This window comes from Panthera leo, chromosome A2, assembly GCF_018350215.1.
Source record: "Panthera leo isolate Ple1 chromosome A2, P.leo_Ple1_pat1.1, whole genome shotgun sequence".
Taxonomy (NCBI): Eukaryota; Metazoa; Chordata; class Mammalia; order Carnivora; family Felidae; genus Panthera; species Panthera leo.
Window position 1 is genome coordinate 69,368,981 of NC_056680.1, and position 71,826 is coordinate 69,440,806.

At 47.4% G+C, this 71,826-nt stretch overlaps 1 protein-coding gene and 1 long non-coding RNA gene across 5 annotated transcripts; one reads left to right on the forward strand and one right to left on the reverse strand.

The window, feature by feature from the left end:
- Nucleotides 1-39,360: 39,360 nt before the first annotated feature.
- Nucleotides 39,361-57,560, reverse strand: LOC122205625 (ral guanine nucleotide dissociation stimulator-like). 4 transcript variants are annotated; one of them, XM_042914200.1, is made up of 5 exons: nucleotides 57,483-57,560; nucleotides 42,638-42,836; nucleotides 41,979-42,038; nucleotides 40,894-41,060; nucleotides 39,361-40,624 (listed from the first exon to the last, which is right to left on the reverse strand). In XM_042914200.1, exons 2-5 carry the CDS (start codon nucleotides 42,640-42,642, stop codon nucleotides 40,131-40,133), a joined length of 726 nt encoding a protein of 241 aa, XP_042770134.1. In that variant the 5' UTR covers nucleotides 42,643-42,836; nucleotides 57,483-57,560; the 3' UTR covers nucleotides 39,361-40,130. The 4 variants fall into 4 exon arrangements, with proteins under 4 accessions (XP_042770134.1, XP_042770123.1, XP_042770113.1 ...); XM_042914189.1 differs by lacking the exon at nucleotides 57,483-57,560 and adding an exon at nucleotides 47,760-47,843; XM_042914179.1 differs by lacking the exon at nucleotides 57,483-57,560 and adding an exon at nucleotides 43,621-43,662.
- On the forward strand, nucleotides 45,785-48,002 carry LOC122205636. The gene is made up of 3 exons (XR_006196173.1): nucleotides 45,785-46,250; nucleotides 46,608-46,722; nucleotides 47,132-48,002. It is a non-coding gene; the product is annotated as an uncharacterized LOC122205636 (long non-coding RNA).
- Nucleotides 57,561-71,826: the final 14,266 nt, after the last annotated feature.

Below are 71,826 nucleotides of genomic sequence, written 5' to 3' on the forward strand. Positions count from 1 at the left end.
GACATTTGTGGGAAGCTCTAGTCTACCATAGCTACTCCCATCAGTGAATACATTTCTAAAATATGTCAATCAATGCAATCTCCTCATTCCTTAAATCAGCACATTACCACCCGTCAGTCTCCTGCCTTTGAGAGCCAACCTGTCAGCAGCTGACACCAACTCATGTATGTCCCCGACATCCACCATTTCCAGAACTCCACACTTGCCAAAAATTCTACATAAGATCAGCAGTGTGGCCGGTTCAGAGAGACCGTGAGTGACTGACAGGGCTTGCCCTTCCTGAAGGAAGCAATACATTCAGCTCTGTGCTTGCTGCTGCAGAAATTATGAGCAGAGCTTGTCATTTTTCAAACTATTTCAGTATGACATGTATACATTTCCCAGAACATAACTGAACGAAAGGGAAAAGGGAAAGAAAGACCGTGCACGTGCCAGTGTTGAGGCATTTGAATTGGGGAGAGAGAAGGAGGAACTCTGTGGTGGGAGGAATCTGAGGATCCAGTGCCTTGAAGGTTCTCAGGGATAAGAGCTGTGTGCTGCAAGCAGATTTCATGGGGGGACAGGGCTGGAGGAGTGTGTGTGGATTGACTGTGTCCTGTTAAAAAGTCACACATTGAACTCTAATGCCTAATGTAACTCTAATGTGACTGACTTTGCAGAAAGGCCTTTACAGAAGATATAAGGTTAAATGCAGTTAAGGGCATGGGGCCCTTGATCCAATAGGTTTAATGTCCCTAAAACAGTGAGCTTGAGCTCCCCACCTCCCACCCATGAACAAGCACCCAGAAAAGGACACGTGAGACCACAGGCCAAAGAGGGCCCTGTGTGAGGATGGGAACAGAGCTCTCACTGACACCTGAATTGGTGAGAACTTCCCATTTTGATCTTAGATTTCCAGCCTCCAGAATTGTGACAAACAGATGTCTGGTAAACCCAGACATGGTGTTCTGTGGTATTCTGTGAAGGTAGCCTAAGCTGATTAAGGTGGGTGACACTCGGTCATCGGCCTCAGCAGCGTATCCTACCTGGGCATTTCCAGAATCTAACTCAGTTTTGTCTATGTTCTGGAACTGGCACTCACAATCCACTTCCCCCTTGTGAAGAATGATCCGTGAATTTACTTTTTTTCAGTTAGCTCCATGCCCAGTGTGGGGCTTGAACTCACTGACCCCAAGATCAAGATGCACATGCTCTACCAATGGAGCCAGCCAGGTGTGACTGACCTGTGACTTGTCACGTGGTTGATGATTTCATAGCACAATTTCTTACATGTAGGAATGACCTAGACCGAAGATCTTGGATTTTCTTGTCATCCAGTTTGACCTCAAATATCAACCTAGAATGACCCGGGAAATCTAGATCCAGATTCTGCAGGGTGACTCCTTGACCCCACATGGCATGCTCTTCCTTTTCTCTTGGGAAATGTCTGTGCTTCTGACTCTCCAGAACCACAAGACACGTATTTGACTGCTGTGGAGAGAGCTGGGCTTAGTTGTGGGGAGACACACTTGAAAAGGAAAGAATCCCCAGAATCAGGGTATGTTGTGGTGTATGGAATTATAGAGGATGTTCCTGTGGGAGGAACAGAAGCTGACGATGCGAGCCCCTCTCCGACTCCGCTTTTTGGCGGGCCCAAACCTTCCTTTTGTGGGAGCAGCAGATGAGACACTTCCAGCAATAGTCAAAAACCATCATAATAATTTATAGCAGCAAGGATTCCGTGCAGCCTCTAGATTTGAAGGCCTGGAGGCTCTTACGTAGATGGCAAGCCAGCACGGCAGAAGAGGACCTCAAAGTCCGAGAAGTGTGAGTTCACCAAGCGGATAAGGAGCCCTTTGCAGATAGGTGGAGTGTGCTTAGTGGAGGTAATCTCGCAAACGAAAACTCCGGTGGGAAGAACATGCACAGGCCAACGGCAGCGCGGCCTGAGGGAGAAGACAGTCTGTTCTAGCACAGGTGTATCTGCACACGGCCACCAGCTCCATTTGGGCAGGCACAGGTACTCTGTTCATCTAGGTTTGCCTGGCTCCACCTTGAAATTGTCTTTCACACAGGCCAACACAGGAAAGGCTGTGTCAGCCTGAGGGGAAGATGAGGGAAAACTTTGCACCAGCAAGAGAAGCACTCATCTTTCTCCCTGTTTGATCAGATCCTGGGGAGCTCAGCATTCATGGCCACCTGCCCCCCGACCCTTCCCCCGCAGACCTGGGCACGACAGGCCTTAGGCCAATGTTGGGGGAAGGGTGACCAAAAGTCAGGAAGCCCTGGGCATTTAGGATGACACCTGCCTGCAAAATCTTCATGCACTGAACATCTGGGTTCCTGCTTCTACACTGTGGGTTCCGAGAGCAGGACCACGGTGCCCCTCGTGGCCTCTTGGGGGAGGCGCACAAGGATCCCAGGATTGAGGCAAGGGCAGGTCCAAAGGATACCATCCCACCTTCCCCTTTAGGCCCAGCTGAGAGTTGACAGCAGGAGGTGAGCGGGGTTCCAGGCACACCTCATTCTTCCCTTGAGTTCCTCCATGACTGTACCTTGGATGAGATTTGTGCAATCCAAATCAGCCCTTGGAGGGAACAAGCCATGTCTTGAAAACAAAGCCAAACAACTATTCCGAAGACACTAGAAGCATCTGGGCAATTTTATGGTCATCAGCAGAGCACTTCCAGGGTTCTGATTTGCCTATGTCTTGATTGCGCCTCTAGGTACTGTCTGTCTTTTCCACATCTATACATATACATATACATATACATATGTATATGTGTGTGTGTGTGTGTGTATATATATATATATATATTTACATAATTAATTGCTCTAGTAACGAACCCTCTACCTTCATTGCCCTTTTTAGCTTCTCTCGGTCTTTTTTCTTGCTACCATTCTCCTTTCAGCATGGATTGGGTCATTATTATGGCTGAACTTCCAGATTCTTTGTCCCTTTCATAGGCTTCATGGGGTAGTGTATCTTCGTGAGATCTGCGAGATCATTTTGCTGTCCCTTTGTGTGGTATTTGTGGTGTACTCTCCTATGATCCTGTTGCCAAAGATTGACTCTAGAGCTGCTTTTGTTAAGTGGGCTGGGTTGTTGGTGCACTACTAAGAAAGAATGAGTTCAGCGGTAAGTATATTTTGTCATGAAGCCTTTGGCTTGCCTCCTATGTCTTCCCATTATGTCTTACTTGAACATTCAGGACACTCTGGCTGTATCAGAACCGTCCTGTGGACCTTGTCATATGCAGATAAGATAAGCCAAGAGATTCACATTGAGTTTTCAGTGGCATCAAAATCTTTTGACAGGGGCTCCTGGTAACCCACAAATCCTCACAACAGTTGTGGAGACGTATACTGTAATTTATATTTTTTGGAAACTGTCAATCGGGCACCTGAGTGGATCAGTCCATTGAATGTTTGACCTTGGCTCAGGTGGTGATCTTGCGGTTTGTGTGTTGGAGCAACCGAGTTGGGTTCTGTGCTGGGCCTGGAGTATGCTTCAGATTCTGGGTCTCCCTCTATCTCTGCCCCTCCCCTGTTCGTGCTCTGTCCATATGTCTGTCTCTCTCAAAAATAAAACGTTAAAACAAAAACCTGAAATTGAGATCAATGTATTTATTGTAATTCTATTTCACATTAGCATTCTTTATCTCATCTAGTTAAACTTGTCAACATCTGTTTGGGTGGGGTCTCAGTCCGTTCGGCCTGCTCTAACAAAATCGACCACAGAAATTTCTTTCTTCTGGCTCTGGAGGCCGGGAAGTCTAAGACCAAGGCCTCAGCATGGCTGAGTCCTATGAGGGCCATCTTCCTGATTCATAGCCATGACTTCTACCCCTTGGTAGAAGGAGCAAGGGGTCTCTGTGGCATCTCTTTTATAAGAGCACTAATCCCATTCATGAGGGCCTCGTGATCTCATCACCTTCCAGAGGCCCCAGCCGCTAATACCATCACATCAGGCATTAGGATTCCAATCTATGGATTTTGAGGGGACATGAACACATGGGTGTTAGCAGATGATGACATGACCATGTGTTATAGAATCTCCACTTTGTGTGCCTTGGCTGGGAGTCTTTGAGGAAATTACTGAAGCTCTCATTGACTCAGTTGATTCACTTGTAAAAGGAGAAGTGCCTTAGTGTTGTGGGAGGCCATGGGAAAGTCCCCCACTTGAACCTTAACTCTTTGTGTAGGCTGGATCAACAGATAGTGAACTTGGCTCTAAGCAGGCCCTCTGGCGTGTTGATTTCTTAACAGATGCACAGTGGCTCTGAGGGGATGAAGACTTGGCATTCTTTAGTCAGCGACTAACCTGGATGCTGCAGGTCCCTGAAAGTACCACATAATCTCTGCTTGTTTCCCTCCTCTCTTCCTTTGCCATTTGAACTCCCACCATACGTGAAGAGGCTCAGGTGATTGATGTCTGGGAAGAGGATGCTGACTGTTCCCTCAGGTAAGAGTTACGTGCCAGACCTGGGCAAACCACGTTGAGGACCTCCTAGCTCAGGTATTTTAATGGCCTCTTTGTGGTGTGTGAGCCTCTTAGACCTTAACCTAGAGTACCTTGGTGCAGAAAAGCCTAGCAGATGGAGGGGAAAATGGAAACAGGAGTTGGATATAGATGTTAGCCTCAGGGGAAAGAATGTGGTTTGAGTTAGGAAATGAGGAGGTGGGTAGGAGGGAAGGTGCAGATATATTTCTGGTGGCCCTCTGGCCATCTCACTCCCCCTCTCTCTCCATAGTAAGGAAACATGAACAAATATTAATAGAACGTTCCCCAGGGCAGGTGCTGGCCCTGGTCACAGCCATTCATTCGCTGAGTAATGAACTCGACTGTGTTCCTTTCGTATTATTATTCGAGGTTCTTTGTTTTTTTCATTCATTCTGAGACACAGAGAGAGAGTGCACGCATGCATGTGTGCCTGTGAGCAGGGATAGAGCAGACAGGGAGGGAGAGAGAGAGGATGGCCAGCGGGCTCCACAACGTTAGCACCCATCTTGAAGTGGGGCTCCTTGTGGGCTCAGCCTCAGAAATTGGAAGATCATGACTTGAGCCGAGATCCAGAGCCACATGCTTTTGTTTCATTTTTAATGTTCACGTCTAAGAGAAAGAGAGAGAGAGACAGAGAGAGCACAAGCGAGGGAGGGGCAGAGAGAGAGAGGAAACCCAGAATGGAATCAGGTTCCAGGCTCTGAGCTGTCAGCACAGAGCACTAGGTGCGACTCAACTAAGGAACCCTGGGAACCTGACGTGACCCAAAGTTGGACCATTACCCAGCTGAGTCATCCAGGCGGCCCAGAGTTTTCAGTGTGTATTTTCAAAACAAAAAACAGCTGTATTTATATATAGATCTATCTATCTGTGTGTCCATACGGATAACTCTATACATACACATACATGTATACCTATACGTACATATATTCATGAATATATATGCATATGAATACACACACACACACACACACACACACACACACCAAGTAAGCTGAGCAAAACAGTCTTCTCAGTGGAGACGCAGAGCCAGGAGGAAGGCATCAGCACAATGTTCAAAATGAAAGGGAAACATCATTCTCCTATCTATCAATACGTGCCATGACACGGAGACACACGTGAGGGTTCTGGTAGGATAGGAAGCTGCTCCCCCGGAGAATGCAGGCAAATGGTCCCTATGGAGCCAATGGAACCCAAGTGGACTTGTGGCATGGGACTGATAAATGAGACCGAAAACTCGTGACCTTTCTAATGCTAGCAGAGGTCATTTGCATTTGTATAGCATGAGATCATTGACATTGCCCCTGGGGGGAGAAAGGTTTTGCATCTCTATTCTCCTAGGCTTGCGGCTTAGTTTTCTCTTCCTTTGTGCACTTGAAAGAGTCCTGACAGGTCCTGATGGTACACAGTAAGTCCAAGTCACCAGAGTCCAGAGTCCCTTGGTGGGGCTTGTGGGATGGTGTCCTTCCCATGACCATGAAGTCCACAGACCAGTCTTGTGCTTTTGCTGTAAGTCCTGCTTCTACCAGGTCCAGTCTGGGGGTGCCTCTTTGCAAGTCCTCAGGTGAGGACATGTGATGAAGGCTGCACATTGGGACTGACCTTCGATGATCCATATGTCCGTGACTCCCTGCTCTCCTTCCAGGGCTGCGTAGGTTCGTGCCCTTGATGCTCCTTTCGTAGAAAGCCTTGACTGCTTGGTCTCTCTACTCCTCCTCACCCTGGATGGTAGTCCTGTGGCTCCCCTTGAATCCTCAGGCCTATGTTTTCTTGCCCACCTCTGCACACTGGCCCTCCAGAGCAGGGTCTGGTACACCTTGCATGTTCAGTCGATGCTTGCTGCAGAATGGCATGGGTGATGGCCTCTCTCTCTCTCACCAAAAGAAAGAAACGTAGAAAAGCAATTGAAAAGCAAGAAAAGGAAAATGGCACGGAGGAGTTGGGATCTGAGGCACACTGTGAAGAAAACATGGGGGTTGGGAAGTAGTGGAGGTGGAAAGGCAGTTCCACAGAGTTGAAGGACATGCCACAGTCAGCGGTGGCAGGGTGGACTTGAGGGTGGGACCGCTGGTGGTGCAGCCAGGTAGGGCCATGGGAAGGGCATGCAGAGCTGAAAAGCACCGGCATTTCCAGGAGAAGGGAGGTGGAAGGAGTCTCGTGTGCCCAGTGTGTCTCCCTGTCCCTTAGGGCTGCCCTTGCGGTCACGGGTCACGAGCGAGGAGGGTGCACAGCTGCAGATGTCCACGGTTGGCGGGAACGTGAGGCAGAGTGAAGAACAAACACAGAGGCCTAGGATGCAAGAGGGAGCACTGGGTTCCCGTCCAGCCACCTCCCTGGGAAACCAGCTTTGCAAAAGCTTCCTGGGTCTCTTGAGGGGTGACAGGGAGGTGTCCACCTTGGGAGGAGACACCTGCCAGTCCCTCTCCCACTGGCCTGGTCTCTGGAGCCCTCTGCCTGGCTCCTGGCTGTCAGGCTGGCGGGCAGGCGGTCAGAGCATCTGGTGGGCGCAGCGAGGTGCGGTGGTGTAGACCCTGGCGCCCAGGAGCTGTGCCCCCTGCGGGGGGTGGGGGTGGAGGTGGGGGGATGGGGCAGCTTGGATCCTGGGCCCAAGCAGGTGTGCGGGAGCGCGCGCGCACGAGTGCGCGCATGCGCGTGGGCCAGGGGCGGAGCCCGTGAGGTCCACAGCTGAGGCTGCAGCCCTGCTGTGAGTCCTGGCTCCCAGCCCGCCCACCGCCCCAGGCCCCCAAGTGTCTGGGCCAGCCAGTGGCTGACGCCCACCTCAGCCCCCGACCGGGGACATGCTGCTGCCTGGCGCCTGCGACCCGGTAGCCATGGCATTGGCGGTAGGGGTAGCGGTGGTGCTCGCGGGAGCGTTCGCGGGAGCGCAGGCGGGGCCCGCGTGGAGAAGACTGGGAGCCATGAGCCTCCAGCCTCAGAGGGTGGCGGCCCTGCTGCTCCTGCTGCTCCTGCTGCTGCTGGAGCCAGAGGCCAGGGCGCGGGACGCGCTCCCCTGGCGCCTCGGTCTTTGGCTGCGCTGGTGGAGTGCCAGCACTGGCAGGGGCAGAGCGCCATGCGATGCACACACCCCCCCCCCCCCCCCCCCCGGCGCCCCCGAAAGACCATCTGGGAGAAACCTAAAGGTGGAGCAGCTGAGATCCACAGCCTCCCTCCAGGACCTGCCTCAGTCCCGGTGCTGCCAAGGTAGGGATCCTAGTGACAAGGTCCCATGTGGCCTTGCCCCCTGCCCCTCTCTGTCTTCCCCTTCCATGCCCCCCCCCCCCCCCCCCCCCCCCCCCCCCGTGCTCCGGGCTTCTTCCTGGGCTCCTTTGCGACTGCGGTCTGGAGGACTCAGGAGTGAGCTTTCTGGGTTGGAACCCGGTTCCCTGGAGTAGGAGGGCCCCAGATCATGTAGGGGGTTAGGCTCCGGTGGTGGGGAGTGGTGCAGGTCGAGAGGGGGGGCGCCCTGAGTGCCCATGGAGGTCTGACTGGGTTGGTGGCTGGAGGGTGGAGGTGCTAATGAAGGAACTAAGGAACGAACGAAGGAAAGTGTGGACCTGCGGTTGTGGGAAAATGTCAAGGCAGGGCCAGGGAAGTCGCAGCCATGAGCAGGAGGAAACATTCCTGCCTGTGAAAATGAAGCACAAGGGACCTGAGATTCCAGAGAAACATTCCAGGGAGAGTCAGGGTGGTGGGCCTGAGTTGCTGGAGGCCAGCCGGGGACGGTGTTGAAGGGATTGAGAGTGGAAGCAGCAGGTGAACACAGGCCTCCTGCCTCCCCCCTCCACACCCGCTGCCCTGCCCCACCAAGCTCTGCCCGTGGTGGCAGAGGTGCACCCTCTGATATGCGGGAGAGATCCCACCCCGCTTGTGGCTAAAGAGGTTCCTCTATCATGGGAGTCAATGGGACTACGGGGTAGGAGTCTGAATTAGGGGAAGTGCAACTCCCTGTTGAGCTCTTCATTTCTGAAGGCCATTTGCATTCAATCAATGAACTCGGAGCCAGTGAGGCAGGAATAAGTGGCGCTTCTGTGTTTGAGAGGGTGGTCCAGACTCTTTCCTATTTGGAGATGTGTGCTGAAGAGAACTGGGTGTTTTGGATGGAGTCTGAAGTCATCTTTTTGGGACATGTTGGGTGGGAACGTCTTCTTCGCACTCTGGCGAGGAAGGTGGATGGAAAAGCTCCTTGTCAAAGGCAGACTTTGGGTTTTGTTCTTCCTATCCGTGGGGCGTGGTGCTTCCTGTTTCTGTGGAGTGCCTCCCCTCTTGCGTTCGTTCCGTGTTTCAAGACTTTCAGACCTCAGCAATCACATCTCCGGGACTCACCAGGCAGCACGAGGGAGAAGTGACTCGGAGCCCACCGGGTCCCTAGAAACCAGTACATGTGTACTTGAGCAGGCAGTGCTCCTCTCTCAGCCCCCTTGGAAATGAGGTCTTGAGCAAACGCTCTTTCATTGCATGGGTTGTACCTCTCCCCGGTTGTTGGGGGGAGTGTGTGTGCGTGAGTGTGGTGCTGTGGCCCGTGTGGAGTCCGGACCGCGTCAGGGACCCAGGTCTTTCCAAGGAATGTGTTTTGTTGCATGGGAATATCTCATTTCACTAGAGAGTTCCAATCCTGTCTCAAAGGCTGAAAACATCCTGAAGGCAGCACCTTGACCTCACTGAAAGCAAAGGCCTAAGAGCAGAGGCTTTCCCAAACTTCCATATCGAGCTGACTGGTGCTTTATGTTTTCAGTAAGATGGTGTGGTGTAGGCCAGTTTCAGCAGCTGCTGCTCCTAGGTGTCTGTTTTGTCCCCAGGGGTTGAGTTGTCTCTGTCAGCAATTAAGGAGATTATGATTATCTTGAATATCACTATTTTCTTGATTACCATGATTAGTATATTCTGGGTAACCCATCACATGGAGTTTGATACATGAGCTCGATTCCCGAAACCTTTTCGTCACCAAACGCTGGCTACAACAAGGAGAAAGGAAATCACTTTTGTGTGATGGACAACGTATCTTACCTTTTGTGTACTGTTTTAGTGCTATGTACATATGTTTATTTTTTTAAATGGTTTGTGTATTTTTGAGAGAGAGAAATAGAGCGTGAGCAGGGAGGGGCAGAGAGACAGGGAGACACAGAATCCGAAGCAGGCTCCAGGCTTCGAGCTGTCAGCATAGAGCGTGATGTGGGGCTTGAACTCAGGAACTATGAGATCATGACCTGAGCCAAAGTCAGACGCTTAACAGACTGAGCCACCCAGGCGCCCCTGTACATATGTTTAGAGTAATGAAATTATCCACTTAGATCTAAGGAGATTTTTGTGACATAATGGTACTTCAATAAACCATAAAAATAATGGAAAATATAACTTACCTAGTAATCTAAGCACTCTGTCCTTTTCGGTATGAAATCCTAAGTAAGGAACTCATCTTTCAAAAACTGCCAATTCATGATAATTCCTTATTATTTAGGTAGGTCTATTGAATGGAATGGAATGAACTAAGGACTTTGAAATAGAGGAAGCTAGAATTTGAGGTATTGAGTCACATGTAGTCTCTATTTCCCTGTTGACATGGTCTTTTTTTATTCACATTTATCTTTTTTTAAAAATTTTTTTTAACGTTTATTTATTTTTGAGACAGAGAGAGACAGAGCATGAACAGGGGAGGGGCAGAGAGAGAGGGAGACACAGATCTGAAACAGGCTCCAGGTTCTGAGCATTCAGCACAGAGCCTGACGTGGGGCTCGAACTCACGGACCGTGAGATCATGACCTGAGCCGAAGTCGGACGCTTAACCAACCGAGCCACCCAGGATCCCCTCGCATTTATCTTTTGACCTTTAACCTATTTCCCTCCTTCCTGCCCCTCACCTTTCCAATCATCTTTATGTATTGATGGGTTTGTTTCATTATGTTTTGAGAATTTTTGTTTTTTGTTTTCCTAGTTTTTCTTTCAGATTCCCCATATATGTGCGAACATTCTGTTTGTGTTTTTCTCTGTGTGAGTTCTTTCACTTAGCATAATGCCCTCCAGGCTATTATAAACACTGTGGCATAATAACAGGTGTGAAGGTATTTTGGGGAGTTAGTGATTTCATGTGTTCTGTGTAGTACCTAGAGGGTAATTGAGGGAAATTGCTGGATGACACGCATGTTCCTGTTTAATTTTTTGAGGAAACTTTATATTTTTCCGACTGCCTCTGCACCAAGTTCCAATGCCACCAACAGGGCACAATGATTCGCCTTCTTCCACATTGTACCCGATGCTTGTGTTTTCTTGTCGTTTTGATAAGACCGTTCAGACAGGTTTCAGGTGATATCTCTTTGGCTTTGGACTTTCATTTCCCTAATGTGGAGTGACATGGAACTTCTCTTCATGTATGTGGTGGCCATCTGTATGTCTTCATTGGAAGAATGCCTCTTCAGGACTCTGCCAGGCCCATCATTGCTCTTTGGTTTTGCATTGTGGCGCCGTAGGAGTTCTTGGTATCTTTTGTGTTTTAACCCTTGACCACGTATGTAGTTTGCAAGTATTTTCTCCCATTCACTATGTTGCCTTTCCATTCTGTGGAAGATATTGTTGCTGTGCAGAACTGGTTTTTTTAGTTTCATGTAGTCCCACTTGTTTAGTTTTCCTTTGTAGCTTTGGCTTCTGGTGTCAAATCCCAAAACTCAAGTCAAGACTGAGATCCAAACATTCTTGTGGGTGTGGCATTTGGCTTTGTCCAGCAAAGCCAAGGACAGCAGAAAGGATTGCTTCAGACTCCACGCAAGTCAAGAGAGGTGAGAGGGACTTTAAGGGACGTCTCCGCGAGCTGCTCTCAGGCTCCCGTAGTCATTAAGCCTACAAACGATGTGCAACACGTCAGCGGGCCACATGCTAGAAAGAACGTATTGAAGACATGGTGCAAACCACATCGAGACAGGATAAAATATTCCACGCGACAACACGGTCCAAGGACTTGGTGAGCCCATGCAGAACCCAACCCCTAGATACACACGCACTAGATCAGCCAAGTCTCACCTGCCCCCCAGATACACACCAACTAGGTAAGTGAGCTGCTGCTGGCTGTTTGCAGGAAGGCCAGAGAGCAGTGATCTGCTCGGCAAAGCGTTCCCTATAATCTCCCAACTCAGGACATCGGTGTGCGATTTCCCACACCTTCTGTCCAAGGTCTTATCCAGGCCTTTGTGGTTTCAGGTCTCAAGTCTGTAATACATTTTAACTTCGTTTCTGTGTGTGATGCTAAATAGGTGTCAAGTTGTTTTTCTGCGCCTGTTGTTTTTCTGTGCCCAGTGATTCTGGGCACCACCTATTGAGGAGACTGCCTTTGCCTCAGATTATATTCTTGGTTCTTTTGTTGTGAATTAATTGGTTACATATGTGTGGGTTTCTTCCTGGGCCTTCAGTTCTGTTCCAATGACCTGTGTGTCTGCTTTTACTCCAATAGTGTACTGCTTGGGTTGTTGTAGCTTTGAGATCTAGTTTCAAATCAGAAAGCTTGATGCTTCCAGCTGTGGTCCTCCTTCTCACAATGACTTTGGTATTCAGAGCCTTTTGTGCATCTGTCCACCCTGAAGGATTATTCTATTTTTGGGAACATGCTTCAACTTTGAAAAGGATTGCACCTAGGGAATGTGTAGATGGCTTTAAGTAGTGTGGACATTTTGACAATCTTAATTCTTGGGATCCACTAGCATAGAATGTCTTTCTGCTTATTTCTGTCTGTTCAAATTCTTTCTCCACTGATTTCTGGTTTTCAGTAAAGAGGTCTTTCATCTTCTTGGTTAAATCCATTCTTTTCTTTTCAAATTTTTTTATGTTTATTTATTCTTGACACAGAGAGATACATGGAAACACACACACATACACACACAGAAAGGAAGAGAGCACGTGTATGAGTGGGGAAGAGCTGAGACAAAGGGAGACACAGAATCTGAAGCAGGCTCCTGACTCTGAGCTGTCAGCACAGAGCCCAACAGAAGTCTCAGAACACAAATCGTGAGGTCACGACCTGAGCCAAAGTCAGATGCTTCACTGACTGTGACACCCAGGTGCCTGTAGGGTGATTTACTGTCAAGTATTTTCTTTTTTTGGAGTGATTTTAAATTATTTTCTTAATTTCTCACTCTGATAGTTTGTGATTCATGTACAGAAATGAAGCACCTTATGTACAACGCATACATATCTTAACATGACTGAAATCATTTATTAGGTCTACTAGTAATGTTGTAGAGTCACTGCGGTCTCTCTAGAGCATATCATGCACTCCCAGTAAGTGAAAAAGTATCTGGGAATATAGGATGATGTGATCGAATTTAGATGAGAGTAAGCAGGTATATGGAGTGAGAGTGTGCAAATTTTCTGAAATGTTTTCTGGTTGATATAATCCAACAAGTCCATAAATAAGGTTTGTTTGGATATATGTTTTCTTTCAACCAGACCCAGAGAGCTGTAACATAAATATATGGTTCCCAACACATTGCCACAACACGCCCTGTGCATCTTGGGAGCTGGCCACCTTGTCTCTCTTTTCTGTCCTGGAACCCAGTGCCTGACTCCACCGCTCAGTGAATTCATCTCAGAATACTGCAGTTGGGAAGAGACCTACATTTTTCATAGACTTCCTGAAAGGTACCTCAAAAGCATTGGATTTTACAGAGTTGTGTCTGATCTGCCTGGAATCCTCCGAGGATGTGTCGGTTGGAATGGCACTTTCTTTGCTGGGAGATCAGGGAGCCCTGCAGTATTCCTGTGTGTCTTGTGGTCACCCGTGGGTGCTGTGTGGCTGCTCATGGCAGGGACACTGCTCCCCAAAGATGAGGCTGGCAGGGCCGGGCGCCACTGCTGGAGGAGCCTGAAGGGTGGAGGGGCTTGACTCGGTATCAAAGCCTGACTGAGTCTCCATCCTACAGTCTCCCTGAGCTCCTGATGTGCTATGTAAAGGACTCTCTTGCTTGCCGAGGTTCAAGTGGTTCTTGCTGTTGCCACTGAATCCTCAGGATGAACCCATTCAGGTCATGGTCTTTAACTCATTGACCTGACCTGCACTTACGGTACTTTCCTGAGAGTAAGTGACCCAGCCTGGGAGGAGGGCCAGCAAGCAGAAAGCAGTGGTCCAGCCTGCATCCTCCACTGGCCTGAAAGCAGGGACTGGCTGCTCTTCTGAGCAGCAGAGCTATGGACCAGGAGGCACACAGGCCACTGGGGTTTCTCATGGGATGGGGCCTGGATGAGTGTGTTCTAGGACATGGGGCAGGGATGCTGTGCAGGAGGTCAGAATGAGGGAGTGTGGTTTCTTTCCTGCCCCATGGGTCACTCCTAGGTACCCTGATGGCCTCAGTGCTGGCTTGTTCTCCTATTCTTCAGATATCCACTCAGTCCCAGGGGTCCCTGCTTTTCACATAAGACTGCAACGGAGTAAAGAGTCTGTAGATGTTGGAAACTGGAGGCAGCACCCGAAAAATGCCTATAAATTATGTCCCCAAAGTTGTGCTAGGTGTACACTCCTAAAGAAAGAGAGAGTTCCGGTACACATGTGCCTTTGTCTACAATGATGAGAGTCAAAGTATTGGAATTGGCCCAGTCATTCAGCTTCTGGAGATGCAGAGTACAGGATGATGTGTGGCCCCTGAGAATGCAGAAGGGGACAGGACTGTGCCTGTCCACTGTGGGCACATTCCGTAATACAAGACCATAGTGCTGGATGGATTCCCAACCTGCACACCACTCGTAGACACAAACACAGACACCTGCTGCACTCAAAGCCAAAGGACTGTGAAGATGACACCATGTCTTACGGGCTATTATTTCTTCAAAGAATGTATATTTTTTCTCCGTCTGTATTTGTTGTTTCGTCTTTATTTATTTGGAAAGAGCGAGAAGGAGAATCCTGACCAGGGCTTCAAGCTGTCATTGCAGAGCCTGATTTGGGACTTGATCTCAAGAACCAATAGATCATGACCTGAGACAAATTCGACTCAGAAACTCGACTGTTTGAGCCACCTTCGTGCCTGTCCTCATTATTTAAATCTTCCTTTTACTAAATAAACATCACCTGTAGAAAACCTTTAACAACTTTACACTTTATTGCCTAATAGATTAGCATAAATGGAATATTGACTGTTACATTTGGGTATTTTTATAATATGCACATTAGACCAATATCACCATGGCCTGTCCAGGAAAATGAAAAATTTTCAAGGTATTCGCTCTGGTCCAGACATTTCTCTTCTGGCTTCTGCTCTTGTGTCAAACCTGAGAGGGTCTCCATGCCAGACAATAAAGATATTTCAAGTAGGGGCCTTCACCTAATCTTTCTTCTTTGTTCTTTGATAAAATGTCCATATCATAGAAATTCCAGAAGAGTCAGAGAAAAAGGGGCTGAGGGTTTACTTGAACAAATAATAGCTGAGAACTTCTCCAATCTGGGGAAAGAAACATGCATTGAAATCCAAGAGGTACAGAGAACTCCCTTCAGACATAACTTGAATCGATCTTCTGCATGACATATCATAGTGAAAGTGGAAAAAGAAGAATAAAGAGAATCCTGAAAGCAGCTAGGGATAAATGGGCCCTAACATACAAAGGTAGACACATAAGGGTAGTAGCAGACCTATCTATTGAAACTTGGCAGTCCAGAAAGGAATGGCAGAAAGTCTTCAATGTGATGAACAGAAAAAATATGCAGCCGAGAATCCTTTATCCAGCAAGCCTGTCATTCAGAATAGAAGGAGAGATAAAGGTCTTCGCAAACATACAAAAACTGAAAAATTCATCACCACTAAACCATCCCTACAAGAGATCCTAAGGGGGATTCTGTGAGGGAAATGTTGCAAGGACCACAAAGTACCAGAGACCACTACAAGCATGAAAACTACAGATGTCACAATGACTCTAAACCCATATCTTTCTATAATAACACTGAATGTAAATGGACTAAATGCTCCAACCAAAAGACATAGGGTATCAGAATGGATAAAGGAAAACAAGACCCATCTATTTGCTGTCTACAAGAGACTCATTTTAGACCTAAGGACACCTTCAGATTGAACGTGAGGGGATGGAGAACTATCTATCATGCTACTGGAAGTCAAAAGAAAGCTGGAGTAGCCATACTTTTATCAGACAAACTAGCCTTTACATTAAAGGCTGTAACAAGAGATGAGGAAGGACATTATATAATAATTACAGGGTCTATCCATCAGGAAGTTCTAACAATTAAAAATGTCTATGCGGCGAATATGGAAGTCCCCAAATATATAAAACAATTAATCACGAACATAAGCAACCTCACTGATAAGAATGTGGTCATTGCAGGGGCTTTAATACTCCACTGACAACATTGGATAGATCGTCTAGACACAGGATCATTTAAGAAACAAGGGCCCTGAATGATACATTGGATCAGATGGACTTGACAGATCTATTTAGAACTCTGCATCCCAAAGCAACAGAATATACTTTCTTCTTGAGTGCACATGGAACATTCTCCAAGATAGATCACATACTGGGTCACAAAACAGCCCTTCATAAGTATAAAAGAACTGAGATCATACCATGCACACTTTCAGACCACAATGCTATGAAACTTGAAATCAACCACAGGAAAAAGTCTGGAAAACCGCCAAAAGCATGGAGGTTAAAGAACACCCTACTAAAGAATGAATGGGTTAACCAGACAATTAGAGAAGAAATTAAAAAATATATGGAAACAAATGAAGATGAAAATACAACAATCCAAACGCTTTGGGATGCAGCGAAGGCAGTCCTGAGAGGAAAACACATTGCAATCCAGGCCTATCTCAAGAAACAAGGAAAATCCCAAATACAAACTCTAACAGCACACCTAAAGGAAATAGAAGCAGAACAGCAAAGGCACTCCAAACCCAGCAGAAGAAGAGAAATAATAAAGATCAGAGCAGATATGAACAATAGAAAATAAAAAAAAAAACAACTGTAGAGCAGATCAATGAAACCAAGACTTGTTTTTTTTTTTTTTATTTTTTTTGAAAAAAATAAACAAAATTGATAAACCTCCAGCCAGGCTTCTCAAAAAGAAAAGGGAGGTGACCCAAATAAATAAAATAATGAATGAAAATGGAATTATTACAACCAATCCCTCATAAATACAAGCAATTTATCAGGGAAACCTATGAAATATTATATGGCAACAAACTGGACAACCTGGAAGAAACGGAAAAATTCCTAAGCACACACACACTTTCAAAACTCAAACAGGAAGAAACAGAAAACATGAACAGACCCATAACCAGCGAAGAAATTTAATCAGTTAAAAAATATCTCCCAACAAATAAGAGTCCAGGACCAGATGGCTTCCCAGGGGAATTCAACCAGGCGTTTTTTTTTTTTTTTTTTCATGTGACATTTATTGTCAAATTGGTTTCCATACCACACCCAGTGCTCATCCCAACAGGTACCGTCCTCAGTACCCATCACCCACCCTCCCCACCCTCTCACCCCCCATCAATCCTCAATTTCTTCCCAGTTTTTAAGAGTCTCTTATGGTTTGGCTCCCTACCTTTCTGTTTTTTTCTTTCCCCTCCCCCATGGTCTTCTATTCAGTTCTCAGGCATACACATTTTCAATAAAATAGTTGACTGAATCCAAGACTGCATTACAAAACTAAACTGAGATCAATTAGTATTTATCCCAGAAATGCAAAGATGTTTTATTTTTTAATTTATTTTTTTAATTTATTTTTTAATATGAAATTTATTGTCAAATTGGTTTCCATACAACACCCAGTGCTCATCCCAACAGGTGCCCTCCTCAATACCCATCACCAGGCATGTAAAGCAGAGATAATATCTATCCTTCTCAAGCTGTTCCAGAAAATAGAAAGGGAAGGAAAACTTCCAGACTCATTCTATGAAGCCAGCATTACTTTGATTCCCAAACCAGGCAGAGACCTAGCAAAAAAAGAGAACTACAGGCCAATATCCCTGATGAATATGCATGCAGAAATTCTCAACAAGATACTAGCAAATCGAATTCAACAGCATGGAAAAAGAATTATTCACCATGATCAAGTGGGATTCATTCCTGGGATGCAGGCCTCATTCGATGTTCACAAGTCAATCAGTGTGATACATCACATTAATAAAAGAAAAGATAAGAACCATATGATCCTGTCAATCGATGCGGAAAAAGCATTTGACGAAATTCAGCATCCTTTCTTAATCAAAACCGTCAAGAAAGTTGGGATAGAAGGAACATACTTAAACATCACAAAAGCCATTTATGAAAAGCCCACAGCTAATATCATCCTCAAACTGATAGCTTTCCACCTGAGATCAGGAACACGACAGGGATGTCCACTGTCACCAGTGTTGTTTAACATAGTGTTGGAAGTTCTAGCATCAGCAATCAGACAACAAAAGGAAATCAAAGGCATCCAAATTGGCAAAGATGAAGTCAAGCTTTCACTTTTTGCAGATGACATGATACTATACATGGAAAACCCAATAGACTCCACCAAAAGTCTGCTAGAACTGATACATGAATTCAGCAAAGTCGCAGGATACAAAATTAATGTACAGAAATAAGTTTCATTCTCATACACTAATAGTGAAGCAACAGAAAAACAAATAAAGAAACTGATCTCATTCACAACTGCACCAAGAATCCTAAAATACCTAGGAATAAACCTAACCAAAGATGTAAAAGATCTGTATGCTGAAAACTATAGAAAGCTTATGAAGGAAATTGAAGAAGATACAAAGAAATGGAAAAATATTCTGTGCCCATGGATTGGAAGAATTAATATTGTTAAAATGTCAATACTACCCAAAGCAATCGACACATTCAATGCAATCCCAATCAAAATGGCACCAGCATTCCTCTCGAAGCTAGAACAAGCAATCCTAAAATGTGTATGGAACCACAAAAGACCCCGAATAGCCAAAGTAATGTTGAAAAAGAAAACCAAAGCAGGAGGCATCACAATCCCAGACTTTAGCCTCGACTACAAAGCCGGCATCCTCAAGACAGCATGGTATTGGCACAAAAACAGACACATAGACCAATGAAATAGAATAGAAACCCCAGGGTGAGACCTACAAAAGTATGGCCAACTAATCTTTGACAAGGCAGGAAAGAATATCCAATGGAAAGAAAACGATCTCTTTAACAAATGGGGCTAGGAGAACTGGACAGCAACATGCAGAAGAATGAAACTCGACCAACTAGACCACTTTCTTACACCATTCCCAAAAATAAACTCAAAATGGATGAAGGACCTGAATGTGAGACAGGAAACCATCAAAACCCTAGAGGAGAAAGCAGGAAAAAACCTCTCTGACCTCAACTGCAGCAGTTTCTTGCTTGATGCATCGCCAAAGGCAAGGGAATTCAAAGCAAAAATGAACTATTGGGACCTCATGAAGATAAAAAGCTTCTGCACTGCCAAGGAAACAATCAACAAAACTAAAAGGCAACTGATGGAATGGGAAAAGATATTTGTAAATGACATATCAGATAAAGGGCTAGTATCCAAGATCTATAAAGAACTCACCAAATTCCACACTCCAAAAACAATCCAGTGAAGAAACGGGCAGAAGACATGAATAGACACTTTCTAAAGAAGACATCCAGATGGCCAACAGACACATGGAAAGATGCTCAGCGTCGCTCCTCATCAGGGAAATACAAATCAAAACCACACTCAGATACCACCTTATGCCAGTCAGAGTGGCTAAAATGAACAAATCGGGAGACTATAGATGCTGGCAAGGATGTGGAGAAAGGGAACCCTCTTGCACTGTTGGTGGGAATGCAAACTGCTGCAGCCGCTCTGGGAAACAGTGTGGAGATTCCAAACAATTAAAAATAGACCTACCCTATGACCCAGCAGTAGCACTGCTAGGAATTTACCCAAGGGATACAGGAGTGCTGATGCATAGGGGCACTTGTACCCCCATGTTTATAGCAGCACTTTCAAGAATAGCCAAATTATGGAAAGAGCCCAAATGTCCATCAACTGACGAATGGATAGAGAAGTTGTAGCTTATATATACAATGGAATACTACTTGGCAATGAGAAAGAAGGAAATCTGGCCTTTTGTAGCAACGTGGATGGAGCTGCAGAGTGTTATGCTAAGTGAAATAAGTCAGGCAGAGAAAGACAGATACCATATGTTTTCACTCCTATATGGATCCTGAGAAACCCAACAGAAGACCTGGGGGGAGGAGAAGGGGGAAAACAAGTTACAGAGAGGGAAGGAGGCAAACCATCATTGAGACTCTTAAAAACTGAGAATAAACTGAGGGTTGATGGGGGGTGGGAGGGAGGGGAGGGTAGGTGATGAGCATTGAGGAGGGCACCTGATGGGATGAGCACTGGGTGTTGTCTGGAAACCAATTTGACAATACACTTCATATTAAAAAAAAAAAAAAAAGAAATAAGAAAAAGAAACAAAAGCTGGACTTGGCTGCAGCTCATACTCTCCTGGTAGAATTACTGAGGCTTACAGATTGTCATCCTCCTACAGGTCTCTCAAGGACTTTAACGTTTTACCACTATAGCTTGGCCCCGGTTAGTGTCACTTTCCCTGATAGCCATAAACACTTCCCCAGATAGATGTTAGCAATTACCTCTCAAGCATATGGCCTACTGATACACATCAGAAGGGTTTCAAGACTGATGTTTTAATAGCCAGTAGTAAACAACCTTATCTTAGCAGCAGCTAGCTCCTCATGGTCCTGAAAGTGCTACTTCTAAATTCCTTAGAGACTTGCATTATCCTTAGCCCCCACTAAGTAGAAAGTATGGAATCAGTCACTTCTCACAAACACAAGTGCAGCTCTTCCTACCCATGGGTTCTAGCTCCATCCTGTAATAGAAGCACATTTTTGCACCGAAAATGGCTCAAAATTCTTTCTTGACTGTTTGCTCCCAGCCCACATCACACCAGCAATGCTACATATTAGCTCCTGGTGCATTGATCTGTTCCTTTGTGTGTTAACTTTGAATTTTGTTTATTTCTGCTTTACTCTTCATTATTTCCTTCCTTCTAATGGTTTTGGGTTTTGTTGTTCTTTTTCTAGCTCCTTTAGATGTAAGGTTACATTGTTTATGAGGGAGTTTTTCTTGCTTTGTGAGGAAGTGTATTGCTATAAAATTCTATCTGAGAACACTTTTGTTGCATCCCAAAGATTTAGGACCTGTGTATTTTCATTCTCTCTCTCTCTCTCTCTCTCTCTCTCTCTCTCCATATATATATATGTGTGTGTGTGTGTGTGTGTGTGTGTATATATAATCTATATCTATCTATAAAATTTCCTCTCTTATTTCTTGGCTCACCTTTTAGCTCTTTGGTCACATGTTATTTAACCCCCATGTATTTTTGGTCTTTCCAGATTTTTTCTTGTGGCTGATTTCTACTTTCATAGCATTGTGATCAGAAAAGGTACGTTGTATGACTTCAATCTTCTTGAATTTGTTAAAATTTGTTTTGCGACCTAAGATGTGATCTATTCCAGAGAATGTTCCATGGATGCTTGTGTACAATGTACAATGTGTATTCCATTGTTTCAACATGGAATGTTCTGCATATACCCATTAGATACATTTGGTCCAATGTGTCATTCAAATGCACCCTTTTCTTGATGATTTTCCTTTTGGATGTTTTGTCCATTGATGTAAGTGTGCTGTTAAAGTCCCCTACTGTTATTGTGTTATTGTCAATGCTTCCATTATGCTTTCAATAGCTGCTTTATGTATTTGGGTGCTCTCATGTTGGGTGCCAAATTATTTGCAATCACATCTTGTTGGACTGTACCCTTTATGATTATATAGTGCCCTTCTTTGTCTCTTGTTACAGTCTTTGTTTTAAAGTCTCTTTTGTTCAATGTAAATACTGTTGCTTCACTTACTTGTGACTTTCATTTGCATGTTAGATGTTTTTTCGTCCCTTCACTTTCAATCTGCATGTGTCTCTAGATCTGAAATGAATCTCTTACAGGCAGCAAATGGATAAGTCTTATTTGTTTATCCATTCCATCACTCTTATTTCCTTTGCTTGGAGTGTTTAGTCGTTTAGTCCACTTACATTCAAAATAATTCTTGCTAGGCATGTAATTATTGCCATTTTGTTACTTCTTTTATGGTTCTTTTTGTAGTTCTTTGTTCCTTTATTCTCTTGCCTTTGCCTTTCATGGCTTGCTGGCTTTCTTTAGTGATATATTTGGATTCCTTTCTCTTTATTTTTTCTATATCTGTTACTGGTTTTTGATTTAAAGTTACCATTAGGTTTGTGTCTAGCAGTCTGCATATGGCAGTCTATAGTAAGTTATGGTCACTTAAACTTGAACCCATTCTTTGCTTCCCCCAGCCCTCCAGGTGTATGATATCATGCTTTAATCCTTTTATTTTGTGAATCCCTTAATTTCTTTTTGTGTACATACTTCATTTTACTGCCTTTGTGCTTTCCACGTTCCTTACTCCTGCTCATGTTCTTTCCTTTCCACTCAGAGAATCCCCTTTAACATTTATTGTAAGGTTGGCTTAATGGTTATGAATTCCTTTAGCTTGTGTTTATCTGGGGAACTCTTTATATCTCCTTCTATTCTGAATGATAGACTTCCTGGATACAGTATTCTTGGTTGCAGTTTTTTTTTTTCCTTTCAGAGCTTTGATTATATGATGACTCTCCTCTGGCCTGCTATGTTTCTGCTGGAAAATCAGCTGATAGCTCTGTGGGGTTTCCCTCATATGTAACTGTCTTGCTTTCTTTTACTGCTTTTAAAGTCTCTCTTTATCACTACAGTTTGCCCTTTTAATTACCATGTGTCTTGGTGTTGGAGCCTCTTTTTGTCCTAGACCTGGATTTCTGTTTCCTTCCCCAAATTTAGGCAGCTTTCAGCTTTGTTTCCTTAAATAAATTTTCTGACCCCTTTTGTCTCTCTTTTCCTTCTGGGACCCGTATCATGCAAATTTCATTACACTCTGTGGTGTCACTGAGTGCCATTATTTATTTTCATTTTTTAGTATTCTTGTTGCTCCTCTTGTTTTGCTTCTTTTTTTTCCATTTCTCTGTGCTCCAGATCACTTACCTGTTCTGACAACTGAAACTGTGTCCTTATGAAGGAGAAGTCCTGTGGTCCCCTATAGTGCAATGTCCCCTCATCACCTGACCATGGTGCTTCAGGGTGTCTCATGTGTGTGGTGCATATATCCTGCTGTTGTGGCTGAGCTGTTTTTGCCTTCAGTCCAGTCATCTGCAATGGCTCTCTTTGCCTGTTGTGGATAGGGTTTGGGCCCTGTGTTGTTGATGGGCCAGTGGGCTTGTGTTGAGTCTGACCTGGCATTTGTCAGAACCACAGTCACACTGAATTCCAAAGTACTCTCTCCCTGTGTTGTCCTCTGAGAAGGCTTCATTGGTGGACAGGGCCTGAAGTCAGACAAAATGTCTGCCCCCAGTTGACTCCACTGCTGGGGCCACAGTGGAACATGTGTTGATGGTTATCTTGCCCTCTTCCCCAGGTAGGAGTCACTTTGGAGCTGTGTTGTACTTCGTGCAAGCTGCATGCACACTGCTACGCTTGTGGCACCACTTTGGATGGACTCCTCCTGAGGGTGTGTTGGATGGGGCAGGTCTGCAGGAAAACACAGAGTGTGGCATGCAGGGTTAGCCAGGCTTGCACAAGTACGCTGTGGGAGCAGATCGCCAGCTGCTTTGTAGAACGACCAGGGGTATCTCAGCAAGGGAATGCTGGTGTGGAGTGCTCTTTTAGCAAGCTCGGTGGAGAGTGCTTTGAATGTCACTGGTTTCCACAGGTGTTCGTGTGTTTAGCTGTGGGCGTGGGGTGGGCAGCGAGAAGCAAATGGCATCCACCAGCTCTTCTGTTCCTGGGTAAGTGTTCTATCCTCTGCTCCTCCAGCACATGTTCTGAGATTACTAAATAAATCTCTTTCCCATATACCCCAGGAATTTTTCAAACTTCTCCTCCTCCTCCTCCTCCTCCTCCTCCTCCTCCTCCTCCTCCTCCTCCGCCTCCTCCTCCTCCTCCTTCTCCTACTTTTTAATTTGAGATGGGGGGGTACTGGAGGGGGAGAGACAACCTTAAAATTCTCAGATCATGAACTGAGCCTAAATCAAGTGTCTGACACTCAACCGACTGAGCCACCCAAGTGCCCTCAAACTGCTACTTCTATGCTTTATCTCAGCGGTCTTGTTTGTTGTACTGTCTCTTCTTTAAGGACAAGGACTCTATTTTCCATCACCCTTCAGCTCTCCCAGAGCCAAGTTCACTGATTTTAAAGTTTCAGGTGTTCAGCCTCACTGATTTTAAAAAACTTGTGAAGTTAAGCCTCTCTGGGTTTCACAGCCAAATGTTACAGGGATTCATCGCCCCAGTATGGATCCCTGTGGCTCAGGTGCCTGGGGTGGGATCTGCTCTTCTCCCTTTTTTCTGCCTGTGGGATCCCTCCCTCCCATAGACAAATAGTATACGATCTCACTCCTATGTTGAATTTAAGAAACAAAAGAAATGAAGAAAGCAAAAAAATAAAAAACAGAGAGAGAGACAAGCCAAGAAACAGATTCTTAACTACAGAGAATAAACTAATGGTTACCAGAGGGCAGGTGAGTGGGGCATGGGTGAAATAGGTAATGGGCAATAAAGAGTACACATCATGATGAGCACTGAGTAATGTATAGAATTGTTAAATCGCTATATTGTACACCTGAAAACTGATATAGAACTGTATGTTAACTAAAATAAAAAACTTAAAACAATGAAAATATAAAAATAAGGAGAAAAGGCATGCTATATGGAATAGTGACCCTTTCACATCTAGTAGGAAATGCTTTTTTTTTTAAAGACCTACTAGGGTTGGGTCGCCTGGGTGGCTCAGTTGGTTAAGCGTCCAAGTTTGGCTCAGGTCATGATCTCACAGCTTGTGAGTTTGAGCCCTGTGTGTGGCTCTGTGCTGACAGCTCAGAGCCTGGAGCCTACTTTGGGTTCTGTGTCTCTCTCTGCCCCTCCCCTGCTCTCTCTCTCTCTCTCAAATATAAATAAACATTAAAAAAAAAAAAAAAAGACCAAGCAGGGTTATCCTTGAAAAACCAATCTATGGAGTGTCAAAGCTACCACCATTGTTTTGCTTTTTAAAATCTGATTATAAAAATCTATGATTATTGACTAAATCCTTAACTCCGAACTTTCCCATTTCTCACCCAATCTTGTCAATTTTTCATTCACTAATTCTCTTGCATCAGCCATGTTGTGGGGGAAGGAAGCTTTTTCTCTACTCTCTTAGGCTAATTCATTGAGGACTTGCAAATTAAACTGAAATGGTAGGTTAACAGGAGAAAAAAAGATTTATTGCCTATGTAGAGGAGAACTTACGAGTAAGAGGAGCTAGCTTACTACATGATTACCATTAGAGGCTTACATATCTTAGTAGGAGAAAGGGAGTGGGGGAAAGAATTTCTGTGGGTAGAACCAAATAGGTTTGTTTATAAAAGAAAATGGATGAGGCACTTGGGTGGCTCAGTCAGTTAACCATCCAACTTCAGCTCAGGTCATGATCTCACAGTTCGTGAGCCTGAGCCTGGAGCCTGCTTTGGATTCTTTGTCTCTGTCTCTCTCTGCCCTCCCCACTTTACGCTCTGTCTCTCTCACTCTCAAAAATAAATAAACATTAAAAAAATAAAAGGGCAGTGGAATTTTAGGAGAACACATGGGAGATAAGGAAGTTTTTTCTTTTCATCATGATAAGTGTATTCTGTAATCTCCATCACCTATTCCAACCATACCCCCTCCCACACACACTTCCCCTCTGGTAAACATCAGTTCATTCTCTATTGTTAAGGGTCTGTTCTTGGTTGGTTTGTTTCTTTCTCTTTTTTCCCTTTGTTTATTTGTTTTTTTCCTTAAATTCCACAGGAGTGAGATCATACGGTATTTGTCTTTCTCTGACTGACTTATTTTGCTCAGCATTGTACTCTCTATCTCTATCCATGTTGTTGCAAATGGCAGTGTTTCATTCTTTTTATGGCTAAGTAATATTCCATTTTACATATACCACTTCTTCTTTATCCATTCAGCTGTCTGTGGATACTTGGACTGCTTCCGTATCTTAGCTCTTGTAAATAACGCTGCCATGAACATAGGGGTGCATGTATCCCTTTGAGTTAGTGCTTTTGTATTTTTGGGGTAAATACCCAGTGGTGTGATTCCTGCATTGTAGGGTAATTCTATTTCAATTTCTTGAGGGACCTCCATACTCTATTCCACCGTGACTCCACCCGTTTGCATTCCCATCGACAGTGCACGAGGGTTCCTTTTTCTCTGTATCCTCACAAACACTTGTTGTTTCTGGTGTTTTGGTTGAGGTAGGAAGAGTTTTGTTTCTGCGGGTGTGAGTAGTCTTTTCATACTTTTTCATGGCCATGAAACGTTCCCAGAGAGGGGATTTATGATAGATTTATTCTCAATCTTCTTCCCATGAGTGGACGCACTCAGAAAATTTATGGCCTTTCCCAGCAGTTGTTGCTTTGAGTCACATCAGAGAAGCTCTGAGAAGATTCTTCTGTTGAATCTCCTATGTCTTTAGATCATAATAATCTCCACACCCACTCTGGGGTTCTGAGTGGTTTTCTGAGTCAGCCCCTCCCCTTTCCTTTACTCCAATATCCTCACCTCAGTAACAGACTAGCCTCCTTACAAAGTCGACAAGTAAGGACCTTTAGGTGGTCACCCCAGCATAGACCTTAGATTCTCGTGTTGCCGTCTGTTTGCTTAAAAGTGGAAATTAGACAGCTGGAAATAGGGAACGTGTGGCAAGGCCAGGAGTAAGTCCACTCTTATTTCTATAAGGCATGACTCCTCCAGTCTGCAAGGGAAATCAACAAAGACTGAGCACATGAGAACAGGCAAAGGCTATGGACTCGGTGCTTGGGACAGCAAGGGAGTCTGCCGTGATCTCTCGTATTTGGCAGAGACTCCAAGTCAGGCAGAGGAATAGGAAAGCTTCAAGGCAGAAAAAAAGGGAAGGCTTCTAGGATGCCCCGACTTAAGTGGAGGCTGTTGTCATGGAGAAACTGTAGGTGAGGTAACTAGAGGTGGGCCATACTATGGGATGGATTAGGGGAGTATAAGTGGCTTTCTCCAGTTGATTCTAAATTGAAAGTGGGGACACAATGTATACAAGCTTCTGCCAGTCTGACTTCCAGATAGTAGCCTGGCCATTGTAGATAACAGGTTGGTTTCCTGAGCAAATAATTGCCACAGATTGCGGGTCCTATTTTGTCTTTGAATTCAAGTTTTACCACATGTAGAGAGGAGCACAGGGCCTCACTGCACTGATCCTATTTGAAAGTTCCCAGGGCCCTGGCTGCTCGTACCTTAGGGCCTTTACCTAATAGTGCTGTTCCGTTGTCCTGCCTCCCTTTAGGTCTCTGCTGCTGACAATTTGCCATAGAGGCCTGGCCTGCCTCTCCTATTCCCAGTGACACCTGCCATACCTCCTAAATGTTTCATGCAATTTATTTTTCTTCCTGGCCAGTTACAACTTGACATACGTTCGTTTCTTTATTCTAATTATCCATCACTCCTCCCTCACTGGATTGAAGTCTACACTTCAAGCTAGAGGGTAAGCTACAATGTCTGTTTTGTTCACTGCTATTATCCCCAAGGACCACAAGAATACTCAACTGAAAGAAGGTGTAGACACATATTGGTGGAATAAATGAAATCCATGTCCATCATTCAGGCAGACTCCATGCGAGGAGAGATGAGCTTTGCACGGGGGACTCCAGGTCGAGCCCAGTCGCTCGTGTATTTGCTTCCTGTGACAACCCAAAAGCCCAGGTTCTAGGATCTTCCCTCATCAGGGGCAGCTGAGTAGGCCTGGGGCATGTCTAGTCCTGTCCCAAACAACAGATCAGAGAATTTCTTGCAACTGCCAGTCACATCCTCCTTGAGAGTTGTTGTACTAGAGTTGTCTTCACCTTGTTACTTTTTCAGAAATTTGTGCGCTCTCATGGACTGTCCTCGGGGAAACAGCCTGGCCAGCCAGCCTTTACCCTATTACCGATTCCTGGAAGCAACCAGCCATCATCTAGAACCAGGTAGAGGACACACAGGAGAGATACCAGGCTAGGAGGAAAGCATCGCAAAGTTTCACCTTCTTTGTTTTTAATTTTTCTTAATGTTTGTTTATTTTTGAGAGATACAGAGACAGAGCGTGAGTGGGGGAGGGGCAGAGAGAGAGAGAGAGGGAGACACAGAACCCAAGGCAGGCTCCAGGCTTTAGCTGTGTCCCCCGCCTGTGCTTGGATCCCGGTGCCCACGGGCGCGTGCCAAAGAGGGCGTGGCAGGCACGTGCGCGCTTCCAGGCGGGGGGCGGGGGGGCAGGACACAGAGAGGGCTGAGGTGTAAGTGCTCTAGGTACTGGCTCTGTGACCTCAAGCCACCCGGATACCCCGACTCCCACCACCCCGGGCCCGCTGGGAGCTAAGGCCCTCCCTGCATTCTCGACCATCTCACGGGGGACATGCTGCTGACTGGCGCCTGCAACCCGGTAGCGCGGCACACCCGCAGAGGACTCGGAGCCATGAATACCCTTCACTTGCTCCTTACGGTAGATGTCTTCTCACAATCCTGCATATTCTGCTTTGTGAATAGTTTGTACATTGTGTGTTGCTATTATTTATGATATCTTTGAAAAAGAGATGGCTATGCTTATTACTTTCATTATACACATGGGAGGAGTATTTATGAGTGCATTGAGGGCCTACCATTTGCCCAGAACCTGGTAGAGAACCCTGGCTGTTGAAGATGCCCAGTCGGTAGCAGAGAGCAGCTGACATGACCTCTCCTAACAAATATAGTTTCTTTTTCAGTAGATGGTCAATCCCTAAGAAGCTATGATAGTACCTTTGTAGAATGAGTAGGCCTACATTTTGGGTGGACAGTGGTTTTTTTCCCCTAGTTTATATAGTTAAAACTTGTTTTAGGGTGGGGTTTGTTTGCTTTAGAGAGATTTTGGAAAACTAGTGTGCAAATGTCAGATATTACATACTTAGAATCTTTGTTCTCAGAAGGTTTGAAAGCGTTGCTTCTACTTGGATGATCATAGTAAAGTGAGTCATGTGTTGCAGAGACGTAGGAAAGCTTGTTTCAGGGCACACATTTAGAGATGGAATTCCTGGCTGGGTGTGAGATTCAGTGGACTATACACTGATCTGGTCAGGCATTTTGATGCATTCAATCTCAATGACTTCATGAAGCCATCTTATAAATTCAGTAGGGAAGACAGACGATCTTGTTTTAGAAATACGACAGCTGAGGTGCAGACTGACTGGCACCATGGCTGATAAGTGGCAGTCAGCTTGAGAACCCAGCTATGTTCTGATTCATCTTTCTTCGGTGGGATGAATACACCCTTAACCCTTGATGTGGGTGTGTTTTCCTAGTGGACCCTAGCACAAAGCCTTCCTTCTGCCTCTCCCCATACCACCCATCCATTTGCTCACAAAGTCACTTCTGAGAGCCTTGGTTGGTAGACTTTCACTCGGCGGAACTGGCTCTCAACCCTGGGTCGTTTCTAGCAGGGATCTTCCTTTCCGCCTCTGGCCCTACGGTACCTGATCTTCAGTCCTACCATGAAGCTCTTGGATTGGTGTGCAAGCTGACTTTGACACCTGGGATTCAGTTAACAAGCATTTAGTGAAGGAAAGACTCGATGATGAAAATTCCCAGGACTTCATAGTCCTCATTCAGTGTTTTCAGCTGGCTCATGAAATATGTCATTCTGTGTTCTTCCAATTATCCAGCTGTAAAAAGGAATAATACCCCATTCTAACTTAGGGAAGTATTATCTGTGTGTATTATTATATAACATTTCTTATACAAGAAAGCTGTTGTAAAAGTCCAGCTACCAAAAATAATGAAGAAGTTACCTGGATGTTTGCAAATGTCAAAAGCTTAAACTAGCTTCAAGTAGCGATAAATGAAACTATGTTTTAATGGTAGATAGCTCGGCTTCAAAAGTGTTTATCTCTTCTGCTTCAGGAAATGTGGCCACAAATTGTTCAGTTTGGTAAAGATTATTTTTATTTATTTTGAGAGGGGTGGAGAGAGAAAGAGAGAGAGAGAGAGAGAATGAATGTGCACAAGCAAGGGAGGGCAGAAAGAGAGAGAGAGAGAGAATCCCAAGCAGGCCCCACACTGTCAGCACAGAGCCCAACACAGGACTCAATTTCAGGAACTGTGAGATGATGACGTGTGCTGAAATCAAGAGTCGGTTGCTTAACCGACTGAGCCACCCAGGTGCCCCCACAATAACATTTTCTGAAGAGAATCTTTTCTAAAGGAACAAATGGAGGTTGATACTTTTCAAAATAAGTTTTATTTGACTAGTTTAATGAAAAATGGTAAAAAGGTGATTAGCAAATAACTGTGAACAAAAGTAATGACCAAGGAGGCCCCAGTGAGGTTACTGAAGATCTCAGCAAAAACACCAGAAATAACATTTTGAGATCAGAGGGAGAATGGGATGGAAATAGTGTCCTAACATCTGAGGGCATTGGGAGGGTGTGAAGAGGAGTGTGTTCTCCTCACAAGTTTCTTGTGAAGCTCTTCTAACTTCCCAGCTGTTTGTTGTGTCTGCTTCCTTCCGGCAAAAAGTGATGTGTGCGTGCAGTGCCATGATAGTCCTTAGTCGATTTTTGTGGTCTGAGAAGAGTAGATTCTTTACAAATTCTTTTTAACTTAACTTTATTTTTCTCAACATGAAAGAATTTTACATGATTCCAAAGTCAAACTGTGAATAAAAAAGTATACACAGAGAAATGTGCCATCACTCTCTCTCCCATCTCCTAACGCAGCCCCCATGGGGTAAGCGTTCTCAGTAGTTTTTACTATACCTTTCCTGTAATTCGTTTAGTAAGAAATTAACCAAATGTAGAATTTTCCTTTTCCATAACAAGGAGCATAGTGGATGCACACTTTTGCCTATTGTCTTTTGAGTAACACTGCATCTTAGAAATCATTTCATACTGTTTCCGAGAGACCTCGGAACAAGACCTCTCGTTGGCCACGTTGTGTAGATTTCTCGTCGTGTATTTAAGCAGGCTGCTGTGAGTATCTGTGTCATTTCCAAGATTTTGCTATTAGAAATAATGCCATGATCAATAAACCTTTGCATATTATGTTTCATATTTGTGGAGAGATAGTCAGTGGTTAAAGAGAAATACATTCATCGTTTTCCAGGCACTGCTAGATTTCCTTCCCAATCATCATGTCTGAGAGTGCCTGGGAGCTGTTCTGTATGTAACAGTTTGGTGCTTTTCGATACCCTGTCGTAGTTCTGAAGTTTCACACATACCGCCATAGGTCCCATACACACATCTGTGCATGTCACATGCCCCACCACACGGGCAGCTGAGTGTCGAGGGCAGAGAGAGCCTCCTTTCACAGAGTCTGTCAGGCTTAGAGAGAGAGCTGGGAGCAGGATCCTGATGTCTTGGTCTGGATCTCTCTCTGCCACCTTGTAGTCATAGGGCAGTATGGGGAGAGGTGAGTGTCAAGTTCTAAGAAAGTGTGCCTGTCTCCAATAGTGATGGAGAATAAAGAAGGAACATTTAACATGCCACCTGGAAGAACGCCCTGGTTGCTCAGCTTATAATAGAGGACTCTAGTGAAATAAATTGTAATTTAGGGCAGACACTTGAAATTTCTTTCTTGCCAAAATAAATTAATTTCTTTAGCTGTCTGAATTTCCTTTTCTGAACTGGACAGGAACTAACAGAGTCTAAATTAAACTCATTTTCCATTCATACAGCTGGGTCACTTTGGGCTGCCCGAGTGTGCTTCTGGGTGTCCTAAAGCACATTTAAACCACCCCCCCACCCCCAGTGTTTCATGCTGTTTTCATAACCCATCTGATTTAGCCAGTGTAACACATAATATTTGCTTTCGCCTCTCCACTCTAGAGTCAGGGTCTGTTTCTGAAACGTCTTGATAGCTATTCGTGAAGACTGTGGCGGGAAGGCATCGCCATACACCTGCTAGCACTGGGCAAGGCAGAGGGCAGATGGCGGGGGTCAGGCTGGGGAGTTGGGTGAGACAGCCCCTGCCTTGCCCAAAGAAAGCTTTGTTTTCGTGACGCCTTTCCCTGTGTTCCCACTGGTAGCTTTGCACTACTATTTGGGAGGTATTGTTTATACATAGGGTCCAATGAACTGGATCATGAATGGAGGAAGTTGTGAATTAAAAAAAAATGGTAGAACAAGCAGAAGAATTTTAGAAATATCTTGTTTAGGTCCAGGACAGTGTTTCTGCTTGGAGCTCTCACTGAGCACTTGGTGCCGTCGGCTTGCTCTCACTTGTTGGAGGCATGTGAGGCAGTCTGTCCACCAGGGCAGCATTTGCACCTGCTGTGCCCCCCATAACGTCAAGTGTGACACTTCCTTGGAAAGCACTCGGGAGGCTCTTAGTGTCTTTCCTCATCACCCTCCCTGTTTCTCATCCCTGGGAATGAGGGCAGGGGGCAGTACTGATGCTGGCAAGTGAATCCTGCTTTACACAGTCTGCCAGATGTGGATCCCCATGGGAGGAGCCATGATTTGAATATACCTTTTGGAATATTCTGAAATACAAAGATCTGGAAAGGTCAAAACTGTGGGAAATACCTTTCAAACACGAAAGTTGGGGAGAAATGGAAATAATTATAATATTTTAGTTCTAGCATATTTTAGATTTTGGAGTATCGTAATATGTGAATTTTAAATTTTGTTAACTTTATTTATTTATTTTGAGAGAGACAGACAGTGAAGGGGGGGGCAGAGAGAGAGAGAGGGAGAGACAGACTCTCAAGTAGGCTCTGTGCTGATGTGGGGCTTGAAACCGCAAAACCGTGATCATAACCTGAGCCAAAACCAGAAGTTGGGCACTTAAACAACTGAGCCACCCAGGTGTCCCCATACTGTGTGAATTTTTAAAAACAGATTGTCTTTAGTTTACTTTTGAATGAAATGGTCATGCCTGTGTATGTAGGGAAATAGAAAGCTAGAAAAATTACAGGCAAAGAGATGTTTTCCTATGTTTTCTTCTTCCCTTTTAAGAAATATAAAGAAATAAAAAGTCATCGTAGAGGGTGGATCTCCCTCTGATTCATGGTCTCCACCAACCCTCTATTTGCTTGCTTTTCTCTGCTTTCCCTTGGATCTCAGGCCCAAGCAGGTGTGCCCAGGGCAGGTTCGGGTATGCGCATGCGCGTGGCCAGGGGCGGAGCCCGGTGAGGGACACAGCTGGGGCTGCAGCGGTGCTGTGAGTCCTGGCTCCCAGCCTGCCTGCCGCCCCAAGCCCCCAAGTGTCTGGGCCAGCCAGGGGCTGACGCCCACCCCACCCCCCGACCAGGGACATGCTGCTGCCTGGCGCCTGCGACCCGGTAGCCATGCCGGTGGCGGTAGGGGTAGCGGTAGCTCTCGCGCTGGGGGTAGCGCTCGCGCGGCCCACGTGGAGAAGACTGGGAGCCATGAGCCTCCAGCCCCTGAGGGTGGCGGCCCTGCTGCTCCTGCTGCTCCTGGAGCCACAGGCCAGGGCGCAGGACGCGCTCCCCAGGCGCCTCGGTCTTTGGCTGCGCTGGTGGAGTGCCAGCACTGGCCGGGGCAGAGCGCGATGCGATGCCCCAGGGCGCCCCCGAAAGACCATCTGGGAGAAGCCTAAAGATGGAGCAGCTGAGGCCCACAGCCTCCCTCCAGGACCTGCCTCAGTCACGGTGCTGCCAAGGTAGGGATCCTAGTGACAAGGTCCCATGTGGCCTTCCCTCCTGCCCCTCTCTGTCTTCCCCTTCCATGACCACCCCACCCCCCCACCCCCCCTCCCCCCCGCCTCGTGCTCCAGGCTTCTTCTTGGGCTCCTTTGCGGCTGTGGTCTCGAGGACTCAGGAGTGAGATGAGATTTCTGGGTTGGACCCCCGTCCCCTGGAGGAGGAGGGCCCCAGATCGAGTAGGGGGTTAGGCTCTGGTGGTGGGGAGTGGTGCACGGCGGGGGTGGGGGGGGGGGCGCCCTGAGTGCCCTTGGAGGTCTGACTGGGTTGGTGGCTAGAGGGTGGCGGTGGAACCAAGGAAGGAACGAAGGAAAGCGTGGACCTGCGTTTGTGGGAAAATGTCAAGGCAGGGCCAGGGAAGTCACAGCCATGAGCAGGAGGAAACATTCCTGCCTGTGAAAATGATGCACAGGGACCTCAAATTCCAGAGAAACATTCCAGGGAGAGTCAGGGTGGTGGGCCTGAGTTGCTGGAGGCCAGCCAGGGAACTTGAAGTAATTGAGAGTGGAAGCAGCAGGTGAACACAGGCCTCCTGCCTCCCGCCCTCCACACCCCCTGCTCTGCCCCGACCCATCCCTCCCCGCCTCTGCTGGCAAAGTTGCACCCTCTTAAGTGGGGGGGGGGGGGGGGGGGGGAGGAGATCCCACCCTGCTTTGGGCTAAAGAGGGTCCTCTATCATGGGAGTCAATGGGACTACGGGGTAGGAGTCTGAATTAGGGGAAGTGCAACTCCCTGTTGAGCTCTTCATTTCTGAAGGCCATTTGCATTCAATCAATGAACTCGGAGCCAGTGAGGCAGGAATAAGTGGCGCTTCTGTGTTTGAGAGGGTGGTCCAGACTCTTTCCTACTTGGAGATGTGTGCTGAAGAGAACTGGGTGTTGTGGATGGAGTCCGAAGTCATCTTTTTGGGACATGTTGGGTGGGAACGTCTTCTTTGCACTCTGGCGAGGAAGGTGGATGGAAAAGCTCCTTGTCAAAGGCAGACTTTGGGTTTTGTTCTTCATATCCGAGGGCGTGGTGCTTCCTGTTTCCGTGGAGCGTCTCCTCTCTTGCATTCGTTCCGTATTTCAAGAGTTTCAGACCTTATGAATCACATCTCCTCCGGGACTCATGAGGCAGCATGAGGCAGAAGTGACTCCGAGCCACCGGGTTCCTAGAAACCAGTGCATGTGTACTTGAGCAGGCAGTGCTCGTCTCTCAGCCTCCTTTGGAAATGAGGTCTTGAGCAAACGCTCTTTCATTGCATGGGTTCCACCTCTGTCAGGTTGTTGGGGTTTGTATTTGTGCGTCTGTGTAAGTGTCTGCAGTGACGTGTCCTGTATTTTAGTCCGGACCGCAGCAGGGTCCCAGTTCTTTCCAAAGACACAGTTTTGTTGCATAGGAAATTTCTCATTTCAATAGTGTGTTCCAATCCTTTTACAATGGATGAAAACTTCCTGAAGGCAGCACCATAACCTCCCTGAAGGCAAAAGTCTAAGAACTGAGGCTTTCCCAAACTTACATATCAAGCTGACTGGTACTTTATGTTTTCAGTAAGATGGTGTGGTGTAGGCCACTTTGAGCAGCTGAGGCTCCTAAGCATCTGTTTTGTCCCCGGGGGGTGAGTTGTCTCTGTCAGCAATTCAGGAGATTATGATTATCTTGAAGATCATTATTTTCTTGCTTACCATGAATACTATATTCTGCATAACCCATCACATGGAATTTGATACATGAGCTCGATACTAGAAACCTTTTCATCACCAAACGCTCACTACAACAAGGAGAAAAAGGATCACTTTTGTGTGATGGACAGTGTACCTTACCTTTATTGTACTGTTTTAGTGGTATGTACATATGTTTAGAGTAATGAAAGTGTCCACTTAGATCTAAGGAGTTTTTTGTGACATAATGGTACTTCAAGAAACCATAAAAATAATGGAAAATATAAGTGACTTAGTAATCTAGCACTCTGTCCTTTTGGATATGAAATCCTAAAGAACTCATCTTGAAAAAACTGCCAAGTCCTGATAATTCGTTATTATTCACGTAGGTCTAGTGAATGGAATGGACTGAACTAAGATCTCTGAAATAGAGGAAGCTAGAATTTGAGATATTGAGTCACCTTTACTCTCTCTTTCCCTGTTGACATGGTCTTTTTTTATTCGGTGATGTCTTTTGACCTTTACCCTATTTCCCTACTTCCTGCCCCTCACCTTTGCAATCACCTTTCTGTATTGATGGGCTTGTTTCATTATGTTTTGAGGATTTTTGTTTTTTGTTTTCTTAGTTTTTGTTTCAGATTCCCCATATATGTGCGAGCATTCTGTATGTGTTTTTCTCTGTGTGAGTTCTTTCACTTAGCATAATGCCCTCCAGGCTATTATAATAACAGGTGTGAAGGTATTTTTGGGAGTTAGTGATTTCATGTGTTCTGAGTAGTACCTAGGGGCGTAATTGAGGGAAGTTGCTGGATGATATGGGTGTTCCCCTCTGAATTGTGTGAGGAAACTTTACATTGTTTGCGACTGCCTCTGCACCAACAGGGCCCAATGATTCGCTTTCTTCCACATTGTACCCAACGCTTGTGTTTTCTTGTCGTTTTGATAAGACCGTTCAGACAGGTTTCATGTGATATCTCTTTGGCTTTGGACTTTCATTTCCCTAATGTGGAGTGACATGGAACTTCTCTTCATGTATGTGGTGGCCATCTGTATGTCTTCATTGGAAGAATGCCTCTTCAGGACTCTGCCAGTTCCATCATTGCTCTTTGCTTTTGCATTGTTGCGCTGTAGGAGACCTTGATATCTTTTGTGTATTAACCCTTGACCATGTATGTAGTTTGCAAGTATTTTCTCCCATTCACTATGTTGCCTTTCCATTCTGTGGAAGATATTGTTGCTGTGCAGGACTGGTTTTTTTAGTTTCATGTAGTCCCACTTGTTTAGGTTTCCTTTGTAGCTTTGGCTTCTGGTGTCAAATCCCAAAACTCAAGTCAAGACTGAGATCCAAACATTCTTGTGGGTGTGGCATTTGGCTTTGTCCAGCAAAGCCAAGGACAGCAGAAAGGATTGCTTCAGACTCCACGCAAGTCAAGAGAGGTGAGAGGGACTTTAAGGGACGTCTCCACGAGCTGCTCTCAGGCTCCCGTAGTCATTAAGCCTACAAACGATGTGCAACACGTCAGCGGGCCACATGCTAGAAAGAACGTATTGAAGACATGGTGCAAACCACATCTAGACAGGATAAAATATTCCACGCGACAACACGGTCCAAGGACTTGGTGAGCCCATGCAGAACCCAACCCCTAGATACACACGCACTAGATCAGCCAAGTCTCGCCTGCCCCCCAGATACACACCAACTAGGTAAGTGAGCTGCTGCTGGCTGTTTGCAGGAAGGCCAGAGAGCAGTGATCTGCTCGGCAAAGCGTTCCCTATAATCTCCCAACTCAGGACATCGGTGTGCGATTTCCCACACCTCCTGTCCAAGTTCTTATCCAAGACTTTTCTGGTTTTAGGTCTCAAGTCTGTAATACGTTTTAACTTCGTTTCTGTGTGTGATGCTAAATAGGTGTCAAGTTGTTTTTCTGCGCCTGTTGTTTTTCTGTGCCCAGTGATTCTGGGCACCACCTATTGAGGAGACTGCCTTTGCCTCAGGTTATATTCTTGGTTCTTTTGTTGTGAATTGGTTACATATGTGTGGGTTTCTTCCTAGGCCTTCGGTTCTGTTCCAATGACCTGTGTGTCTGCTTTTACTCCAATAGTGTACTGCTTGGGTTGTTGTAGCTTTGAGATCTAGTTTCAAATCAGAAAGCATGATGCTTCCAGCTGTGGTCCTCCTTCTCAAAATGATATGGTATTCAGAGCCTTTTGTGGTTCTGTCCACCTTGAAGGATTATTCTATTTTTGGTAACGTGCTTCAACTTTGATAGGGATTGCACCTAGGGAATGTGTAGATGGCTTAAGTAGTGTGGACATTTTGACAATCTTAATTCTTGGGATACACTAGCATAGAATGTCTTTCTGCTTATTTCTGTCTGTTCAAACTCTTTCTCCACTGATTTCTTCTTTTCAGTAAAGAGGTCTTTCTCCTTCTTGGTTAAAGTCATTCTTTTTTAAGTTTTCTATGTTTATTTATTCTTGTCTGAGAGAGATACATGGAAACACACACACGTACACACACACACACACACACACACACACAGAGAGAGAGAGAGAGAGAGAGAGGAAGAGCTGAGAGAAAGGGAGACACAGAATCTAAAGAAGGCTCCAGACTCTGAGTTGTCAGCACAGAGCCCAACACAGGGCTCAGAACACAAATCATGAGATCATGACCTGAGCCAAAGTTGGATGCTTCGGTGACTATGCCACCCAGGTGCCTGTAGGCTGATTTACTCTTAATTTCTCTCTCTGATAGTTCGTGATTCATGTATAGAAATGAAGCACATTATATACCCCAATATACATATCTTAGCATGAGTGAAATCATTTATTAGGTCTACCAGTAATGTTGACGAGTCACTGCGGTCTCTCTAGAGCATATCATGCACTCCCAATAAGTGAAAAAGTACCTGGGAATATAGGATGATGTGATCGAATTTAGATGAGAGTAAGCAGATATATGGAGTGAGAATGTGCAGATTTTCTGAAATGTTTTGTGGGTGATATAATACAACAAGACCATAAACAAGGTTTGTTTGGATATATGTTTTCTTTAAACCGGACCCAGAGAGCTGTGACATAAATATATGCTTCCCAACACATTGCCCCAACACGCCCTGTGCATCTTGGGAGCTGGCCACCTTGTCTCTCTTTTCTGTCCTGGAACCCAGTGCCTGACTCCACCGCCCAGTGAATTCATCTCAGAATACTGCAGTTGGGAAGAGACCTACGTTTTTCATAGACTTCCTGAAAGGCACCTCAAAAACATTGGATTTTACAGAGTTGTGTGTGATCTGCCTGGAGTCCTCTGAGGATGTGTCGGTTGGAATGGCACTTTCTTTGCTGGGAGATCAGGGAGCCCTGCAGTATTCCTGTGTGCCTTATGGTCGGTCACCAGAGGGTGCTGTGCGGCTGCTCATGACAGGGACACTGCTCCCCAAACATGGGGCTGGCAGGTGCCTGGCGTCACTGCTGGAGGAGCCTGAAGGGTGGAGGGGCTTGACTCGCTATCAAAAGCCTTGACTGAGTCTCCATCCTGCAGTCTCCTTGAGCTCCTGATGTGCTGTGTAAAGGACTCTCTGGCTTGCCGAGGTTCAAGTGGTTCTTGCTGTTGCCACTCAGTCGTCAGGACGAACACATTCAGGTCATGGTCTTTAACTCATTGACCTGATCTGCCCTTAGAGGTACTTTCCTGAGAGTAAGCGACCCTGCCTGGGAGGAGGGCCAGCAAGCAGACAGCAGTGGCCAAGCCTGCATCCTCCACCGGCCTGAATACAGGGACTGGCTGCTCTACTGAGAAGCAGAGCTGTGGAACAGGAGGTGCACAGGCAGCTGGGGTTTGTCATGGGATGGGGCCTGGATGAGTGTGTTCTAGGATTGGGGCATGGATGCTGTGCAGGAGGCCAGAATGAGGGAGTGTGGTTTCTTTCCTGGCCCATGGGTCACCCCTAGGTACCCTGATGTCCTCAGTGGTGGCTTGTCCTCCTGATTTTTCAGGGATCCACCAAGTCCCAGGGGTCCCTGCTTTTCACAGAAGACCCCAACGGAATAAAGAGTCTGTAGATATTGGAAACTGGAGGCAGTGCCCGAAAATGCCTATAAATTATGTCCCCAGAGTTGTGCTAGGTGTACACGCCTACAGAAAGGGAGAGTTTCGGTACACATGTACCCTTGTGTACAGTGACGAGAGTCAAAATAGTGGAATTGGCCCAATCATTCAGCTTCTGGAGACGCAGAGTAAAGGATGATGTGTGGCCCCTGAAAATGCAGAAGGGGACAGGACTGTGCCTGTCCACTGTGGGGACATGCCATAGTACAAGACCATAGTCCTGGATGGATGCCCAACCTGTCACACCACTCATGAACACAAACACAGACACCTGCTGCACTCAAAGCCAAAGGATTGTGAAGATGACACCATGAGTTGGGGGACATTATTTCTTCAAAGAATATACGTTTTTTTCCCGTATGTATTTGTTGTTTCCTATTTATTTATTTGGAAAGAGCAAGAAGGGGAATCCTGACCAGGGCTTCAAGCTGTCATTGCAGAGCCTGACTTGGGACTTGATCTCAAGAACCATGAGATCATGACCTGAGCCAAATTCGACTCGGAAACTCGCCCATTGAGCCACCTTGGTGCCTGTCCTCATTATTTAAATCTTCCTTTTACTGAATACATGTCACCTGTAGGAAACCTTTCAGAACTTTATACTTTATTGCCTAATAGATTAGCATAAATGGCATATTGACGGTTTCATTTGGGTATTTTTATAATATGCACATTAGACCAATATCACCATGGCCTGTCCAGGAAAATGAAAGATTTTCAAGGTATTCACTCTGGTCCAGACATTTCTCTTCTGGCTTCTGCTCTGGTGTCAAACCTCAGAGGGTCCCCATGCCAGATAATGAAGATATTTCAAGTGGGGGCTTCACCTAATCTTTGTTCTTTGAGGACTATTCTTCTGTCATAAAAAATATTAGTGTCATTGAATATTTAAGCAATTATTAATCAGTCTCCTGTCATGTACATGGAAGTCCCAGAGGAGCTAAAGCAGCAGAAACCGAGATCGCTGGTTGCAGAGACTGGGGTGAGGGAATGAGCCGTGGGTGATTAGTAGTCCACGTGTCTCTGTGATGGAAATGTTCTAGAGTACATAGTGGTCACAGGTGCAAAATCCTGCGAATGTACGTACTGATACTTGAAGTTGTAATTTCAAAAGATCAGAGTAAATTGTTTGGAATTTAATGTTTTATGTATAAACCAATAATACATAAGGACAGTAAATACCTCTATACCCACTACTAAAATGACAACGAATGCCATGACAAGGTCAGGGAATTCATCCTTTGGGGCTGCGGCCGACATGAGCCACTGTTGGGGAGCTGAGGCTGGTTGCTCAGCTGCAGCAGGTGGTTGCTCCAGCCTTTCCGTGACCCTGCCGGCTGGGGCTGAGGGCTGCTCATGCTCTGGGGCCACCAAAGGGGCAGGTGGCTCTTCCAGCTCCTGTCTGTCAGCCAGAGCTGGGAGTACCTCCTGCCCTGGTGGGGACGCTGTAGTGAGGGTCTCCGATTCTCGTACGCGCTGAGCTCCAGGAGAACTGGTGGCTTCAGGCAGCCTGGGCTGCGAGGCTTCAGTGGGCACCACAGGGATAGCGGGGGCTCGCTCCCGAGGGACGTGTGGATGTGGCTCTAGAGCTGCTGCCAAAGCTTCAAGAATACAAAGTGTCATCACCGTGATTGCCATTCCATGGCAGGAAACCTCTCCCGCAGACATTGTCATCTGAGTCAAAGGACCCACCAGGAGGAAATCTCCCAGACGGCAGGCTAATGGAACAGTGATCTGAGACTAGTCCCTACGCCTGGCCCACCTGCAGTCTAGGAAACACGTTCTCTGTGGCATACCCCGTCCCCTCCACATGCCCACATCTCCCACCCAGAGTCCTCCTCGCCCTGAGACTATGGCTCTTTGGGCTCACGGTGTTTCTGCCATGAGTAGAGAAGGCGGGCGCAGCGCTGCAGCTCGGAGCCCGGCATGTGGACCCTTACATACGCCCGCAGCAGCTTCAAGCTGGTGAAGTCTGGAGGCTGGAAAAAGTCCTCGGGGTAGTGATCCAGCCAGGTGCCCAGGATGGAGGAGATGGCCCTGGGGATACAAAAGTAGCCAGAACAATCACCATGGGGTGTTCCTCCCACTGATGTCTCAGGACAGGCCTGTGGGACCTGGCCTCTATGCCTCCTGCTCCTGGATGTCCAGAGGGTGGTTCTATACGTTGTCCACCTGTGATTTGGCAGTCCCGCCTACGAGAGACCTGGTCACTAAAGAGGGACCGTCAAGATTCTGTTTGACGGGAACCCCTTAACCAATGATGTGGTCGTCTCTGTCCTTCTTGGGGAGGCCAGCCAGACTCCTCGCTGTGTCCCGAGCCAACCTTCCACCGGAATTCAAGTCCGTGCGTGAGTGGAGGAGTGGTGTCAGGATGAGTCAGTGCCTTCACTGCATACCCTAGCGCTCCATGAAAATCTGCGCAAATACGGGACAAGGGGACTCTGTCTCTTACCTGGGCTTGCTGGGACCCTCCTGATGCCTTCAACGTGACGACCTGTGCCTCTGTGCTGCCTCATGCCCTCAGTGCACATGTGGGTGTCCTCCCGCTGACACTGTTCTCCCATCGTGTGGGTGATATGTGCTCCTGTACCCTTGCTAAGCATGCACTGTGGACGTTCCCCAAGGTGGTGAGCGTGATGCTCCCCAAAACCGTTATTCTGGGTCCCCTGATGGGGGTGGAAGCAAGGCTGTGAGTGGGAAGGGATGGGGTTGGACTCTCTAAGGGGCTGACGCGGTCCTCTGGCGCCCTCTGCTGCCTCCCTGTGCCCAAGGCCTGTCCTCTACCAGACAGGACAGGACCCCTTTCCTTGCTTCCAGGGAGAAGCCCTCAGAACTTTTCTCTCACAGGACTCTCAGACGTGTGGGATGCTGGGTCCTGCAGCCCCTCCCACGCACAGTCTCAGCACTGCCCTCTTGGAGAAGGAAGGCCCTCCAGCATGAGCTCAGCCTACTCACAGTTTCTCCTGCTCCCGGGGTCCGCCATCCTCCTCAACCTCAGAATGGAAGCATCCGTATCTGGAGGAGGCAGAAGGACATCATATGAGCTGTCCTGTGGATGCTACATCTTGTTCTATCCAGAGTCTCTTACTGGTGACTACAATGGAGCTCTGGAGGGGAGCGTACTATCTGCTCTGTGCATTGGATACCAGTCAGCTCCTACAGAATTGCCTGCACCTAGTGGGGCTTCCTGCGTGTTTGAAGAATGATAGGGCCCCAATCAGCTCCATCACACATATTGTTGTGAGTCTGGGCCTCCTGCTCATCCTGGGCATCCTTGTCTGGTTTGAGCCAGGACTCAGACACACGGATAGAGCCTCCAATCTCCTTTTCCAATGGGAAAACTGCCCAACTCAACACCTGGCGACGGTGAAGGATGAGGCAGAAACTTGATCATGGGGAAGAGGACAAAGATGACCCAGCAGAGATGCAGCCCTGCCAGCAGACCTTTCCACAGGCCAGGGTGACTTTCCCTGCAGTGCCCCCACTGAGGACCTGGAGTTTTTCCACCCAGATCAGAGGAACAAAGTGAGACTCAAGGACGTTTGGTGACTGTCCTGATACTCAGATCTTTCATGGGCTGAATCACACTGAGCTGTGAACGGCAGGGTGCTCACCTCATAAACAGTATTTCCAGGACCTGCTGGGTAGTAGCAAAACTCTGTACGTGCTCAAGAATGTGAAGAGGTAGGAGGGGTCTCTACCCAGGAAAGCAGGTACCAGGTGCTCCAATCGCTGTTCCAGTAGCATCCAGCCTCCTTCGATGGTCCACTCCACACAGTTCTCATTGTCGGGCATGGGTGAGATGTTCGTACCCTGAGGTAGAACACAGGAGGGACACAGAGTCAGACACAGCACCATGGACATCAGGAGTGTTGGGGTCTCGATTGCAGACCAAACCCCCAAGCCATCAGTGACTTGTGGCAAGAGTGAGACCTGGGTGCCCAGAGTCCGAAGAAGGATCTTGGCATTCACACGAGAATTTGAGGTGGGAAATGGCTGAACACGTTAGGATCTCTTATCAGACATCCCGAAAGGAAAGGTAATTAAAAGCAAAAATGAACTATTGGGACCTCATGAAGATAAAAAGCTTCTGCACAGCAAAGGAAACAGCCAACAAAACTCAAAGGCAACCAATGGATTGGGAAAAGCTATTTGCAAATGACATATCGGACAAAGGACTAGTATCCAAAATCTATAAAGAGCTCCCCAAACTCCACACCTGAAAAACAATCCACTGAAGAAGTGGGCAGAAAACATGAATAGACACTTCTCTAAAGAAGACATCCGGATGGCCAACAGGCACATGAAAAGATGCTCAACGTCGCTCCCCATCAGGGAAATACAAATCAAAACCACACTCAGCTATCACGTCACGCCAGTCAGAGTGGCCAAAATGAACAAATCAGGAGACGGGAACAGGAGGACGTTGTCACTGCTCTACTGCTGTGGGATGGGGGTCCCTCGGGGGTTATGGGGATCTCGGACGAGCCTCCGAATGTTATGCCCAGAATTCGTGATCCCCAAATACCGCCAGGGAGCCGAGTCCGATGTAAGCAACGGAGCCTTTATTTGAGCTAGCTCGAGCTCAATCCCCTACCTGCACAAACGCAGCGGTGAGATACCAGGGAGAGCATGTTTCCAAAGCAGAAAGGTTTTATTGGGGCCTAGGGGCAGTTGGTTAGGTAATGGCTATGGCCTCAGCCGATTGGCTGGGGAAGGGTCCAAGTTCTGTTAGGCAGGTGGGGAGGGGGTGGCTCAAGGGGAGGAGGTGTGGTCAAGGTGAAGGACACAGAACAAGATGGAGTTTGCCAGCATAGGCCCGCCCTTTCAGAATTACCTTCGTATGTTTTGTGGTACATATCTAGGGATGCATTTTCTATGGTTTGTGGGACATAGGTGCTCACAGATCACTACTTAAAAAACCTTGCCTTTAAAACAAGGAATGAGTGAAAAGGTGGATATTTTAGGCACTCTAGACCAGGCTGATAACATGCTCCCATGTGCATTTCCTTGTCCTCTTTCCCCTTTATCGCCCCTTGTGCTGCTGGTTGTGCAACTACCTGATATCCTCAGGAGGGAGAAGGGACAAAATGGAGGAACTCTGGGTTCCTCAATGACCACATGAAGGACTTTAGTCTCCAATCTAAACACACACCCAGCTCTGTCATGTGAGGAAATCTGTGGGGACATGCTTTTTGAAATGTGGCGTGTTCTCTGGTAATTCAGCATAACCTAATACACGTACGAAATGTTAACCCGCAAGATAACTTAGAAATCAGTCTAGTTCCATGAAAATTGGCTGTTTCAGTCAGTAGGGCATGAGACTCTTGATCTTGGAGTGTGATTTCACGCCCCAAATTACGACTAGAGTGGACTCAACAGATATACGATAAAAGAAGTATTGAAAAATGACCCAGGTAAATTAGGCTACAATGACTGAGCTGCTAAATGGTGGGTGGGATCCCTTTACCTCCTCAGTCAGCCCCCGGGAATGAGCATCTGAGCATTCACGTAGTGCCAGTGCTGGTAAGGCAGCCACGTCTTCCCTCTAGGAGTTCAAGGTCTAGCCAGGAAGATGGAAAGAACATGAAACAAAAATGGGAATGACATGAGCAAGGACTCCATAGAAAAATTCAAGGTGCGACAACTGGGTCCTGAGCTCCACCAGGGGAGGGTCTGACAAGGCTGTGCTGAGGCAACGTTAAGATTTCCTGCCGCAGTGCAGGAACAAGCCAGCCCTGCACAAGTCCGAGGGTATGTAGCCTGGCAGAAGGCACAGTGGGGCGGACACTCGGAGGCAGGGGTCGTTGTTTCAGAGGGGACGTGTGAAAGGAGACCAGGGAGACCGGAAAGAGCTGCGAGGACAGCAGAGAGGGAGGGTGAGGAGGGCCAGGGCCTGGGGCAGGAGGACATTGTCACTACTCTGCTCTAGTGCCGTGGGACAATATTCCCCAACCCTTAGTGGCTTCCTCATAAAATTGCCACCTCACAGGCCCAGGGGACTAGGAATTCAGCAGGGCTCAGCTGGGGGCTCCTGCCAGAGCCTCTCAGGAGGTTGGGGCTGCTGTCATCACTGAGACAGAACCTGCTTCACTCAACGCCTGAGCCCACTTCAGGGTGGTGGCAGGATTCAGTCCACATCGAGTGCCTTAGTCCTTCCCTGTCTGTTGTTGTCTCTCAGGGCTAGGCTAGTGTAACTGTCTGTGTCACGACTCAACACGGGGGTTGGTCCCCACTGTGAGGGGCTGAGAGACAACACAGAGAGTGACAGTGAGCACGTGGCCGTGCCATGCACATTTTATCACCTAAACTTGTTTGGTCTGGGGTCACGGTGCCATCTTCTTTGCAACAGAAATCAAACACTACGTCCATACCACACTCCAGGAAGGAAATCCCACAAGGATGTGTTGACAGGATGTGGGCATCCCAGGGAGCCACTGAGGGGAGGGGAAAGTGAAGACCCTGCCAGGGTCAGTGCCTCGCCCAAAATCACAGACTGGTAGAAAGGCAGAACCAGGCATGACCCCAACTTCATGTCCTCAAAATGGGGTCCTGGATTTGACCCAGGATTTCAGAGGGGGTCTGGAAAAGGGTGTGTTACTGTCACTGGGTGCGGACATGGAGGTGGCGTGGGGGTGAGGCTGAAGAGGAGCGTCACAGAAGACATCCCAGCACGTTCTTCCTTGAGGAGGACCCCCAGGCTAGGGCAACCCACTGAGTGCCACCCTGTCCCCATTGTATGTACCCAGTGGAAAGGCAGGGAATGGCTCGTGGCACACTACTGACCAAGTCTACGTAAAAGAGAGTTCTGTCCTACTAGGCCCCAACTCCAATCCCTTCTGTAGGGATTGCTTTAGAAAGTAGAGAACCTAAGCTCCTAGGAAATGTTTGGCCATCCTTCCCTAGGTGGGGATGTGACCTTCTGGGACCCCAGAAAACAAGCACTGGTAAACACACATACACACACACACTCACGCACGTACACACACCTGGAAGGACTGTGGGATGGGATCAGAGGAGCAGCAGAATCAGAGGAGGTGAGAAGTTGAAGTCAATGTGGTTGGATAAATTTCCAACAGGTGACACCGCTGCTCCAATTTCACAGATATCATCCCACATATGCCTGAGGACCTCCTGAGGAAGTACAGGCTAGAATGATCTCCACTGGGCAGGAAAGACACGGACCATCCCTGAGAAGCACAGTCGCGAATCTGGGACCAGAAAGAGGTAAGAAAGAAGAGTTCTGTCTCAACCCAGATAGGTCTCACAGCTGGGACCCTGGCTGCCCCCAGACCTTCCCAGGGGACTGTGGAGAGGGGTGCATTGGTGGAACTGTGTACCGATATGACATTTCATGGAGAATGGGGGTGAGCAGTCAGCAAAGAGAGGACTATTTGCAGAGGTGTTATCCCAGGAGGGGACTCAAGAGGTAGATCCTAGGCAGTGACATCACTTTGCTCACAATTGGCCCAGGAAAGCTTGGAACTCCCGTAACCGGGCACCCATGTTCTAGTAAGGTCCCATACCAGGCTCACTTGCCTACAGACACAGAGACTTTGGGATGTTCTCTTGTTTTCTTCCCAGGTACCAGGGCTCTGGATACCAGAAACCCCAGTGTGCAGGATTACACAGATGTTGGAGAGGTTTCCCTAACCCACGCTGGCGATGCCTCAGGATGTTTTCCAGGAGGTCACATAAGGTAACACAGAGCAGCCTAGAGCAGGCCAGGTCAGGTCAGGTCACAGCTCTGAGCCTTCCCTGGGCACCCGCATCCCCTCATGTTCAGTTTCGGGGAAAGGGGGACATGGGGGCCGGTCCTCCCCAGGACCGGAGCAGGTTGGATGGCAGTGGACCACCTGGTGGACCCATCATGGCCACACACATGTCATGCTGGGAAGGAGGAAGAAGGGATCTCTGAGGTGCCTCTAACCGGTAACAGGTTGAATCCAAGCCCTCAAGCCACCTTGCTTCTCCTCCGTGGGGGAGGTGAGTGCACAGTGTGGTGTCATATCTGGAATGAATTCATATGGGTCTGAGGACAAGCGAAAGCAAGCAGACATGGCTTTGAGGACTCCTGCCTGCCTGCCTGCCTGGCACTGTCTTTACAGAGCCACATGCCACAGATGGAGGAGAAGCTGAATGAGAGCCCCTGCTCTACTTCCCTGAAGGAAAGGAGGAAGCACCATGTCGTCAACAGGAAGCCACGCTGGCTCAGGGTGAGTGCAGGTATCAGGGAAACCCAACACCCAGGGCCCAGAAACAATGCAAAGAATCCCAGGGCCCAGAAAACACACTGCTGCTCCCCTGGTAGCTCTCAGAGACTCCTGGTCCCAGATGAACCTGGAACCCCATCTGCTCCCCAAACATGCCCTCAGGGCCCAGCCCCTGCCACGGCCAGACGCAACGTCACTCTCCACTTATTTGTAGGAATATCAGAAAAGAGGTGTGAGACCATTTCACGTCCCATTCTGTCTAGAATATATTGGCATTGTTGTACACGTTTCCCCGACGAACGTTCCCAGGTGTCCCGGTTCACCCGACCATCCTTCCACACCTTCTCCACGTCTGACACACGTTCGTGAGGAGCAGGGAGATTTTTACCCAAAGGACATGGGGCTCGTTGCATTATGTCTAATGCTCTGCACTTTCTGGCCAAGCAACACGCCCCTGGGGCCCCTCCAGATCAGGAGCAAGGGCCTTACCACCTAGACAACATTCTGAAAGGAGACCACTCACCTCACCCATTCAGCCCTTCACAAATGTGGGACTGTGACAGGATTCCTTTCTCTTGCCATGTCACAGTACTGCACTGAACGTCCTACATGTCCTGTTATCCTGATCCAACCTCTGCCAGGTACTGTCCCTCTCTTCGGATCCCCAGAATGGAGTGTGCTGTTAGAAATCACAGGGACACTGCTGTTGTTGCAGGGAGTTGCTGAGCATACTCATCTAATAATCTGACCTGAGATTCTTTTTTCATTGATGCTTTTATTAAAAAATTTTTTGAAACTTATTGCCAAATAGGTTTCCATACAACACCTAGTGCTCATCCCAACACGTGCCCTCCCCAGTACCCATCACCCACGCTCCCCTCTCTCCCACCCCCCATCAACTCTCAGTTTGTTCTCAGTTTTTAGGAGTCTCTTATGCTTTGGCTCTCTCCCACTCTAAGCTCTTTTTTTTTTCTTCCCCTCCCGCACGTGTTCCGTTTCTCAGAATCCACAAAAGAGTGGACACATATGGTATCTGTCTTTCCTTGTATGGCTTATTTCACTTCGCATGACACTCTCCAGTTCCATCCACGTTGCTACAAAGGGCCATATTTCATTCTTTCTCATTGCCACATAGTACTCCATTGTGAATATAAGCCACAATTTCTTTATCCCTTTATCAGTTGATGGACATTTAGGCTCTTTCCATAATTTGTCTATTGTTGAGAGTGCTGCTATAAACATTGGGGTACAAGTGCCCTCTGCATCAGCACTCCTGTATCCCTTGGGTAAATTCCTAGCAGTGCTACTGCTGGGTCATAGGGTAGGTCTATTTTTAATTGTTTGGAACCTCCACACTGTTTTCCAGAGCGGCTGCAGCAGTTTGCATTCCCACCAACAGTGCAAGAGGGTTCCCGTTTCTCCACATCCTCTCCAGCATCTATAGTCTCCTGCTTTGTTCATTTTGGCCACTCTGACTGGCGTGACGTGATAGCTGAGTGTGGTTTTGATTTGTATTTCCCTGATGGGGAGCGACGTTGAGCATCTTTTCATGTGCCTGTTGGCAATCCAGATGTCTTCTTTAGAGAAGTGTCCTGTCTGGTAGAGGATGGGCTGTGGGCACAGGGAGGCAGCAGAGGGTGCCAGAGGACCACGTCAGCGCCTTACAGAGTCCAACCCCATCCCTTCCCACTCACAGCCTTGCCTCCACCCCCATCAGGGGACCCAGAATAACGGTTTTGGGGAGCATCACGCTCACCACCTTGGGGAACATCCACAGTGCATGCTTAGCAAGGGTACAGGAGACACAGTGAGGGCTCAAGGAGCACATATCACCCACACGATGGGAGAACAGTGTCAGCGGGAGGACACCCACATGTGCACTGAGGGCATGAGGCAGCACAGAGGCACAGGTCGTCACGTTGAAGGCATCAGGAGGGTCATAGCAAGCCCAGGTAAGAGACAGAATCCCCTTGTCCTGTATTTGCGCAGATTTTCATGGAGCGCTAGGGTATGCAGTGAAGGCACTGACTCACCCCGACACCACCCCTCCACTCACGCACGGACTTGATTTCCGGTGGAAGGTTGGCTCGGGACACAGCGAGGAGTCTGGCTGGCTTCCCCAAGAAGGACAGAGACGACCACATCATTGGTTAAGGGGTTCCCGTCAAACAGAATCTTGACGGTCCCTCTTCAGTGACCAGGTCTCTCGTAGGCGGGACTGCCAAATCACAGGTGGACAACGTATAGAACCACCCTCTGGACATCCAGGAGCAGGAGGCATAGAGGCCAGGTCCCACAGGCCTGTCCTGAGACATCAGTGGGAGGAACACCCCATGGTGATTATTCTGGCTACTTTTGTATCCCCAGGGCCATCTCCTCCATCCTGGGCACCTGGCTGGATCACTAACCTGAGGACTTTTGCCAGCCCCCAGACTAAAAAAGCTTGAAGTTGCTGCGGGCGTATGTAAGGGTCCACATGCCGGGCTCTGAGCTGCAGTGCTGCACCCGCCTTCTCTACTCATGGCAGAAACACCGTGAGCCCAAAGAGCCATAGTCTCTGGGCGAGGGGGACTCTCGGAGGGAGATGTGGCCATGTGGAGGAGACGGGGTATGCCACAGAGAACGTGTTTCCTGAGACTGCAGGTGGGCCAGGCGTAGGGACTAGTCTCAGATCACTGTTCCATTAGCCTGCCATCTGGGAGATTTCCTCCTGGTGGGTCCTTTGACTCAGATGACAATGTCTGCGGGAGATGTTTCCTGCCATGGAATGGCAATCACGGTGATGACACTTTCTATTCTTGAAGCTTTGGCAGCAGCTCCATAGCCACATCCAAACATCCCTCGGGAGCGAGCCCCCACTATCTCTGTAGTGCCCACTGGAGCCTCGCATCCAGGCTGCCTGAAGCCACCAGTTCTCCTGGAGCTCAGCGCGTACGAGAATCGGAGACCCTCACTACAGCGTCCCCACCAGGGCAGGAGGTACTCCCAGCTCTAGCTGACAGTCAGGAGCTGGAAGAGCCACCTGCCCCTTTGGTGGCCCCAGAGCATGAGCAGCCCTCAGCCCCAGCCGGTGGGGTCACGGAAGGGCTGGAGCAACCACCTGCTGCAGCTGAGCAACCAGCCTCAGCTCCCCAACAGTGGCTCATGTCGGCCGCAGCCCCAAAGGATGAATTCCCTGACCTTGTCATGGCGTTCTTTGTCGTTTTAGTAGTGGGTATAGAGGTATTTACTGTCCTTATGTATTATTGGTTTATACATAAAACATAAATTAAGTTCCAAAGAATTTACTCTCATCCTTTGAAATTACAACTTCAAGTGTCAGTACGTACATTCGCAGGATTTTGCACCCGTGACCACTATGTACTCCTAGAACATTTCCATCACAGAGACACGTGGACTATTAATCACCCATGGCTCATTCCCTCACCCCAGTCTCTGCAACCAGCGATCTCGGTTTCTGCTGCTTTAGCTCCTCTCGGATTTCCATGTGTGTGCAAACACACAACATGGCCTGTTGTGTCTGGCTACATGACAGGAGAGTGATTAATAATTGCTTAAAGATTCAATGACACTAATATTTGTTATGACAGAGAAATAGTGCTCAAAGAACAAAGACTAGGTGAAGCCCCCACTTAAAATATCTTCATTATCTGGCATGGTGACCCTCTGAGGATTGACACAAGAGCTGAAGCCAGAAGAGAAATGTCTGGACTAGAGCGAATACCTTGAAAATCTTTCATTTTCCTGGACAGGCCATGGTGATATTGGTCTCATGTGCATATTATAAAAATATCCAAATGAAACCGTCAATATTCTATTTATGCTAATCTATTAGGCAATAAGGTATAAAGTTCTTCAAGGTTCCCTAAGGTGACATGCATTCAGTAAAACGAAGATTTAAATAATGAGGACAGGCACCAAGGTGGCTCAATGGGCGAGTTTCCAAGTCGAATTTGGCTCAGGTCATGATCTCGTGGTTCTTGAGATCAAGCCCCAAGTCAGGCTCTGCAATGACAGCTTGAAGCCGTGGTCAGGATTCCCCTTCTTGCTCTTTCCAAAAAAATAAATAGGAAACAACAAATACATACAGGAAATAAAATGTATATTCTTTGAAGAAATAATGGCCCCCAAGACATGGTGTCATCTTCACAGTCCTTTGGTTTTGAGTGCAGCAGTTGTCTGTGTTTGTGTTCACGAGTGGTGTGACAGGTTGGGCATCCATCCAAGACTATGGTCTGGTACTATGGCATGTCCCCACAGTGGACAGGCACAGTCCTGTCCCCTTCTGCATTCTCAGGGGCCACACATCATCCTTTACGTCTCCAGAAGCTGAATGACTGGGCCAATTCCAATATTTTGTCTCTCATCAGTGTACACAAGAGTACATGTGTACCGAAACTCTCCCTTTCTGTAGGCACGTACACCAAGCACAACTTTGGGGACATAATTTATAGGCATTTTTCGGGCGCTGCCTCCAGTTTCCAATATCTGCAGGCTCTTTATTCCATTGGGGTCTTATGTGCAAAGCAGGGACCCCTGGGACTGAGTAAAGAATCAGGACTGAGGCCAACAGAGTACCTAGGAGTGACCCAAGGGGTAGGAAAGAAACCACACTCCCTCATTCTGACCTCCTGCACAGCATCCATGCCCCAATCCTAGAACACACTCATCCAGGCTCCATCCCATGACAAACCCCAGCTGCCTGTGCACCTCCTGTTCCACAGCTCTGCTTCTCAGTAGAGCAGCCAGTCCCTGTATTCAGGCCGGTGGAGGATGCAGGCTTGGCCACTGCTGTCTGCTTGCTGGCCCTCCTCCCAGGCGGGGTCGCTTACTCTCAGGAAAGTACCTCTAAGGGCAGATCAGGTCAATGAGTTAAAGACCATGACCTGAATGTGTTCGTCCTGACGACTGAGTGGCAACAGCAAGAACCACTTGAACCTCGGCAAGCCAGAGAGTCCTTTACACAGCACATCAGGAGCTCAAGGAGACTGCAGGATGGAGACTCAGTCAAGGCTTTTGATAGCGAGTCAAGCCCCTCCACCCTTCAGGCTCCTCCAGCAGTGACGCCAGGCACCTGCCAGCCCCATGTTTGGGGAGCAGTGTCCCTGTCATGAGCAGCCGCACAGCACCCTCTGGTGACCGACCATAAGGCACACAGGAATACTGCAGGGCTCCCTGATCTCCCAGCAAAGAAAGTGCCATTCCAACCGACACATCCTCAGAGGACTCCAGGCAGATCACACACAACTCTGTAAAATCCAATGTTTTTGAGGTGCCTTTCAGGAAGTCTATGAAAAACATAGGTCTCTTCCCAACTGCAGTATTCTGAGATGAATTCACTGAGTGGGGGAGTCAGGCACTGGGTTCCAGGACAGAAAAGAGAGACAAGGTGGCCAGCTCCCAAGATGCACAGGGCGTGTTGTGGCAATGTGTTGGGAAGCATATATTTATGTCACAGCTCTCTGCGTCTGGTTTAAAGAAAACGTATATCCAAACAAACCTTGTTTATGGACTTGTTGGATTATATCACCCACAAAACATTTCAGAAAATTTGCACACTCTCACTCCATATATCTGCTTACTCTCATGTAAATTTGATCGCATCATCCTATGTTCCCAGGTACTTTTTCATTTATTGGGGGTGCATGATATGCTCTAGAGAGACTGCAGTGACTCCACAACCTTACTGGTAGACCTAATAAGTGAATTCAGTCATGTTAAGATATGTATGTCATTGTACATATTGTGCTTCAATTCTATACATGAATAACAAAGTCTCAGAGAGAGAAATTAAGAAAATAATTTAAAATCACTCCAAGAGAAGAAAAAGCTTAAGAGGAAATTTAGCCTACAAACACCTGGGTGGCACAGTCAGTGAAGCATCTGACTTTGGCTAAGGTCGTGATCTCATGATGTTGTTTTGAGCCCTGTGTGGGGCTCTGTGCTGACAACTCAGAGTCTGGAGACTACTTTAGATTCTGTGTCTCCTTTCTCTCAGTTCTTCCCCACTCATATGCGCTCTGTCTCTGTGTGTGTGTGTGTGTGTGTGTGTGTGTATCTGTGTTTCCATGTATCTCTCTCTGTCAAGAAAAAACATAGAAAACTTAGAAAAGAATGACTTTAACCATGAAGGAGAAAGACCTCTTTCCTGAAAAGAAGAAATCAGTGGAGAAAGAGTTTGAAAAGACAGAAATAAGCAGAAAGACATTCTATGCTAGGGGATCCCAAGAATTAAGATTCTCAAAATGTCCACACTACTTAAGCATCTACACATTTCCTAGGTGCAATCCCTATCAAAGTGGAAGCACGTTACCAAAAATAGAATAATCCTTCAAGGTGGACAGAACCACAAAAGGCTCTGAATACCAAAGTCAGTTTAAGAAGGAGGAACACAGCTGGAAGCATCATGCTTTCTGATTTGAAACTAGATCTCAAAGCTACAATAACACAAGCAGTACACTATTCGGCTAATAGCAGACACACAGGTCACTGGAACAGAACTGAAGGCCCAGGAAGAAACCCACACATATGTAACCAATTAATTCACAACAAAAGAACCAAGAATATAGCCTGAGGCAAAGGCAGTCTCCTCAATAGGTGGTGTCCAGAATCACTGGGCACAGGAAAACAACAGGCACAGAAACACAACCTGACACCTATTTAGCATCACACACAGAAACAAAGTTAAAATGTATTACAGACTTGAGACCTGAAACCACAAAAGACCTGGATAAGACCTTGGACAGAAGGTGTGGGAAATCGCACACCGATGTCCTGAGTTGGGAGATTATAGGGAACGCTTTGCCGAGCAGATCACTGCTCTCTGGCTTTCCTGCAAACAGCCAGCAGCAGCTCACTTACCTAGTTGGTGTGTATCTGGGGGGCAGGCGAGACTTGGCTGATCTAGTGCGTGTGTATCTAGGGGTTGGGTTCTGCATGGGCTCACCAAGTCCTTGGACCGTGTTGTCACGTGGAATATTTTATCCTGTCTCGATGTGGTTTGCACCATGTCTTCAATACGTTCTTTCTAGCATGTGGCCCGCGGACGTGTTGCACATCGTTTGTAGGCTTAATGACTACGGGAGCCTGAGAGCAGCTCGCGGAGACGTCCCTTAAAGTCCCTCTCACCTCTCTTGACTTGCGTGGAGTCTGAAGCAATCCTTTCTGCTGTCCTTGGCTTTGCTGGACAAAGCCAAATGCCACACCCACGAGAATGTTTGGATCTCAGTCTTGACTTGAGTTTGGGATTTGACACCAGAAGCCAAAGCTACAAAGGAAAACTAAACAAGTGGGACTACATGAAACTAAAAAAACCAGTTCTGCACAGCAACAATATCTTCCACAGAATGGAAAGGCAACATAGTGAATGGGAGAAAATACTTGCAAACTACATACGTGGTCAAGGGTTAAAACACAAAAGATACCAAGAACTCCTACGGCGCCACAATGCAAAACCAAAGAGCAATGATGGGCCTGGCAGAGTCCTGAAGAGGCATTCTTCCAATGAAGACATACAGATGGCCACCACATACATGAAGAGAAGTTCCATGTCACTCCACATTAGGGAAATGAAAGTCCAAAGCCAAAGAGATATCACCTGAAACCTGTCTGAACGGTCTTATCAAAAAGACAAGAAAACACAAGCGTCGGGTACAATGTGGAAGAAAGCGAATCATTGGGCCCTGTTGGTGCAGAGGCAGTCGCAAACAATGTAAAGTTTCCTCACACAATTCAGAGGAGAACATCCATATCATCCAGCAACTTCCCTCAAGTACCCCCCTAGGTACTACTCAGAACACATGAAATCACTAACTCCCCAAAATACCTTCACACTTTTTATTATGCCACAGTGTTTTATAATAGCCTGGAGGGCATTATGCCAAGTGAAAGAACTCACACAGAGAAAAACACATACAGAATGCTCGCACATATATGGGGAATCTGAAACAAAAACTAAGAAAACAAAAACCAAAAATCCTCAAAACAGAATGAAACAAGCCCATCAATACATAAAGATGATTGCAAAGGTTGGGGGGCAGGAAGGAGGGAAATAGGGTAAAGGTCAAAAGACATCACCGAATATAAAAAGACCATGTCACCAGGGAAAGGAAGAGTAAAGGTGACTCAATATCTCAAATTCTAGCTTCCTCTATTTCAGAGACCTTAGTTCAGTCCATTCCATTCACTAGACCTACGTGAATAGTAACAAAGTATCAGGTCTTGGCAGTTTTTGCAAGATGAGTTCTTTACTTAGGATTTCGTATCCAAAAAGACAGAGTGCTTAGATTACTAGGTAACTTAGATTTTTCCATTATTTTTATGGTTTCTTGAAGTACCATCATGTCACAAAAAACTCCTTAGATCTAAGTGGACACTTTCATTACTCTAAACATATGTACATACCTCTAAAAGAGTACAATAAAGGTAAGGTGCATTGTCCATCGCACAAAAGTGATTGTTTTTCTCCTTGTTGTAGCGAGCGTTTGGTGACGAAAAGGTTCCGGGTATTGAGCTCCTTATCAAATTCCATGCGATGGGTTATGCAGAATATAGTAATCATGGTAATCAAGAAAATAATGATCTTCAAGATAATCATAATCTCCTGAATTGCTGACAGAGACAACTCACCCCCCAAGGACAAACCAGATGCTTAGGAGCCTCAGCTGCTCAAAGTGGCCTACACCACACCATCTTACTGAAAACATAAAGTAACAGCTTGATATGGAAGTTTGGGAAAGCCTCAGTTCTCAGACTTTTGCTTTCGGTGAGGTCACGGTGCTGCCTGCAGGAAGTTTTCATCCGTTGTAACAGCATTGGGACACACTATTGAAATGAAAATTTCCTATGCAACAAAACTGTGTCTTTGAAAGAACTGGGACCCTGCCACGGTCCGGACTAAATACAGGACACGGCACCGCAGACACTTACACCCATGCACAAACACAAACCCCAACAACCTGACAGAGGTGGAACCCATGCAATGAAAGAGCGTTTGCTCAAGACCTCATTTCCAAAGGAGGCTGAGAGAGGAGCACTGCCTGCTCAAATACACATGCACTGGTTTCTAGGGACCCGGTGGGCTCAGAGTCACTTCTCCGTCATGCTGCCTCGTGAGTCCCGGAAGAGATGTGATTCCTATGGTCTGAAACTCTTGAAACACGGAACGAATGCAAGAGAGGAGGCGCTCCATGGAAACATGAAGCGCCACGCACCCACGGATATCAAGAAAAAAACCCACAAGTCTGCCTTTGACAAGGAGCTTTTCCATCCACCTTCCTCACCAGAGTGTGAAGAAGACGTTCCCACCCAACATGTCCCAAAAAGATGACTTTGGACTCCATCTCAAACACCCAATCCTCTTCAACACACATCTCCAAGTAGGAAAGAGATAGGACCGTCCTTTATAGGAGAGAAGAGCCACTTATTCCTGGCCCATTTGCTCAGAGTTCATTGATTGAATGCAAATTGACTTCAGAAATGAAGTGCTTAACAGGGAGTTGCACTTCCCCTAATTCAGACTCCACACCCCATATTCCCATTGACTCCCATGATAGACGACAGCCTGTAGCTAATAGCGGTGGGTGGGGGGATCTTCCGTCCCATCAGAGGGTGTAACTTTGCAACCAGGGGCTGGGTGGCGGGGGTCAGGGGGTTTGGAGGGGGGAGGCAGGAGGCCTGTGTTCACCTGCTGCTTCCACTCTCAATCCCTTCAAACACCTTCCCTGGCTGGCCTCCAGCAACTCAGGCCCACCACCCTGACTCTCCCTGGAATGTTTCTCTGGAATCTGCGGTGCCTGTGCTTCATTTTCACAGGCAGGAATGTTTCCTCCTGCTCATGGCTGCGACTCTCCTGCCCTTGCCTTGACATTTTCCCACAACCCCAAGTCCACGCTTTTGTTCGTTCCTTCCTTCCTGTGTTCGCACATCCACCCTCCAGCCACCAACCCAGTCACACATCCAACGGCACTCAGGCGCCCCCCTCTCGACCTGCGCCACTCCCCACCACCGGAGCCTAACCCCCTACTCGATCTGGGGCCCTCCTCCTCCGGGGAACCCGGGTCCAACCCAGAAAGCTCACTCCTGAATCCTCCAGACCGCAGCCGCAAAGGAGCCCAAGAAGAAGCCCGGAGCACGAGGGCCGGGGGGGGAGGGGGGGGGGGACACGGGGGGTGGGTGGTCATGGAAGGGGAAGACAGAGAGGGGCAGGGGGCAAGGCCACATGGGACCTTGTCACTAGGATCCCTACCTTGGCAGCACCGCGACTGAGGCAGGTCCTGGAGGGAGGCTGTGGGTCTCAGCTGCTCCACCTTTAGGCTTCTCCCAGATGGTCTTTCGGGGGGTCGCCGGGGGGGGGGGGGGCATCGCATCGCGCTCTGCCCCTGCCAGTGCTGGCACTCCACCACCAGCGCGGCCGTCCAACGCCCTGGCCTCTGGCTCCAGGAGCAGCAGGAGCAGCAGGGCCACCACCCTCCGGTGCTGGAGGCTCAGGGCTCCCAGTCTTCTCCGCGTGGGCCGCGGGAGCGCTATGGCTAGCGCTACTGCTACCCCTACCGCCACCACCACCGCCACGGCTACAGTGCTGCAGGTGCCAGGCAGCATCATGTCCCCGTTGGGGGGGGGTGGGGGGGGGTGGGCGTCAGCCCCTGGCTGGCCCAGACATTTGGGGGCTTGGGGCGGCAGGCAGGCTGGGAGCCAGGTCTCACAGCACTGCTGCAGCCTCAGCTGTGTCCATCACCGGGCTCCGCCCCTGGCCACGCGCATGCGCGCACTCGTGAGCTTGCTCCCGCACACCTGCTTGGGCCCAGGATCCAAGCCGCCCCATCCCCCCACCCACACCCACACCCCCCGCAGGGGGCACAGCTCCTGGGCGCCAGGGTCTGCACCACCGCACCTCGCTGCGCCCACCAGATGCTCTGACCGCCTGCCCGCCACCCTGACAGCCGGGAGCCAGGCAGAGGGCTCCAGAGACCAGGCCAGTGGGAGGGGACTGGCAGGTGTCTCCTCCCCAGGTGGAGACCTCCCTGTCACCCCCAAAGAGACCCAGGAAGCTTTTGCAAAGCTGGTTTCCCAGGGAGGTGGCTGTACATGAACCCAGTGCTCCTCAAATAATAATACTCAAATACTCAAATAATAATGCTAAAGTAACACCGTCGAGTTAATTACAAAGCGAATGAATGGCTGTGACTGGGGCCAGCACCTGTCCTGGGGAACGTTCTATTAATATTTGTTCATGTTTCTTTACTATGGAGAGAGAGGGAGTGAGATGGCAGGAGGGCCACCTGATATATATCTGCACCTTCCCTCCTACCCACCTCCTCATTTCCCAACTCAAACCACATTCTTTCCCCTGAGGCTAACATCTATATCCAACTCCTGTTTCCATTTTCCCCTCCATCTGCTAAGCTTTTCTGCACCAAGGTCCTCTAGGTTAAGGTCTGAGGTTCACACTCCACAAAGAGGTAATTAAAATACCTGAGCTAGGAGGTCCTCAACGTGGTTTGCCCAGGTCTGGCACTTAACTCTTACCTGAGGGAACAGTCAGCATCCTGTTCTCAGACATCAATCACCTGAGCCTCTTCACGTATGGTGGGAGTTCAAATGGCAAAGGAAGAGAGGAGGGAAACAAGCAGAGATCATGTGGTACTTTCAGGGACCTGCAGCATCCAGGTTAGTCGCTGACTAAAGACTGCCAAGTCTTCATCCCCTCAGAGCCACTGTGCATCTGTCAAGAAATAAACACCCCAGAGGGCCTGCCTAGAGACAAGTTCACAATCTGTTGATCCAGCCTACACAAAGAGTTAAGGTTCAAGTGGGGGACTTTCCCATGGCCTCCCACAACACTAAGGCACTTCTCCTTTTACAAGTGAATCAACTGAGTCAATGAGAGCTTCAGTAATTTCCTCAAAGACTCCCAGCCAAGGCACACAAAGTGGAGATTCTATAACACATGGTCATGTCATCATCTGCTAACACCCATGTGTTCATGTCCCCTCAAAATCCATAGATTGGAATCCTAATGCCTGATGTGATGGTATTAGCGGGTGGGGCCTCTGGAAGTTGATTAGATCATGAGGTCCTCATGAATGGGATTAGTGCTCTTATAAAAGAGACGCCACAGAGACCCCTTGCTCCTTCTACCAAGGGAGGACACAGCCAGAAGGTGTTTGGCTATGAATCAGGAAGATGGCCCTCATAGGACTCAACCATGCTGGGGCCTTGATCTTAGACTTCCCGGCCCTCAGAGCCATAAGAAAGAAATTTCTGTGTTCGATTTTGTTAGAGCAGGCCGAACGGACTGAGACACCACCCAAACAGATGTTGACAAGTTTAACTAGACGAGATGTAGAATGTTAATGTGAAATAGAATTACAATAAATACATTGACCTCAATTTCAGGGTTTTTTTTTTAACGTTTTATTTTTGAGAGAGACAGACAGATGGACAGAGCACAAACAGGGGAGGGGCAGAGAGAGAGGGAGACACAGAATCTGAAGCATGCTCCAGGCCCAGCACAGTACCCAACTCGGTTGCTCCAACACACAAACCGCAAGATCACCACCTGAGCCAAGGTCAAACACTCCACTGACTGAACCACCTAGGTACCCCATTTATAGTTTGAAAAAAATATACATTACATTACACATCTCCACAACTGTTGTGAGGATTTGTGGGTTACCAGGAGCCCTTGTCAAAAGATTTTAATGCCACTGAAAACTCAATGTGAATCTCTTGGCTTATCTTATCTGCATATGACAAGGTCCACAGGAGGGTTCTGATAGAGCCAGTCAGATCACGCCTATAGAACAGAGTGTCCTGAATGTTCAAGTAAGACATAATGGGAAGACATAGGAGGCAAGCCAAAGGCTTCATGACAAAATACACTTACCGCTGAACTCATTCTTTCTTAGTAGTGCACCAACAACCCAGACCACTTAACGAAAGCAGCTCTAGAGTCAATCTTTGGCAACAGGATCATAGGAGAGTACACCACAAATACCACACAAATGGACAGCAAAATGATCTCGCAGATCTCACGAAGATGCACTACCCCATGAAGCCTATGAAAGGGACAAAGAATCTGGAAGTTCAGCCATAATAATGACCCAATCCATGCTGAAAGGAGAATAGTAGCAAGAAAAAAGACCGAGAGAAGCTAAAAGAGGGCAATGAAGGTAGAGGGTTCGTTACTAGAGCAATTAATTATGTAAACATATATATATACATATATATACACACACACGCATATGTATATGTATATGTATATGTATATGTATATGTATGTGTATATGTATAGATGTGGAAAAGACAGTACCTAGAGGCGCAATCAAGACATAGGCAAATCAGAACCCTAGAAGTGCTCTGCTGATGACCATAAAATTGCCCAGATGCTTCTAGTGTCTTCGGAATAGTTGTTTGGCTTTGTTTTCAAGACATGGCTTGTTCCCTCCAAGGGCTGATTTGGATTGCACAAATCTCATCCAAGGTGCAGTCATGGAGGAACTCAAGGGAAGAATGAGGTGTGCCTGGAACCCCGCTCACCTCCTGCTGTCAACTCTCAGCTGGACCTAAAGGGGAAGGTGGGATGGTATCCTTTGGACCTGCCCTTGCCTCAATCCTGGGATCCTTGTGCACCTCCCCCAAGAGGCCACCAGGGGCACCGTGGTCCTGCTCTCGGAACCCACAGTGTAGAAGCAGGCACTCAGATGTTCAGTGTGTGGAGATTTTGCAGGCAGGTGTCATCCTGAATGCCCAGGGCTTCCTGACTTTTGGTCACCCTTCCCCCAACATTGTGGCCTAAGGCCTGTCGTGCCCAGGCCTGCGGGGGAAGGGTCGGAGGGCAGGTGGCCATGAATGCTGAGCTCCCCAGGATCTGATCAAACAGGGAGAAAGATGAGTGCTTCTCTTGCTGGTGCAAAGTTTTCCCTCATCTTCCCCTCAGGCTGACACAGCCTTTCCTGTGTTGGCCTGTGTGAAAGACAATTTCAAGGTGGAGCCAGGCAAACCTAGATGAGCAGAGTACCTGTGCCTGTCCAAATGGAGCTGGTGGCCGTGTGCAGATACACCTGTGCTGGCACAGACTGTCTTCTCCCTCAGGCCGCGCTGCCATTGGCCTGTGCATGTTCTTCCCACCGGAGTTTTCGTTTGCGAGATTACCTCCACTAAGCACACTCCACCTATCTGCAAAGGGCTCCTTATCCGCTTGGGAACTCACACTTCTTGGACTTTGAGGTCCTCTTCTGCCGTGCTGGCTTGCCATCTACGTAAGAGCCTCCAGGCCTTCAAATCTAGAGGCTGCACGGAATCCTTGCTGCTATAAATTATTATGATGGTTTTTGACTATTGCTGGGTGTCTCATCTGCTGCTCCCACAAAAGGAAGGTTTGGGCCCGCCAAAAAGCGGAGTCGGAGAGGGGCTCTCATCGTCAGCTTCTGTTCCTCCCACAGGAACATCCTCTATAATTTCATATACCACAACATACCCTGATTCTGGGGATTCTTTCCTTTTCAACTGTGTCTCCCCAAGACTAAGCCCAGCTCTCTCCACAGCAGTCAAATACGTGTCTTGTGGTTCAGGAGAGTCAGAAGCACAGAAATTTCCCAAGAGTAAAGGAAGAGCATGCCATGTGGGGTCAAGAAGTCACCCTGCAGAATCTGGATCTAGATTTCCCGGGTCATTCTAGGTTGATATTTGAGGTCAAACTGGATGACAAGAAAATCCAAGAAGATCTTCGGTCTAGGTCATTCCTACATGTAAGAAATTGTGCTATGAAATCATCAACCACGTGACAAGTCACAGGTCAGTCACACCTGGCTGGCTCCATTGGTAGAGCATGTGAATCTTGATCTTGGGGTCAGTGAGTTCAAGCCCCACACTGGGCATGGAGCTAACTGAAAAAAAGTAAATTCACAGATCATTCTTCACAGGGGGGATGTGGATTGTGAGTGCCAGTTCTAGAACATAGACAAAACTGAGTTAGATTCTGGAAATGCCCAGGTAGGATAAGCTGCTGAGATCGATGACCGAGTGTCACCCACCTTAATCAGCTTAGGCTACCTTCACAGAATACCACAGAACACCATGTCTGGGTTTACCAGACATCTGTTTGTCACAATTCTGGAGGCTGGAAATCTAAGATCAAAATGGGAAGTTCTCACCAATTCAGGTGTCAGTGAGAGCTCTGTTCCCGTCCTCACACAGGGCCCTCTTTGCCCTGTGGTCTCACGTGTCCTTTTCTGGGTGCTTGTGCACGGGTGGGAGGTGGGGAGCTCAAGCTCACTGTTTTGGGGACATTAAACCTATTGGATCAAGGGCCCCATGCCCTTAACTGCATTTAGCCTTATATCTTCTGTAAAGGCCTTTCTGCAAAGACAGTCACACTGGGCATTAGAGTTCAATGTGTGACTTTTTAACAGGACACAGTCAATCCACACACACTCCTCCAGCCCCGTCCCCCCATGAAATCTGCTTGCAGCACACAGCTCTTATCCCTGAGAACCTTCAAGGCACTGGATCCTCAGATTCCTCCCACCACAGAGTTCCTCCTTCTCTCTCCCCAATTCAAATGCCTCAACACTGGCACGTGCACGGTCTTTCTTTCCCTTTTCCCTTTCGTTCAGTTATGTTCTGGGAAATGTATACATGTCATACTGAAATAGTTTGAAAAATGACAAGCTCTGCTCATAATTTCTGCAGCAGCAAGCACAGAGCTGAATGTATTGCTTCCTTCAGGAAGGGCAAGCCCTGTCAGTCACTCACGGTCTCTCTGAACCGGCCACACTGCTGATCTTATGTAGAATTTTTGGCAAGTGTGGAGTTCTGGAAATGGTGGATGTCGGGGACATACATGAGTTGGTGTCAGCTGCTGACAGGTTGGCTCTCAAAAGCAGGAGACTGACGGGTGGTAATGTGCTGATTTAAGGAATGAGGAGATTGCATTGATTGACATATTTTAGAAATGTGTTCACTGCTGGGAGTAGCTATGGTAGACTAGAGCTTCCCACAAATGTCCACATGCTCACCCCATGAGTTTGGGAATATGCTACTTTACACGGCGATAGAGACTTTGTAGCTGTGATAAGATGAAGGAACTTGAGCTGGGGAGATTAGCCTGGAGGGGCCAATGTAATCACAAGGGTCCACGTCAGTGAAAGAGGGAGAGTCAGTGTCAAGATCATGTGATGTGAGAGTAACTGATCAGACATGGCCAGCTTTGGAGATGGCACGGGCTCCAAGACAAAAAGGTGGGCATCCTCTAAAGGCTGGAAGGGACAACAAACAGATTCTTCCATGAAGTCCAGAGAAAGAAATTCAACCCTGCTGCCATGTTGACTTTAGTGCCGGGAGACTCACTGTGGACTTTTCATGTCCAGAGCGTAACAATTAGTTGGTGTGGTTTTAAGCAAGTGAGTTTGTGGGAATCTGTTACAATAGGAGTAGGAGGCTCCTAGAGTGGTCATTGATGGATACAGATGATTGAAAACACGCTCTGATGCCTATTTGTTACCATGGCTTTAGAATAATTGCTCTATTCCGAGAAATGTGAACTTTAAAAGTTTTCAAGGTTCATTGTAAATGATTTAAATAATACTGAAGGTTGAATCAACCATCCACACTAAGAATTCTATCCCATGACCCTATGCTCTGGGCAGTATCAATGTCTGAGTTGTGTTGTGCACGAGTGTGTGTTTGGGAGAGGGTCGGGGAGCGATTGGCACTGGGTTTAGAATGTTCTCCGCAAGGCTGTCTACATGGTGTTGGGCATTGGAGGATATTTTGTCACATCCTGTGCATTCAGTGTCTGAAATCCCTTTGCATGTATGAGGAATTTCCCACACTTTGAAACCTGAAGGTTCACATACCAGGTTTCTTAGTTTCCCTAAGAGCTAAGATGCCAGCCAGTCCCAATCAGAGACGTTTACTCCAGGTTTTAACATGAGTTGTGAGACTCAGGGAGCAAGCACTGGAGATATTCCTTCTGGACTCTGCAAGAAAGTCAACTCAAGCCTAGAAAAGGCTATCAGTTTTTCCCCATTGAGGATGATATTCTCTGTGGGTCTTTCACACATGGTCTTTAGGATGTTGAGGGATGTTTCTTCTGTTCCTAATTTATTGAGGGTTTCCATTCGAGAAAGAATGCTGTCTTTTGTTAATTCCTTCTTCTCCATCGATTGAGAGGATCATATGTCCTGCCCTCCTCAAAAGGAGTCACGATTCCCTGTTGACAAATCTCCCATGATCTAGGAGGAAATCGCGAGGGAACTAAGGCCACCTCTTGCAAGAAATTTGGCCAAATCTCCCAGGAAGTCTGCAGAAGCAGGAACTCCCAGCCTCGTCTGATTCACACAGGGTATGCTGGCAGGGCTGGGACATTCCTGGATTGAGGACTGCCGGGAACAACTGTAGTTGCACCAAAGCTCAAAGATGCCACCAGCACTTCCACATCAGGTGCCTGGCTCATACCCCCAGCCTTTCAGTGTCCTAGGTGCAGGAGGGTGAGATGCAGAGCAAGACATAGGAAGGGATGAACCAGACAGCCCATTTTCCACACACAAATACAGGGGACACAAACCAGAAAGTAGGAGGAGTACGGAGAGACAACGCGTATAGGAACTGACAATGAGCACACAAACCGAGTCCCTGAGAACTTTCCCAGGCTTTGGACATTTCAGGGCAGTCTGTGTCGTCCTGCCCCTGAATTCACAGCCACTCTTCCCTGGTGACCACTAGTGCTTGATGAAGGGAAAATCTCCTGAGATCTAAGGTCATATCTCAGGACACGTGTGTCCAAAGCTCACCAGATCTTGAGTCACATCTCACAGGAAATTGGCAGCAGGAGGAACTCCCTGGTCTTGCCTGGTACCTGCAAGGCACACCGCCAGGGCTGGGACATTTCTGCACGGGGACTGCTGCGACATCCAGGGGTGTACAAAAGCCAACAGACACCAGAAGCAATTCACACGAAGGGCCTCGCTCTTACTTTCCGCCGCCCCCAGCCTTAAGGTACACTAGAGCTAAACACGGACCAATGAAGTAAGAATAAATGGACCGGAGGCCCATTTGTCACAACAAACTACAGGACAGAGAAACCTGCGTGCAGGATGGGAAGGGAGAAACAACGTGCACAGAAAGTGGCTTCTGTGATCACACAAAGAGGCTACTTGAGAGCTGTCCCAGACATTGGACATTGGAGCAGACTGTGTCTATCCGGAGTCCGTAAAACGAAGCCACAGTCCCCTGGTCACAAGTATCCCGTGATCTAGGGACAATTCTCATGAGATATAAGGCCAGATCATGCAAGATCTAACTGCACCTCTCAGGAGATCTCGGGACAAATCTCACAGGAACTCAGTAGGAGTGGGAACTCACTCACTTCGTCTGGTTTGTGCAGGACAGGGACATTCATGGATTGGGGACACCTAGGAACTCCTGTACTTCCACAAATGTCTCCAGGCGCCACCACCAAAGTGTCCCGAGGTGTCTCACCAGTACTCCCCAAGCCTCTCAGCATTCTAGGAACAGTGGCGGTAACACGGACTACTGAAATAGGAGAGAATGGCTGTGAGAAGAAAACCTAGGGGGAAAAAAAAGATAAAACAGGCCAGCCTGATGCCTGAGGCTGGATACTCCCCATGCTTTCTAATGGCTTCTGTGATCTTCTCTGCCTCCTGCCTCCACCAACTACCAGTGGAGCACCTCTGATAACTGATAAGGATCCCCTTCCATTTTTCTGTTGTCTCTCAACCCCCTGACATCACTGCCAGAAAAGGAGGTGAAGGCCGAGGTGCGGGGCTCAGCCTTTGGAGGGGACTCCACTGGGCCGGCAACGTTGCCCCATAAACAGTGTTTTCTCATTGCCTGAATGAGTGTGGCTTGGCTCTTCCTGGGTGCCGAGTATGTGCTGTAACAGCTGGACTGCATATTGTTCATGCTAAATGAGGGGTGGTGCAAACAGGAGGTCAGGAGGTGCAGAGAGAAACAAAGTGCACAGGAGCCGCCTCTTCTGAACACAGAGGCAGCCTGCCATTGCACCTCCCAGGGTGCAGGAACTTGAGGGCATTCTGTGTCTCTCCTGCCGCCGGAGAACACAGCCACCTCGTCCCTGTTGACAAGTCTCCCGTGATCTCGGGGCAGATCTCATGAGATCCATGGCCAAATTTGGCAAGATCTTTTCCAACCTCCTGGGAACTTGGCAGGAGCGGGAACTAGGTAGCCTAACCTCTTTTGTGCAGGATAAAGAATTCGACTTGTGCTCTGCCTGGGTTGGGGACACCTTGGAAAACCTGTGGTCCCACAGTAGACCCTGCCATGTCACCAGCATCAAGACACGAGGGATCGTGTTCGTATTTCCTGTCTGTCTCAGCACCCTGGATGTGGTGGGTGAAACACCTGGCCACAGAAACAGGGGCTGCTGGACCAGATTGACCCGTTATTCCCAGTAAACTAGAGGCACAAGACACAGCAGAGGAGGAGGAGTGGGGTGAAGCACAGTGCCCAGAAATGGACTCGTGTGAACACAGAAAAAGTATCCCTGAGCGCTGTCCTAGGCCATGGACACTTAGTGCAGTCTGTGTCTGTCGTGACTCGAAAAGATGCAGCCACCTCTGCTCGGTCGACAAATCTTGTGAGGTCCCTAGGCCAAATCTCACGAGATGTCAAGCCAAATATAGCCAGAAGGGGGCAGGCACGACAACTCCTTAGTGTAGTCACCTTTGTGCAGTGTAAATAGGCAGGGTTGGGACACTCCTGCTTTGTGGACTGCTACCAACACCCAGGGTCCCACAAACAACCCAAGGCCACCACCCAAAGGATATGAGCTCCCTGGCTCATCCTTTCCAACTCATCCAGCGTTCCAAGAGCAGCCGGGGTAACAACCACCATTAGTGGGAAGACTTGGCCTGGTGGCCCTTTCTTTCTGTGAAGCTAGAGGGGATTGAAACAGGAGGTGAGGAGGTGTGGGGGAAAGGAAAGTGCACAGCACCTGCTCCCCTGAACACACAATAAGCCCTCGTTGATTCTCCCGGGCTGTGGAACCTTGAAGGCACTCTATGTTTCTTCTAATCTCAGAGCAAACGACCAACTCTGTCCTGTTGACAGCTGTCATGAGTTTGAGGGGTAATCTCATGAGATCTTAGGTCAACTCTGTCGAGATCTCAGGCCACATCTCACAGGAAGTTGCGGCAGCCAGAACTTCCTCTCCTAGCCCGGTTTGTGCAGGGGAATTAGGGAGGGCTATAATATTCCTGGACCGGGGACACCTAGGAAAACATGGAGGCACACAATAGCTTCCTCTATGTCACCAGCACCCAGACACAAGGGGGCTCCTTCCAACTTCCTCTCTCAGCATTCTCACTACCGAGAGATCATGACCTCACTAGAAAGAAAGAGTGGGGTGCTGAAGTGTAAGTGAACACAGATATGTGGAATTCTTTCCATTTCACTGGCTAACTGGGCTGCAGTTTCAATATTTACACTATACTTGCAGTCATGTGGTTTATGAGAGTTTTCATACTTGAAAACAATCAATCTTAAGAGGCACTTCATTGATTTCTCAAACACCAGTCGTTTAATTCCTATTGGCATAGATCTTAATGTAATTTCTTTAAATGTTTTTTAATGGTTATGTATTTTTGAGACAGAGGGAGACAAAGCGTGAGTGGGGGAGGGGCAGAGAGAGAGGGAGACACAGAATCGGAAACAGGCTGTCAGCACAGAGCCCGATGCGGGGCTCGAACCCACGAACCGTGAGATCATGTTCTGAGACGAAGGCGGACGCTCAACCCACTGAGCCACCCTGGCGCCCCGATACTCTCATATATCTTAATACTATATGTCTGTAAGCTCACTAATTATGATTTTTTACTTATTGTTTTACTAATTCTTCTATTTAAAAGTCAATGATCCTTCACTTCTTAAAGATATTCAGAGATAGCGATAAAACGTCATATTCATTAATATGTAGACATCACACACAAACACACACATAGATGTTTACTTTTCTTATTTCCTTCATACAATGTGTCCCGGAGGGAGAAAATTTTCCTTCAGCTCAGGAATTACCTTTGTATATTTTCTGGTGCATATCTAGGGATGCATTTTCTATGTTTTGTGGGACATAGTTTCGCACAGATCATTACTTAAAACTTCCTTGCCTTTAAAACAAGGAATGAGTGAAAAGGTGGATATTTTAGGCACTCTAGACCAGGCTGATAACATGCTCCCAGGTGCATTTCCTTGTTCTCTTTCCCCTTTACCACCCCTTGTGCTGCTGATTGTCAAGTACCTGATATCCTTGGGAGGGAGAAGGGACAAAATGGAGGAAATCTGGGTTCCTCAATGACTACATGAAGGACTTTAGTCTCCAATCTAAACACACACCCAGCACCGTCATGTGAAGAAATCTATGGGGACATGCTTTTGAAATGTGGCGCGTTCTCTTGTAATTCAGCATAACCTAATATACGTACAAAATGTTAACCTGCAATATAACTTAGAAATCAGTCTAGTTCCATGAAAATTGGTTCTTTCAGTCAGTAGGGCATGAGACTCTTGATCTTGGAGTGTGATTTCACGCCCAAAATGATGACTATACTGGAGTGAACAAATATACGATAAAATAATATTGAAAAATGACCCAGGTTAATTAGGCTACGATGACTGAGCTGCTAAATGGTGGGATGGATCCCCTTACCTCTTCAGTCAGCCACTGGGAATGAGCATCTGAGCATTCACATAGTGCCAGTGCTGGTAAGGCAGCCACGTCTTCCCTCTAGGAGTTCAAGGTCTAGCCAGGAAGATGGAAAGAACATGAAACAAAAATGGGAATGACATGAGCAATGACTCCATAGAAAAAAAATCCAGGTGCGACAACTGGGTCCTGAGCTCCACCAGGGGAAGGTCTGACAAGGCTGTGCTGAGGAAACGTTAATATATCCTGCCGCAGTGCAAGAACGAGTCATGCCTGCACAAGTCCGAGTAAATGTAGCCTGGCAAGTTGGTGTTCAGTTGGGGATCCTAGTCCCATCCTTGTGACTGTGCAATAGGTTTGGTAACAGGGCCCCTGGGAAGTTGGTGTCAAAACCATTCAGGCATTCAGATGCCTAGGGAATTGGAAGAGCCCACGTTGGAACATTTGCACTTCGACTAGGCCAGAGGACTGGGAAGGGAGCTGGCCTCCTTTCTTGGCTGAGGGGACATGAAGTTACACATCCCCTTTCCAGATTGTTCCCATTCCCATTGGAAATATTGGCCCTCATAATGGACACTTGCTTCCCATGGTTCTATGTCTAACTATGTACCTGTTTAGACTTAGGAGTGTTGGAGCTGTCACTCACTCAACTGGCGCCCAGGCATAGATTTTCACACAAGCCTGTGCATGTTGGAAGTGGGCAGCCCACTTCCACTGGCAAGCAAGCAAGGCAGCCCAGCCACTGCTAATGGCAGCACTTGCACTTATTCAGACTTGGATTTACCTTCCATCTGGGGGCACAGAGGGGTCAGCAGGACCACAGGCATCAGTGGTGGGTGCAGGTCACCACCACAATGAGGTTTCTGGGTCAGGTGCCAAGGCATGAACAACCCTGTGCATCAGGCAGTTCCATAGCAGCCTCAGTGGCCCAGCAAAGCCACTCTGTGGTCATGGTGTGGCAGCCATGGCATTGGCCTATGCAGTACTGTCCTCCTTCAACATACTCAACAGTAACGACAGTGATAGTTCTGGCTGGCAGGACTAGTTCCACAACAGCCCCAAGGACAGTGGCAGAAGGCAGGGCCTGGCAGATAGGGTGGAACCCATTAGAGCAACACTTAGTGTTTGTCTCCTTACCAGTTCACCTCTCCCAGCCCACATTTGGAGGATTAAAGTGCTTTCACATGTTTACCCTCGCATGAAATGGATATGCATGTTGTGATGTGTAAGAGGGCCAGGAATAAACTATGTGAGGAGATAACTTAGTCAAGATGCTGGCCAGTGTGCAGTATGCCTGGAGAAATGCAGAGGAACGAACTAGAACAGGGTTGCTTTGTCTATTCCCATATTATTAAGGTTGCACTGGTTTAAAATAAATAGATACTGACTTGAGCATCATTCAGATACTGTAACAACTTCCCATTTTATAGTTATTCTCGTCTTTTCAAGATGTTTCAAAACCCAAGAGGCTCTGAGGGTCTGTTCATGGCAAAACAAAAAGAAAAACATAGGTCTACTTGGCCAGAAACCTGAGTTTGAGACTCATGCAGAGATGAACAAGCATACAGGGAAGTCTATCCTGTAAAGACCCTGGGGCCCTTTGGAACAACATATGCCACAGTCACAATAAATGGACCAGAACCCCAGTGGAGAGCCCAGGATATGACAGTAAGACAATCACATGGAATGGACCCCAGCATGGGCTCAGCACTAAAATAGAGCAAAGGGGTGAAAACATATAGAGGGAATCCCAGAAGTCTGCATCAGAGATAAGAATGAGATAATATAGGAAGTTATGTGACTAGCACAGTCTTCCCCAGTTCACTGACTGACTCAGGAAAGAGAAACACCAGCAGGATTTGGCCAACAGTGCCATGTATAAGTTCCACCTGAAAGCCCTGTCATCAAGAAGCCTTCCGATTTTGTTTTTCAGAATCAGAGGGAAAGACCTGGTTCTACTTATGTTCTCTATCCTTGCCATCAGGACATAGGGGCAGTGGTGATACAGCTGTAGCAGGGATGTACTCCCAGCCGATGGGTAAGTGTTTGGAAGCAGTACATGGTACAGAATTCCATCCAAGGGGACTTTATGTGGTGATCAGATCTTGGAGCATCATGCCCACATTAAAACTGCCTGTTCTTCAAAATGAATGGATCTATATTAGTGAGGGGAGGGAGGGCAACTGGATAGTGATGCTTGTGCATACACTAGCCAGCTAAGCAACACCATGTGCTCAGGGACAGAAGGGCCAGGTTTCCTCTTAGATATTAGACCCAGAGAACCTTCAATTTACAGGAACTGACTGGGAACCTGGCACCATTCATATAGTCATGGCTGTGTTAATAACAGCCCTATGGTCCTGGAACATGAACTGAGACCTAGCTAGAAAATCAGCAATGGGATGTGTATGAGTACAAGCAGTACCAAAGTTCTTCATCTCCAAAGAGAATAGCATTCATCTGCAAAGGAGATATCTCTCTTAATTAAGTCTTGATGCAGATAGTAGGATGGCTCCCTTCCTAAAACCTCTGGCTTAGCCTACACACAAGCATTTTCCAGTGGGCACCTGCAAATGCTCTAGGCCTGGCGATGTCTACAAATTCTGAAACACAACTCCCAAAGCCCCTGTGACCAAACCTATTGCACACTCACCAAAATTGTTCCAGACTCCCTGCTTAATAGGAAAAGATATGACTCTGAGACACTGGCTCTGAAAGGATTCCAGGGAATCCCTTGATTCAAAAGAAGAGCAGTTATTCACTATTCCTATAATAGCCTGCTAAGCAAGAAGAGTTTGAGGACATGAGGGTCAGTTGTTCTCTGAGACATCAGACTCTGAGAGTCCTCCACTGGCTCAGGAACTGACTGAAACTGACTTCCAATCCTTGGAACATGGCTGGGTAT

Bases quoted from the DNA above. Each gene is read 5' to 3' on its own strand.
- LOC122205625 (XM_042914200.1), bottom strand. The intron at 41,061-41,978 runs GTGAGTAGGCTG...TTGTATCCCCAG, and splicing joins CCCCGGGAGCAGGAGAAACT to GGCCATCTCCTCCATCCTGG. The intron at 40,625-40,893 runs GTGAGCCCAAAG...GTATTCTTGAAG, and splicing joins CTACTCATGGCAGAAACACC to CTTTGGCAGCAGCTCTAGAG.